The following is a 60,948-nucleotide window of genomic DNA, read 5'->3' on the forward strand; positions in this document are numbered from 1 at the left end:
GTCCATGGCGTTTCCACGGAAGCTCTTGTCAAGTGGAACCGTCACTGGCTCGAAGGGTCCTTCAAGAGTCGTTGGAACTCGCCCATCCACTTTCAACAACGGACTCATTACTAAAACAACTACACCAATAATGAAAGGCACCGAAGGCGAACCCATTTTGAGTTCAAATGAGTTTGTGAGTGAATAAATATATAGAGGCAGGGCAGAGGGTCTCTATGTGGAAGCCAAGAGGAGGCAGAAGAAGAAGGGTCAAACAACTCATGCTCAGTGAAGTAAGGTGGGAACACTCAAATTTAAGAAAGTAGGTAAATAAATAATGCAGCAAAATATTAAGCGTGATTTAGATGTTGGAGTTTTAAATTTTTTGAGTGCCCTGCGAGGTAGCCACTGGCTACACAAGATTGATTTGTCAACTATGTTACTTTTATATTAGTGGAGCGCTACTCATTAAATAATTATCAATAATAATTTTAATGGTGTGAGATTGATATAAAATTTTATTTAATAGTTTTTTTTGTTAATTATATGTTTGTCAGAATTAATAGTCTCTTAAACTTCTCCTTTATATTATCGATAAAAATTATTTATTATATATTAAAAATAAATTAATAATATTTATATATTTATATATAAATATATATTAATTAATTTATATTTTAATATATAATATATTTTTTTCATCCAGTGGTCGTCTTTGGACTTCGGGAGAAGGGAAATGCACTTGCTTAAAATAGTCACAAAAATTATCTCGTGTTATATATATATATATATAGAACGACAAGATATATTAAACAATTCTTATATATGATTATAGGTGTTTAAAGAAAAAATATATAAATTTTTGAAAACTTTTTATAGCAGACTTATAGGTTTTTCAAGAAAAAAAATTAATATTCTCAAACAGAAATCGATCTTACCATTTCTTCTCAAGAATTTATGTGATATTGATCCATATCTATCACATCAAAAGTTATGTCTTTACTCTTTATCTATATGTTCACTAACATTATGAGTATTTTTATGATTTGTGTATTTTTGATTATTCAATACTTTAGACAATTTATAGTGACTAACGTTAATTACCCAAAAAATAACGTAAATTAAATATAATTTATAATTAAATAAGCAAAATTAACCAATGAACATTGAATTTTAAAAAAAATCACAAAACTAATTTCTAAATTTATAAACACACTAAAAAAATCAAACAATAATAATAAATAAAATATAAAACAAATACCAAATCTAAATAGAAACATAAACTCATAAATTAAAATCATGAATAGAAATCAAACAGCAATAATAAATAAAAAATAGAACAGCATGGACAGAAGCATAACCCCTGAAATTGAAATCAAAATCATAAAAACAATTACTAAATTTGAACAAAAACATAAACCTATAAATTGAAATCATGATCAGAAATCAAATAGCAATAGCAAATAAAAAATAGAACATCATGAAAAAAGACATAAACCCAAAAATTGAAATCAAAATCATAAGAACAAATATCAAATTTTTTTAACCCTAACTCAGGAATTTTAAACAACCAAGTAAATCGAACAAAATCACTAATTGAATGAGATAAGAAGAACAAAAAATGATTGAATGATTTCAACGAAATAGATTCATGCAGCAGCACATAAAGGGATAAAAAAATGAGTTAAATGAAACAAGTTCATACCTGAAGTTGAGGTTCCATTAAAACTCTTGAAGTGTAGCGATGAATGGAGAGAAAGCGTTGAAGACAACAGAAAAATACAGTGCACGATAAAGGCAGAAAGAAAGACGACACTCTAAAGCTCAAAAGGGAATTGACAAATAAATTGGCAATAGACGTGGGTTATGTGAAAAAGGATGAGAAAGAGAGGCTAATGGCAGTGAGTAGGGATTGTTGTTGATGAAAGTGGATTCTGTGAAAAGGAAAGAAAAAGAAAGTAGAGAGTATGTTAGTGGGTTTAGTCACTAAGTGAAAGTAGTAAACTTAGGGTTACCTAAATGAATTTTAAAAATATTTGTGGTAAAGGTAAATATTTAACAATTATTATTAAATCTCATTTGGATTATATTTATAAATTATTTATTGTGCTTATCACAAAATCTCAAAACACTTGAGCTTACTAAAGACAAACCCTGTTTAAAATATCAAAATCATTACGAATGTAAAAGAAACTTTCTTTGCTTAAAGATTTTGTAAAAATGTCAATCAGTTGCTTATTAGTTTTAATAAATTTGACAATTACATCTCTTTTTGAACACAGTCTCTTATAAAATGATATCTAATCTTAATGTACTTAGTTATTGAGTAAAAAATTGGATTCTTGGTTAAATTAATAACACTTATATTATCACATCAAATGGGAATGTGATCAAACTTAAGTCCATAGGCGATTATGTCACGGTCCAAAATAAACCTTGACTAATATTCAAAAAAAATTGTCTCTTAATGAGTTTAACAAATTTGAAATTAGTTAAATAAAAAAATTACAAATATTTTAAATAAATTTACAAACATTAGAATGAATAATTACATATTATTTTTAACAAAAACATAAAATAGACTAATATAGTTGGATCTAATGTGCTTTACTGTTATTCTGTTTGACAGGCATCAGTCAAAATAAGGTATGATTCTGTCATGCAGAGACATATTTTGTTGCTTCCAGACACTATAAATAGCATGTGAGAGAAATAACCGAACCAAATGAAATTTCGTTACTAACAAGTTTAACACATAGATTATAAATGGAAACAAACATTATAAGTATACTGTCTATCCAAACTTAACTAACATTTTAAATATACTTCAGAATTACATATTTTCTAAACTAATTTTACTATGTTGGAGAAACAAAATTACTAAACTTCTACATATCAGTTTGAAACGTATCTAAATATATCACACAACAAGTAATAAAGGTCCAACTTTCAAATTCATAAGTCCTACGATAATAAATTTAAAATAGTAAAACTTAAACATAAAGACTCAAATCTTTAATTTAAAATAATCAATTACTAAACTTATGATTTTAAAAATTAAATCTTAAATTTAAAAAATTAAACTACAAAACTTATAATTTTAAAATTTAAGGATGTAAAATAGCAACCATTAGGTTCTTTTTACCAAATTTAATATTTAAATTCTAAACACTAAACAACTAAAACTATAATATTCGAAGTTAAACTTACATATTTAAAAGTTATAATTTTAAATCTTAGTTTTTATATACAAACCCTATATTTGATCCTACTTTTAAATTTTACATCTTAACTTTGAAATCCTAAACTAGCCAACCCAAAATTATATATTCTAACTATTGCACCCAAATACTACATTTTATGTTATATGAAATTTAATAACTAAAAGAAAACAAACTTACCTCTTCGTTGATACTACCGACAACGTGCGCAACGCTGTTGAGCCGATAAAGACTACGTTCATATGCTATAGTCCCGGTCCCAGCAAAATCCAAATGGCCAAATCCTCATCACACTTTCCTCTCTCTCTCTCTACAACGTCTCTTTCTCTCTCTAAAAAGACGGAAATGGCTCAAATTGAATAAACTGCGACTCCCTTCTCGCATATTTATACTAAGCATAAACCGCTGGACCCTTGTTGCGGTTTATGTATATTTCACATCAATATAGAAATTGTGAGACTCCTGTCGTAGTTTCTAGCTATTTCAGTTGTCAACGTAAACTGCTAGACGGGTGTAGTGGTTTACGCTCATTTGAAATCCATGGGATGTAACGGCCTAGCCTCGAAGAAACGCGCTATTTCGGGGTCAAGCAGAATTTTTATGGAATTTTTAGGAATTTTAGTGCATTTAAGCACCTCCACTGTGCATGTGCTGTGTCATCAAACTGCTGAGTCAGCAACTTGACTGTACCAGACACCTCTCCTGATCTAATTAGGCACGTCGTGAAAAATTGCGTTTTTTAGCCACTTCGAGTCCGAATTTCATAATTCTAATTTTCATGACTAGTCTCTATGTAACGAGTTGGTCACGGATTTCAAGAAAAAATTATATTAATATAATATTCATATATTATTATTTTATTCAAAATATTATATTATTATTTTTTCTACTGTAGTTAATATTGATCTATGTTTAGTAATATAATTACTGAGCTTGAAATCTACCGGTAATGGATAATAACGACATTCTTAGATGAACTTAGCAATGCTAATGCTTGATCATATATCTTTTATTCTCATGATTATCTTGTTATTAGTGTCATTTATACTAGTAAAACTTATGCTTATCCTTTAGTAGTGTAATCTGATATGATGTATTTAATTTTAGTAATTATCTTCTGAATGATATTTTATTATTAAACTCTGATGAGTCAGCACCCTGTGACACGTGGCTCTCCCAGAGTTAGCCACCACGTGTTTCCTTTCTTGCTCTCCAAGAAAAGGTTCCTTAAGAGAAAGTAAGAAATACTTGTGTTCTAACACATCTAGCTTCAGTAATTATCTTTTCTTGAGATATTTTTACACCAAATTTTAGGATAATGCTTATCCTAACCTCACTGATTCCTAGGCTCATCATTAACATCAACTTTCTTTCTAAACAAGCCAAAAATTCGAAAATCTAAAGAGAGAGAAAATGGAAGAACTTCTATGAAAACTTCCATGAACACCTGCGTTTCAAACTCCATTCTTTCTTAAACCAAAACCCATGCCAAAAATCTAATCCGACCAAAGTGTTCACCTCTTCCTCCTCTTTATTTCTATGTCACTTTTTATGGAGTAAATTAAGGTATGATGGCTGCTACTCCTCCTTGAAGTTTCGGCCATGGTGGAGAAATCAAGCTAATGATATTTTTTTCATGTTTTCTCCTAGGATCTCTTGTTCACTCACCATAAGCTCTAAGAAAACGTGATTTCTAGATACCTTGAGGTGAGAAAAACCTTCTTTTTATCATCATGAACTTTCAGCCTTCATGATTCATATGGTTCTAAAATTGTTTTGATGTTAAAATAGGCGTAAAAGTGCTTTTAGAAGCTTATTTTTTGTTCAACTTTTGACAGCAGCAAAGGAGGTAAGGTTTAGTAAATTAATTAATCATTGGCTGTGTTCTTGAAGTGTGAAATCAGATCTTGTTGCTTGAGGCTTGATTCTGAGTGTTTATGTGATGGTTTGAACAGGAGATCTTGTTGTTTAATACTTGAAAATCAAGTTATTGATGGTTATGAAATTGCTGTTATTACTGTTGGAAAACGTGGCTTTTCAGCCATGAAATTCATGATATTTGATGTATTTTTTATGTGTATTTGATGGCTGAAACGTTGCTCTTTGATTTGGTCAAAATCAGGTAAAAATTGATTATCGAAAAGATTGAAAAATTGGTTGAAAATCAAGCTAAAATCTGATGAACTTTTGAAAAAATATTTTTGATTTTTGAAGGACAAGAAAAATGTTGGTTTTGATGATTTTGGGGTTGAAAGTTAATTAAGGAAAAATTAAGAGACCAAAGTGTAAATATTAAAAGTTAAGAAGTCAAAATGCAATTTCTTAAAAGTTCAGGGGTCAAAATGCAATTTTTGAAAGTTGAATAAAATATTATTATTTTGATATTAAAATATTATTTTATTATTAATATTATTTTATTAATAATAATAAAATATTAATAAAAGGCAGTTTTTTTCTAAAAGTCTCAAGAAGGCAGTTTTGAGTCCAAAATTCTTTAATTCTCTTTATTAAACACCTAAGAAAAGGTATAAGAGAAGGTGTTGAGGTATGTCAGGTAATGAAAAAAGATTTAGAAACTTGCAAACATGTTAGAAAGGAAAAGAGTTAAAAGTTATATAGCTGTATGTTTGACCTCACAGAATAAGTAGAGAGTTGTTATTCCTGTAGGCCAAAGTTCACCTACAGTGAATATCAATTGTGTATCTCAGGGTATTGCTCCTGTAGGTCGAAGTTCACCTACAGAGAATTGTGATTCCTGTAAGCCGAAGTTCACTTACAGGGACGCCATTTCTGTAAGCCGAAGTTCACTTACTGAGGTGCCATTTCTGTAGGTCAAAGTTCACCTACAGAAAGTTGTTGTATTGTGTTTAGACTATTCTTATAAGCCGAAGTTCACTTATAGGGGCGCCATTTCTGTAGGCCGAAGTTCACCTACAGAGATGAAGCCATATTTAAGACTAGTTCTTAGGTAATGTCGGGTTGCAGGGTGTAAACCGACACGCGAGCTCATGGCCTGCATAGGACAAACATGCATCATACTTGGTTGTGCATTTCCTTTGTTATGGTTGTTGTATGAATGTATGCTTTCTTTGTTTGTACTCTATTCTCTGTGTCTGTGTTTTATTTTCTTGTATTCTTTTGTTTGTGCTTTGCTTCTTGATTTCTTAATTTCTCTAATTATATGTATTTTCTGTTTACTACTTTTCTATTTTCTGCTATTTGTCTGCTAAATAACATAGAATTAATGAACTTAACTAATAACCCCAGCCTTACTAAGAACTCTCCAATTCTTATCCATTCTCTCTCCCTTCTCCCTTCAGATGGAAGCATGAATACCTTTCCGTAGTTCACTGATGACCGTTCCGCAAAGAGGATTCCGCTCTAGGTAGTCTTTTGAGTCTAGGGTGAATCTCGTTCTCTGTTAATATGTATATGCTGTGAGACCAGCTTACATCTGTACCCCGTTTGTATGTGAACTTTAACCTAAATCATGTGTACGAGACTTTTGTTATATGACTACTTGATGGAGTACTAGTGAGACGTCATATGGCAATGTATGATCGTGCAGAAGAGTGGTAGATGATCTTCCACCTTTTGATGACGTTTCACCTAACTTGAGTCTTGAAGACCTAGATAACACTTTCCCTCACTTTATTAGTTTAGAGGAATTAGGTGAGTATAGAGTCTAGGCTAGCCTGAGCGCCAGTTTAGAGACTTCTTGAACAGGTCAGGGCTTGAGATGCTATATATATATATATATATATATATATATATATATATATATATATATATGTTTAGGGGTGTTCTAATAGAGGTTCTTCACTTTAATAAAGGTTGAATAACTGAATGTTGTTAACTGCTTAAAATGTATATGTATATATAAGTGTGGTTATTTATAACTATTTTATCTGCTATTCTTTGTGAATTGATTATGAAAAATTTTGTTTATTAATCTAAATGTTTTCAAAAAGAAATTACCCGCAAATTAACAACATTTTAACAACGAATCAGGCTCATATAATAAATAATAAATAATAATTAAGAAGATAAGTTGATAACTCTCAGTTTCCAATAGGATCTAGACATACTAAAAATTGGGTAATTACATAAAACTTCTCTTGCGATTTACATAAAATAATAAAAAATTATATTTACATATACAATTTTGTAAAAGTTGTATTTAAATAAATTTAAGACTAAAATAATTTATTTTAATTATTTATTCTAATAAAATAAAAATTAAATTGGGTCCAATTATAATATTATCATATCATCTAACTATTGAAAACTTTTAGCGAAATAAAAATAGTTACATCAACACTTTGTCAGTTAGCAGTTTAGCACCAAAAATACACTGAGAACCTACTATAGGGTCTAAAACTAAATATAAAGGACTATTATAAAAAAAAATTAGAACTTCTAGAACAAATAGTTATAAGTAATTGGGTGAATGGTAGGGACCATTATAAATATTTATTTATATACCGGAAATGATTTTTAGTGTGGAGATCGATAAGGAAAGAGGAATCTTCAAGGTATTAAGGAAGTAACAACTAACAAGTAACTGCGTTGCCGTTGGCTACGGTGGATCGGTCAATTAGCAATTAGGAAAGTCGTCGAGGGCGGCGGGCGATCCCCATCGAAATGGATTTCTTGGAACTGGAGGCAGTGGAAGGCTTGAGGTGGTCATGGAACTCATGGCCAACCTCGAAATCCGAAGCTTCGTCTCTCATAATCCCCCTCTCCATCATGTGCACCCCTCTCATGCAACCCCCCGAGCTTCCCATCGTACCCTGCGACCCTCTCAACTGCTCTCGATGCGACGCCGTTTTGAATCCCTACGCTCGTCTCGACTATCAGTCTCGCATCTGGCACTGCCCTTTCTGCTCCCAACGCAACCCCTTCCCTCGCTCCTACTCCGACATCGCCGATACCAATCTCCCCGCCAAGCTCTTCCCTACCTATAGCTCCGTCGAATACGCCCCCGCTCACGTGCCTTCTAGTTCTAACTCCCTCCTCTCACGTGCGCCTATTACTCCTCCTTCTTCTTCTTCTTCTCTTCCTCCTCGCGTGCTGTCTTCGTCTTTCTCTTCTTCGTCTTCGCTGGTTAGTGTCGCCGCTGCTGCTGCTGATCCGCGTGGGCCTGGGCTTGGTCCTGGGCCTGCTTTGGTGTTTGTTGTGGATCTCTCCTCCGCGGAGGACGAGTTGCGTGCGCTTAAGAAGGAGCTGCTGCTGGTCATGGAACAGTTGCCGGAGAACACCCTTGTTGGATTAGTTACCTTTGACTCCATGGTTTATGTTCATGATCTTGGCTATTCTGAGTGCTCAAAGGTTATCCTATTCCATGGCGATCGTGAAGTTTCGTCTAATCAGGTACTATAGATAGTTAATTCTAATTCATTTTTTAGTATTTGGCATTGTATCTGGTTATTCAAATTAATCCGACTAGCACTCTGAAGGGGCTTAAAGTGTGAGGGCTAGCTTAAGTTAGTGATTGAGATAGTTGCTGACTAGTGATTGGTTTGAATTAGTTTTCGCAATTTGGTTGTGACAGTTGTAAAGAAGTAGAAGAGAATCACAGATTTAGTTGGTAGGAGTTCATTCAATCTTGTTTTAAGTTCTACTTTTTCAAGGACTTACATGCTATGCTGCTTTATTATCATTTACTGTGAAATGTCATAATCATAAGCTAGATTAAGTTTCTACTTTTTTCGTTGCAGAACAATCTAATCTGCACTGTCCCTAAAATATTTGGTTTTTCTTTTTTCTTTGTTCACAGACCAGACAGTTCCTCAACATTAGTCACGCCCACCACCAGCTGCATCATGGACAAACACCTGTTGTCCCAAAGCAGGGATATTTGTTGCCAATTTCAGAATGCGAGTTCAGCATCACCGCGGCAATTGAAGAGATCCATTGTATGTGGAAGTACACTTCAGGAAGGCGTCCTCTAAGGTCCACGGGTGCTGCAATATCAGCTGCACTTGGAGTTTTAGAGTCTTGCCTAATAAATACTGGGTCGAGGATCATGGTCTTCACATCTGGACCTGCTACTCTAGGACCAGGTGTGGTTGTGGACTCGGATCTCGCCCAAGCCATGAGAACCCACCAGCACATCATGAATGGGCATGCAAGACACCATGAGAAGTCTTGTAGTTTCTACAAACGAGTTTCCAAGAGGCTCTGTGATGCATCTGTTGTTCTTGATCTGTTTGCTTGTTCTCTTGACCAAGTTGGAGCGGCTGAGCTTCGAGAACCTGTTGAGCGCTCAGGTGGGTTTATGATTCTTGCTGAGTCTTTCGAATCAGATCAATTCAGGAAATGTTTGAGGCATCTATTTGAACGTGATGATGGTGGCTCTTTGAAGATGAACTTCGATGCTACCATTGAAGTAGTGACAACGAAAGATGTGAAAATCTGTGGAGCACTTGGTCCTTGTGTGTCTCTTCGAAAAAAGAATAGTTTAATAAGTGAGAGTGAGGTTGGAGAAGGGGGTACCTGTATATGGAAGTTAAATACTCTGACCGACAAGACTTGTATTGCTTTTTTCTTCCAAGTAAGCAACGAACAGAAAATCCAGCCTGGTTCTGCATTTTTAATTCAGTTTATCACACGATACAGACAAGGGAACTTGGGAATCCGGAAGAGGGTGACCACAGCTGCAAGACGATGGGTTGGGAATTATTCTACCGATATTGCTGCAGGGTTTGATCAAGAAGCCGCAGCTTCGGTTATGGCAAGACTTGCTATTCTCCGGGCAGAGACATGCTATGCCCGTGATGTGATTAGATGGCTGGATGACACACTTATCCGTTTTGCTTCAAAGTTTGGGGATTATGTGCCAGAAGATCCTTCTACATTCCGGCTTTCGTCCAACTTTTCCCTTTATCCCCAGTTTATGTTCCACTTAAGGCGATCTCAATTTATTGATGTCTGTAACACTACACCTGATGAAACTGCTTTTTTCCGACTAATGCTAAATCGCGAAGGAGTAGTGGGCTCTCTTATAATGATTCAACCTACGCTTTTCCAATATTCATTTGATGGGCCCCCTGTGCCAGTACTTCTAGACATTCGTTCCATTTATCCAGATGTTATCTTGCTCTTTGATTCCTACTTCCATGTGGTGATTCATTATGGGTCCAAGATTACTCAGTGGAGAAAGCTTGGTTATGATAGGGATCCGAATCATGAGAACTTCAGAAAGCTGTTGGAAGCCCCAGAATTGGATGCACAGCAATTGGTGATGGAACGGGTGCCAGTGCCAAAGTTTATAAGATGTGACCAGCATAGCAGTCAGGCAAGGTTTCTTCTTGCCAAGTTGAATCCATCCGTAACTCAAAATTCAACATACACAGATGGTTCGGACATTGTCTTTACGGATGACTTGAGCTTGCAAGTATTTTTAGATCACTTGCAGGTATTGGCAGTGCAAGGGTAATAAAAAATGACATTAATTAGGTTTAGGCTCTTCAGCATGGTCATACGAGAAAGATATCTGTAAGTAGCTTACAAAGAAGAGGTTTCCATGTTTTTGGCAGAAAGTATTTCCTTGGTTACTTTTGAATTGTAAATTCTCTGATTTCTTCTGTACGATTACAATTTTATTTAGTAAACTAGTTTTGAAGATGTAGCTTCTGTTTATTGTTTCTTTGTCTAGGAAGTAGGAACTGGGTTATCCCCCCAAATTTCTCTGCCTATATTGTAAATATCATTTGGTATGATTAAAAGAATGCCCCGTTTCGTTTATTTATGATTTGACTTGATGGTAGCGAATAAATCTTTACTCTTCTTTTGGTTGGAAAGGTCAATATGATTCTCAGGAGTCATAACTCATAAGCAAGTGTCAGCATTAGCATCTCATATGCAAGCAATCTGAGTAATTCTTCGAGGATTGGAAAATTTTTGTCTCAAACTTATTACAGGTTGGCTTGATCTTCTCTGGTTTGTTTTTCAACACAAGAACAATTTTGGACGTTCAAGAGCCAAATTTCGTCTGATATCCAATAAGGATTCAAAGTTCAATACTTCAAGAATATGGTGAGATCTAGATTCAGAAACTTGATTAGATTGATTCGGGATAAGAACTCCAACCTCTGTTGTGCCATGATACAGCATATGCCATGAATGAAGGGCGATTTCTACTGCACAGAAGGTTGGTGAATTATGCAAAATCTTTCTTGAGTTGGCATGGATTTTTTCTTAGAAAACTGAGATAGAAGTGTTCGCCAACTTCACAGCTATGATATGATAACCAGTTCCTGAATTCTGTGTGTTAGTTCCATGCTGATTTTCTCCAGCACTCTGTCTATTCTGGCAAGATTCTAAATCATTACTATTTCCATACATGTTTATAATTGTTCCACTAAATCTTATGCAGAAGTTGTTAACAGTTTTTACCAATTTTTATGTTTTCCTTGGACGGTTATTCTTTGTGTAATTTTGTGTTCAGGTTCTAATATCTTAGATCAGAATTACTCCTCTTATGGCTATCGATCAAAGAAGCGAATCAAAGAGAAAAAAAAATACAAAGAATAACAATAGCAATCATAAAGTTAATCCATACAAACATGTTGAAAAGAAATATATCAAATGATTAATCATCCCATATTTCGTGTACAAACAAATGCATAAACGTTGTTTTGATATCTGAAAATGTTCTACTATTTATAGAATTTCAAGTCATGCCTTAATCTTCACAAAATTTCAAAGATTTAAGGTACAAGATTGGATAAACAAAGTACAAATGGTTTAGGATAGAGGATGAAGGAAACATAAATGACAAAAAAAGAAATTCGACAATGGAACGTACTCAGTCAGCCAGTAAACTTGTAAATCGTTTTTTGTTTTCCACGAGATGGATTAGATTTGTAAGTGTTTTTTGAGAGTAAAGATCCTACTCTTTTCTATTCTTTCGCACATTCTATTTATAGAAGAACTAGCAAGAGGCCTGCGCAGGTGGGTGATTAAGTTTGAGCAATTAATAACAAAGATATATGAGAGAGAAACATATAAATTGGATAAAGATATGTTTGTCATGTATATTTATTGAGCTTAGAAATATGATGACAGTGATGTAGATAATAATTCTGGATCATGCATTAACTAAACATGGTTAATTAATATAAATACATGGCAAGAAAAGAAGGATTGATTGTTGAAGCAAAAGTGCACATTTTCCATTCTAAATTTGATAGCTGTGCTGTAATAAACGACATAAATACCAATTGAGTTTGAAAATTAATAATGTGTGCAACATATAGATACAATGATAAGGGTAAAACTTGGTAAAATATTAGAAAGAAAATATTGAGACATAAATAAGGAAGAAATAGTTAAAGAAAGAATTCAAAGGAATTGAGAATAGGGTAATGCTAGGTAGAAAAAAAAAACAGCCAGAACTTACCTTATTTAGCATTCATTAATTGTCGCAACAATTAATGAATGTTAAATAAGGCAAGTTATGGCTGTTTTTGGCTGATTTTCTTTGGTTACCAAACATTTCTGTTGAGAACATGATTCTTACTTATTGTGTGTGACACAATATGCCAAAATCAAATATTTCTGAAAATTTTATGATAAACGACATTCTTGGTTTCAGTGTAATTATTTGAATTGTCATGAGAAATAACAATCTTCAGTCTATATTTGTTATTAACTCTTGAGACCGCAACATATAGTTAGCTATGTGTGAATACTGGCTGTTTAAGGAGTAACCCAACATAATCCAATGATTGTCCTTGACTTTTATTTATAGTCATGGCATATGAGAGCATCAAAGAGAATTGCCTTCGTTAAAACTTAATGGCAATTTTGTATCCAAAGGAGTTAATGTCATCCTAGGTATGAAAGTCTTTTCAGCAATGTTAGATTCTGATAAGACTTCTGGTTCAATAACTTTGTTGTCAAGCCTTGTGATAACTAATCTAGTATAATAACAAAGGCCTGCTAAATGACAAAATTTCTAATAAATATGATAGGACTGCCTTGCCTAAAGCTAGAAGTCCGAGAGATTTAATGTTTGCCAAAAATTCTGGAGTGTGCATTGATGCCAGACTGTCTGCTGCTCCTTCTTTAAAAGAATGTGAATCGGAGTTGAGATATTTTTTTTTTCATTTTCATTTAAAGCTAGCATATAATCATTAACCTGTTCAACAACGTTGATTGTTGGAGCCAAAATAGCATGGCCATGCAAATTCCTGAACTCTGTGGGATTCTTTAGGTAGTCAATATATATAGCTTCAACGATTGCATGAATTGGATCATCAAAATTTGTAATTAAGAGTTCAGGTGGTATAGAGACCACACTATATCCATCTTCTGAATGAGCAAGCTTTCTATCTCCTAAATCAAGGATCCATTGTGCAAATTCTTTTCGTTCTCTGATGCTTTCATCTTCTATTGAAGACCTTAATCTCATATTCTGAGTTAAAGTTAATAACTTACATTCATGTCATAGATAAGAGGAATTATTTGATGCATTAACAATATCTTGTCTTGTTATCATTGGGAGGATTTGCCTAAAATCACCACCAAAGACGACTGTTTTTCCCCCAAATGGCAACCGTAAACTTGAATGGTTAGCGTGTTGAAGTAAGTCTCTCATAGTTTGATCTAGTGCTTCAAAGAAAAAATTATTCATCATTGATGCTTCATCCCAAATAATAACTTTGGTTCCCAAAATTAACTCAGCTAGTGGGCTTCCTTATTTTATATTACAGGTGGAATATTCATCAGAAGTTAGGGGGATTGTAAACCTGGAATGAGCTGTTCTTCCTCCAAGTAGCAAGAGTGAAGCTATTCCACTTGAAGCAACTATTAAGACAATTTGACCCTGTATTCCAAACGAAAGTCTTTCCTGTACCTCCGTACCCATATAAAAAGAAAACTTTACCGCAATCTGAATTGACAGTTTGAAGGATTTGGTCATATACATATTTTACTATGGTGACTAATATTTTTAAGTATCCAAATGCAGATACACTCCATATGCTTACTATAAGAAGGCTCTGACACACTCAGACTTGAGTGCAAGTAGATTAGCAAGTTGATCTTAAAGAATTCATTTCATTTTTAGTAAAGTTGTGAAATATTGGTTATGTAGTTCTCGCTGATAACATCGATAAATTCTCCTTAAACACTAACTATGATTTATTTGCTGCAGTACCTACCCGTTAATTTTAATTTGCTGCATACCTTAAACCATTTGGACATGGTTCAGTTTGGCAGATTGATTACCTTTTCGTATAGACAAGAATGTATTTTTTTCCACCTACTAAGAAGTGAAGGGAAAAGCTCAGAATAAAAGTTTGGGATTGAATGGACAGAGTGTTGTCAAGTGTATAAACTAAAGGTAAGAGGCAACATTATACTGAAGCTGAATTCCCTGCAGAACTACTATATAGAGTTGTTGATTGAAAGATTTTAAACTGTAAACTGTATTGGATTATTATCTGCTACTCTGTAATAACATATATTTTGCACTATATGAGAAATAGTATTTTACATGTTTTGACGTGTGATCTATAAGTATGTCATATATTTTATTTTGAATGTCATAAACAATGGCAACCTAAAAATATATTGTACATAAAGTATCTATTATAATTAATAAACCACCTTTTATGTCTCAGCATATCTATTGATTTTCCATTCACTGTGGTATAATGCATTATCTACTTTAATTTGAACACTCTTTAGAAAATGAAGAGTGGAGTTTGCTTATGTTGAAAAACGGCATAAATTGTGAAACAGAAATTTGCTGCTGATTTTCATATAGTGCACTGATATCAACCTAAAGAGTAGACATAATGGGAGTTGGCAGCTATCAACTCCACCAAAGAAAATTTACTACAAATCTTACTTTTTCTAATTACCAATATAATATAATTAGAAAAGGTATATAATTTGTAGTGATGATATTATTTTGTTATAGAATTCTATTCTATTTTTAAGAAAAAATACTAAATGAATAAAACTCACGGTATATATAAAGGTTTTTAGAATTCCTTATTCTTTTATATAAGGGTTTATGATATGTTTTCAAAATCCCTTTTTCTTATCAAATAGAAGAGCAATTACTCGAATATTCACCACATTTTTATATAACTTAATAATATATTATGTCTTAAGAGTCTTGGGTATTATGTCTTAAGAGTCTATACAGATTGAGTTGAAATGTATTCGAAATTCTTTTTTCTTATCAAATAATCGACCAATTAGTCCAAGATTCATTAATATTTTTATACACCTTATTTTATTATCTAAAGTTGCACTTTATATTTTGTATTTAAAAAAAATAGCTTATTTTGTATATTTTCTTTTAGCAACCATAAATAATTGAGCACAAAATATTTTTTTCTTTCAAAAGTGAATAAATAATTTTTTTTCTTTTCATGTATTATTGATAATGTTTATAAAAAAGTTGATTAAATAATAGAGTAAAACCTCTCCCCAGTCTCTAACCATTTATGAAAAAGACCTGGTGTCCCCTGACCATTAGAAAATAACAATGCGATATCCATTCTCTCCGTGTGACCGAAAAGACCCTCTTGACGATTTTTTGGTAAAAAGTAACCGGAAAAGCCTAATGGTCAGGGGCGCTATAAGAGCATTTCGGTCCCACAAAGAGAATGGATAAGGACTATGTTATTATTTCCTAATGGTCAGGGGGTGTCAGATCTTTTTCATAAATGGTTAGGGACCGGAGAGGGGTTTTACTCTAAATAATATTAAGTTAAAAAGTAAATTTTTTTTATATTTTTTATATGTTTCTGAGATTTGGTATACAGAATTTAACTCTATACATTACCAAAAAATATTAAATAGTTAAAATCAAGCTTCATAATAATGGTAATTCAAATAGTTTGTACTTTAAAAATAAGTTGATTTTGTATATTTTGTTGATAATAAACATAAAAAATTGAGTACAAAATAAATTGAACTTTAAAAAGTGAATTACTAGAGTTATTTTTGTTTTCATGTATTATTTGTTATATTTCTAAAAAGTTTGACTAAAAAATATTAAATTTAGAAGTCAAACAAAATGATTTGTTTTTTCAATTTTTGAGATTTAGTATACAAAAGTTAATTAAAAAAATTGATAAAAATTATTAAACATTTAAAATAAAGCATTGTAACAATGGTACTGGACACTTATTAATCCAATTGAACAAAAATTACATAATATTTTTTTTGTATTTAATCTATGTATAATTTGTTATGTAAATAGTTTCAATTTTTTTTTTCTTATCAAACCGCAAAACCATCCCATCAAGATTCATAATATTTCTATTTTAATTTTCCTTTTTACTTCAACTTCACTCCAAATTGCAGATTTTTTAATGTGCATAACAGTTTACGAAAGGCATAAGCAAATAAAATAGTATTAGCATGAGATTAGAACTAATAATCGGTAGAGTAAGGTAGGATAGGGTAGGGTTTGGATTCTATCCTAACCCTACCCTCAAGTTGAAAACTTTTTTAAAATTCTACCTTATCCTACCCACAAGTTGAGAATTTTTCAACCCTAACCCTATCCGCACCCTAAAGTTCTAAACCCTACCCTACCCTACCCTATCTGCAGAAAAATAAAAAAAAATTAAACAAATATAAAATTCAACCATTCCAAAATTCATACATATTAATAAAATAGAAAATAAAAAACTAACAATAAAATCTTAAAGAAATCTAACATAAAATTACAAATAATATGATAATCAATTAGTTTAGTGGTTATTTCAAATTTTTATAAAAGGAAGATTGTGGATTCAACGCTCACTTTCTTCACTACATATATAACTTTTACATATATATTATATAATATATTAGGGGTGCGGGTATGGTAGGATAGGGTAGGGTATACCCTGAACCCGTACCCTATCCTATCCATAGGCAAACTCACACCGCATCCTACCCTACCCGCAGCGGATCGGGTAGACAACCCTATTCGAATGGGTTGGTCTGAGTTGGGTACCTGTAGGTAGGGTATAGATTGCCAACCCTACATGGAATAACAAAAAAAAAATGGTGAAGCGACATCCAGTATAAGAGGTGAAGGGTTAGTTCTGATCAGCAAGGTAGACATTCACTAAACCCAAAATAATATTCAGAGTTAATATTTTAGAATAAAAGACACAAAAAATTATATAAACAAATGAGTCCAATTGCATATTTTAATTAGAGCATGAAGTTACATTTTGTTTACTGCCTTATGAAACTCGATTAAAAAAAGAAAAACTAGAGTAAAAATAAACTACAAAACGTTAAAACATTGATATTACATCGTTTATGGACACCCAAGATCATTACGGCAACATACATAAGTTGATAACAACAAGTTTGATAAGGGTAAGTACCCATAGCAACTAAACTGTAACCAACAAATGTGTACAATCACATTATATATCCCAAATTTAGTGAATCGCTTAATTTTTCTCTTGGTAGAACCACGTCTGAAAGTCTTGTTACTTGACCCCTGGTCTTCCGGATTGGTAAGTCCACTAACACCCATGCTTGGAGCGGAATCTGCTATAACACATTTACCAGGAGTATCTAAGCCACTCTCAAAGATGCTCTCAGTGCCAGAATCCTGCATGAGTGCAACAGAATTTGCAATATCAATTATTAGGTTCTACAATGCAACATGAGTGACAAAGAATATCTAATGGAATCCTGACCTTTGACAGAAAAGCAATAGCAACTCCATTCCCATCTGAGTCAAGGTCATTATTTCCAATTGTAGGCACTACGTTTGAAAGGCCTTATTCAATACCCTGCACCACATGATTCCAAATTTAGTTACGAATACACCTTTAAGAATATGGAAACTGCAATAAACAGTTTAATAATGAGTCATAATTTAAATACGAACTCCAATATATATGGAAGAACTGTGGGATGAATAGAGACCAATGAATACCTCATCATCACTAATCTTAATAGCATTATAAGCTTGGTCAACAAAAGTTAGATTTTTGTGTGAAATAGACAATCTAAAAAGGAACTTCCTATTAATTATAGGTTCAAAAGCTTTTGGGCAGGCATTCTCATTAGCATCTTTCTGCACATGAAAAAAGGCTTTATTTGTTGGTTAACACATCGATAGTCTTAATATTGATAAATAACCAAATACGCTCCGTAAAATACATAATATTTTACCATTAGATCCTTTATGTCAGCCTCTTGATTCCAAAGCATTATATTAATACATCCAGTCTCATCTGTGACTACAACATTAAGTCGATACCTGAGGAAAAACAAACCAAACTGAATTAAAAGTGTTCAGGGGAGAGATAAGTATGGATACGAAACTTATAGTGTAAATAAATCTTGAAATTAAACGCGTTAATAGAGGTTACATTTAGAGCATTTACTCCATTCTAACAGCCAAAAATCACACTTTAAAAGAATATGTGTATACCTTAGTTGGCCACATGACTTATTTGAAATAGATAAAATAATTCAATTAGAGGCAAACTTATTCAAGTTCTATTATCAGTAAGAATACAAAGCGCTGAATAGTAATCTAAGTCAAATACCCTTACTCATGTAGTATACCCTGAGTTTTATCCATTTAGTTTTTTTTTTCCCTCAAAATAGAATTAGTTAAGTAGATTGACTCATGTTTATAGTTGTGTGTGAAATTTAGATAAAATTATAAATACACAGCTTTTATTTATATGATATACCCAGAGTTTTGGCCATTTAGTGTTCTTTCTTAAAAATAGAATAGAATTCTGTAACAAAATAATAATATTACCACAAATTACACACCCTTTTTAATTACACCTCATTGCTTCACATTTAGAAAAACCAACTGAACTTTTTGCTATAGGATCACCCTAATGAGTGAAACTTCATCTGCTCTAAAAACTTATGTGTTATTTATAATCAGCAAGGTGTAACAAATCAACATTGAGAAAATTGAGATTTTAGCATTGAACGTAGAAAACATGGTCACATAAAGAAGTTTGCTGTTAAAAAGTTATAGAAAATTCATCACAAAAAAACTGTTACCTCAACGGAGCATTAAATCCCACTTTTTGACAATGTGATAAACCCCATTTGTAGGGTTTATCTTATACTTCATTTAAGGGATTTTATGACCTTTTACCCACATTTATTCAATGAAATAGCATGGTTTTATAACTTCTCCTTTAATTGTGCTTAAGAGTGAAAACATATTTTTTAGGTCTTAAAATAGCTAAATCTAATTCACCTTGATTCCATTAGATGCTTTGATATGTTTGTTAAGTGATTTGGTTTAGGAGGCAAATATTGGATCAAGGGAATGAAGAAAGAAAGCATGAAAAGTTGGAGAACTCATGAAGAAATGAAAGAACCGGAAAGCTATCAAGTCGACCTCTTCACACTTAAACGACCATAACTTGAGCTACAGAGGTTCAAATGATGCGGTTCCAGTTGGGTTAGAAAGCTAACATCTGGGGCTTCGAAACGATATAAGATTTTTCATAGTTGCTACATGTATGGTGGCGCGCACGCGCATAGTACGCGCATGCGCCGTTGCTGCCACCTGGTTCACTTAAAGCACAACGTGGCCAGCGATTTTAGAAGCCTTGTGGGCCCAATCCAACTCATTTTTGATGTTATTTAAGCCAAGAATTGAAGAGAGAATCAACATACTTTACATACTTTTAATCATTAGCTTAGTTTAGTAGTTAGAAGTAGTTTCTAGAGAGAGAAGCTCTCACTTCTCTCTAGGATTAGGATTAGGATTAGGTTTAGCTCTTAGATCTAGGTTTTAATCTTTACTTTCTTCTACTTCTACCTTTCAATTCTTTGTTGTTACATTCATCTCTCTTCCATTATTTTGTTGCAATTTCCTTTATGTTGTTCTTGTGTTTTGTTGTAGATCTACTTTTGTTTCTTCTACTCTTTTTCAATTCAATCAAGGTAATTCATAATAAATGTGTTTCTTTCAATTGTTATTATTAATTCATTGCAATAAATGTTGTTAGATTCTATTCATGTTGTCAATTTTCTTTGCTTTTCTTTTGTGCCTTCCAAGTGTTTGATGAAATGCTTGGTTGGATTTTAGTATAGATTTTGTTCCTCTTGGCTTTGGTAGAGTGATTAGTGACTCTTGAGTTATCTAATTCCTTTGTTGATTGATAATTAGAGATTGCTAATTGATTTGAATGCCTCTAAAGCTAGTCATTCCTTTAGGAGTTGATTAGGACTTGAGGAATCAAATTGATTCATCCACTTGACTTTCCTCCATAGTTAGAGATTAACTAAGTGGGAGCAATGGACAATTTGTTATCACAATTGAAGAGGATAACTAGGATAGGACTTCTAGTTCTCATATCTTGCCAAGAATTTTATTAGTTGTTAGTTTATTTTCTTTGCCATTTATATTTCTTGTCTAAAATCTCAAAACCCCAAAACAACTCACAACCAATAACAAGACACTTTATTGTAAATCCTAGGGAGAACGACCCGAGGTTTAAATACTTCGGTTTATAGATTTTAGGGGTTTGTACTTGTGACAAACAAATTTTTGTATGAGAGGATTATTGTTGGTTTAGAGACTATACTTCAACGAGATTTCACTTGTGAAATTCTAAACAGTCAAAAATCCAATCATCAAAATGGCGCTGTTGCCGGGGATTTGCAATGGTGTTATGTTATTGGTTATTGTACATATGTGAATAGTGTAAATAGTTTGTCTTTTGCTTGTTTACTAGATTTTGTTAGTTTTATTTTGTTTTTCCATAATGAATTCTCACTTTGGCTATGAGTTTGTTTCTAATTATGTTGTAGGAAATGTGCACTTCAATAATGACACTCATTATGGATGGAACCAACAAAGATGGGAGGAGCCTTAAGGAATTGATCACTCCTATTGGCAACAACCTCCGGATACTTATAGGTATAATTTCCATCCTAATGCATGCCAATTTAACGGCTATGATGATTCTTTTTGTGACACTCAACAACCACCATCATATGCCTATGAATCTTATCCTCAACATGAACCTCAACCATTCTCACAAGCCTTTCATTACCAAACACCGCCCTATGATCCATATCCATCATATGACCAAACCCCCATACCATACTCTTATGACCATTATGAGCAAGAACCCTTAGAACCACCACAACCTTATCAAGATTACCCCCAAGAACCACCTCAATACACACAATCTCCACAACCTTACCAAGAAGAACCACCTTCCTATTATGAACCCTCTCTCCAAAATGATGAACCTTCCTACCCACCACAAGCCCCAATAGACGATTCTCTCACTTTGTTGCTTCAAGGACAAGAAGCCATGAAGCGGGATACACTTGAGTTTGTGACCAATTTGACCAAGGTGGTGCACACTTTAGCCCACCAATGTTTGAATACTCAAGGTATTTCCGTGACCACATGTGAAAAGTCAAAAGAAGAGAAAAGCATGAAGGAGAAATTGGAAAAATCGGTGGAGGAGGAGTCAAATTTTGTGTTAGAATATTTGGAGGAGCCTATGATCATTGAAGAAAAGGAAAAGGTGGTTGAAGATTTAGGAGATGTTGAAAGTCCAAGGGAATGTAGCATCATGGAGCACTCTTCCAAGAAGCTTGATATCGATGTTGAGGAGGATGCGCAACCTCCAAGGCATATCATCGTTGGAGACTTGGAAGAGGCTTATCAAGAGATGGATTCAATCATGGATGAATTTCTCTCTACAATGGAATCCTCTCCCATTGGACATGGAGTTGAAATTATAGAAGAGTGTGCACAACCTCCCATACCCTTGGTGAGCATCGAGAAAGAGAGCTACCAAGAGGAAAAAGTTGGCATGGTGTATATTGAAATTGAAGAATATGAAGAGGTTGATCAAGAGATGAATTTACTCATCAATGAATTCCTCTCAAAAATTAAATCACCTCCCATTGGGCAAGATGAAGTTCTTGAAGACAACACCAGGCCAAGTAAAAGGAAAGAGGTGGACATACACAAAGAAGAGTACAAGGAAGTAGACCTTGCATTGTCTAAGTGTGGGGAGGTCTCCCTCCCCAAGTCACTATCCAACACAACATTCAAGTGGGTAAAATTCTTATCTCTAAGCTTTACTTTCTCGCTTGAATATGGCTTGATTCAAAATGATGGTCAACTTAGAGCTCTTTGTGGAGTTAAGAGTAGGAAATAGTTGTGTAGTGGTTGGAAACATCATTCTAAGCTCATGACGGTTGTAAGCTTAAAATTCAAGAGCAATGGTTGGTGTGGAACCAAATGGCATGGGTCTAGGAAGTTGTTTGGAAGCTTCTTTGAGAATTCCAAGGCCATACCATCCGGATGGAATAATGACGATCAATTTAAGGACGGGTGTCAAAACAAAGTGTGGGATCCCGGATCGCACAATGAAAATCAAATTTGGGAGCTCATGGTTTGTGGAGAACTCCATCAAAGCTTGAAGATATTTAAATTGAAGAATGGAGCTTATTGGAGATTCAAGCATTGGTGGAAGTTCCAAGATGAGTACAAGCACAAACCACCTTGAGAGGAGCCCCCCCATAAGTCCAACTTAAGGACAATAAACAAAAGTGCTAGGTGGGAGACACCCCACCATGGTAAAATCCTTTCATTTTCTCTTTTGTACATATTGGTAGAACTAGTTTAATTTCATGATTAGATTAGTTGGTTGAGTTTAATTAGTATTTTAACATGTTAAATAAGGTTTTAGGGTGTTTTGGTAGTAGCTTGGAGGTTTGGAATGCTTGGATTGGTGCAAAAACATAGCAAAAATTTTTGAAAAACAGAACACCATCCACGCGTGCGCGCACATGACGCGTACGCGCACAGGAGCATTTTTTGACCATCCACGCGGACGCGCACTGTACGCGTACGCGTGGATGAAAAATTTCACCTCCAGCCAAAAAAACCCGAGAGTTAGGCCTGCACTGTGCGAACATTGGGCCTAAGGCACAAGTCTATGCACGCGTGCGCGCACTTGGCGCGTACGCGCACATGATCTTAAATTGGCAATGCATGCGCACGCACACTGTGCGCGCGCGCATCGATTGCACGCTCCACACTCCTGGTACTTTTACCCGAGAGTTGTGCTAGACTTGGGCCGCCATTATGCCTCCGGCCTAACTCGATGCACGCGTGCGCGCACCTGGCGCGTACGCGTCCTTCAACCAATATGCACATCGACGCGTAAGCACGCATGACGCGCACGCGTCGGTAAAAAAAAAGAGTTTTTTTCTCCCCTTCCATTTTCTTTTGCTTATCACATTCGCATACTTCTACTCTTGCCATTTTCATTTAGTTTTTGTAGCATGTTTTCATTTTTTTTAATCATTTTAATAATGGTGTTGCATCTTCCTACTCAATTGTTGAGGATTCATTGCATTACTTTGGTGCTTCTTGACTTGTTTCTTATTGTTGGGTGATGTTTCTCTTCAAATCAATGCTCAATCTTTTATGCACTTGTGTTCTTTGTGCATTGATATGACCTTATATTGTCTTTCATGGCCCACTCTCTCTTTGTCGAACTTGATGCTCATCATGCTCTTCATGCTTTGACCGTACTCTTGCATCAAGTATCATTGATATGCCATTTTCTCTTATTGTTTCCTCCTCTACATGTTGTAGCTACCATGTAGTGTGAGAACCATACCTTTATTTGGCATTAGCCCCCGCCTATATTCTATTTGCTTTGATATCTTTGTTATAGGCTTAACTTTCTTTCTTTTTCTTTCCTTTTAGGTTGGCCACCAAGAAGGGGGAAAGGAAAAGCTTTTAAATGGGGCAACAAACAAGTCATCCGCACAACCTTTTGAAGGAGCTCATCAATTATAGCAACCCATCTACCTTGCTCTTCTTTGCATGCACCGAGGACGGTGCAATCTTCAAATGTGGGGAGGTCGTCCGACCGATCTCCATGGGTAACAATTTCCTTTTCAACACCAAATTTTTATTTTCTTTGTTAGTTAGTTTTTGCATTTGCATGATAGGTTGCATGTTAGTTAGAATTTGTACATATTTTACTACTTTTTTTATTATGACTACTTGGTTAGGGTGATGATTTTTTTTCCAAGAAACAGTTTTAGGGCAACCTACCAATTTGAAAATTTTTTTTGTTGAACTTGCTCGAAAGAATGTATTTTGGAACATGGTTTTTGAGCTAAGAACACAAGCTTGTGAGATTTGAGCCTAATTATGTGGTTACATCTTATAACCACTTATTTTCCTTCTTGTGTGTAATTGTTCTCTCTCTATGATTGTAATCTTTGATTTGTTTGAATCTATATGTCCCATTGTTCTTTGTATTCATGCATTTATATGATTGAGGCCATCATTTCATTAGCTCACTTATCTAGATAGCCTTACCTTTTACTCTCCTTTGTTAGCCGACTTTGAGCCTACGCTTAACCCACTTGTTCTTTAATTTAGCACATTACAAGCCTTAAAGCGGAAAACAATGAATGTCCTTTATTTGGATCTTTGATTGGCTTAGGCTAGTGAGTGTGAGTGTCATTCAAGAGTGGGAAAACTTTGGGACATTGGTTGGGATAAAAGGGTATTTGTGTTTTGTATTTTTATATTGGGGAATTGGGTACATACTCATGTATTGATTAAATGTATAGACCTTATGCATTGATGTTCTTGTATATAGTTTGAAAGAAAAAAGAAAAATGAAAAGAAAAAAGAAATAAAAGTGAAAAAGAAAAAAAGAAAAGAAAAGAAAAAAAATGTATGTAGAAAAAAGAAAGAAAAAGAAAAGCAATAAAGGGGACAAAATGCCCCAAAGTGAAGCTCAATAAGAATCAATGCATAAGTGTAGTGAAATGAAAAGAAAATGCATGAGTATGTGAAAAAGTGAAGAATGGGTAGTTAGATTAGTACTTAATTATATAGGTCATTATATAGGTTAGGTGGGAAAGTTTAAGTTAATCAAAGATTCAAATCCTAAGTCCACTAGCCATATATGATCCTACCTTGACCCTAGCCCCATTACAACCTAAAGAAAAGACCTCATGATAATTGTATGCATGCATTGAATAATTGTTGATTGTTAGATGAAAAACAAATCTTGGAAAGCATGATTAAGGGAGAATTGAGTGAATCAACCCCAAACACCGAGCGACTAGAGTGCAAACACTTCCGGTGAGGGTTTGATGCTCAATTCCTTGATTCCCGGCTTTCACGAGCGTTCTTCTTGCAAATCTATGTGAACTTCATGTTTATACTTCAATTGGTAGGACTCATGAATCGTTATATGATCTTAAGCCCTACTTGTGCATGTATGTCTTGGAGATTGATTTATTTTAACCAAGTAGGTAGAATCATTTTGCATTTAGTTGCATTCATGTAGATAGATGCATATAGTTTATTTACATTGAATAAATGTTGATATCCTTTGTTTCTCTCTTGGCTTAAGCATGAGGACATGCTTGGTTTAAGTGTGGGGAGGTTGATAAACCCCATTTGTAGGATTTATCTTATGCTTCATTTAAGGGATTTTATGACCTTTTACCCACATTTATTCAATGAAATAGCATGGTTTTATAACTTCTCCTTTAATTGTGCTTAAGAGTGAAAACATGTTTTTTAGGTCTTAAAATAGCTAAATCTAATTCACCTTGATTCCATTAGATGCCTTGATATGTTTGTTAAGTGATTTGGTTTAGGAGGCAAAGATTGGATCAAGGAAATAAAGAAAGAAAGCATGAAAAGTTGGAGAACTCATGAAGAAATGAAAGAATCGGAAAGCTGTCAAGCCGACCTCTTCGCACTTAAACGACCATAACTTGAGCTACAGAGGTCCAAATGATGCGGTTCCAGTTGGGTTAGAAAGCTAACATCCGGGGCTTCGAAACGATATAAGATTTGTCATAGTTGCTATACGTATGGTGGCGCGCATGCGCATAGTACACGCACGCGCCGTTGTTGCCACCTGGTTCACTTAAAGCACAACGTGGCTAGCGATTTTAGAAGCCTTGTGGGCCCAATCCAACTCATTTCTGATGCTATTTAAGCCAAGGATTGAAGAGAGAATCAACATACTTTACATACTTTTAATCATTAGCTTAGTTTAGTAGTTAGAAGTAGTTTCTAGAGAGAGAAGCTCTCATTTCTCTCTAGGATTAGGATTAGGATTAGGTTTAGCTCTTAGATCTAGGTTTTAATCTTTGCTTTCTTCTACTTCTACCTTTCAATTCTTTGTTGTTATATTCATATCTCTTCCATTTTTTTGTTGCAATTTCCTTTATGTTGTTCTTGTGTTTTGTTGTAGATCTACTTTTGTTTCTTCTACTCTTTTTCAATTCAATCAAGGTAATTCATAATAAATGTGTTTCTTTCAATTGTTATTGTTAATTCATTGCAATAAATGTTGTTAGATTCTATTCATGTTGTCAATTTGCTTTGCTTTTCTTTTGTGCCTTCCAAGTGTTTGATGAAATGCTTGGTTGGATTTTAGTATAGATTTTGTTCCTCTTGGCTTTGGTAGAGTGATTAGTGACTCTTGAGTTATCTAATTCCTTTGTTGATTGATAATTAGAGATTGCTAATTGATTTGAATGCCTCTAAAGCTAGTCATTCCTTTAGGAGTTGATTAGGACTTGAGGAATCAAATTGATTCATCCACTTGACTTTCCTCCATAGTTAGAGGTTAACTAAGTGGGAGCAATGGACAATTTGTTATCACAATTGAAGAGGATAACTAGGATAGGACTTCTAGTTCTCATATCTTGCCAAGAGTTTTATTAGTTGTTAGTTTATTTTCTTTGCCATTTATATTTCTTGTCTAAAATCTCAAAAACCCCAAAACAACTCACAACCAATAACAAGACACTTTATTGTAAATCATAGGGAGAACGACCCGATGTTTAAATACTTCGGTTTATAGATTTTAGGGGTTTGTACTTGTGACAAACAAATTTTTGTATGAGAGGATTATTGTTGGTTTAGAGACTATACTTCAACGAGATTTCACTTGTGAAATTCTAAACCGTCAAAAATCCAATCATCACAATGATCACAAAAATATCGACCCTTATTCTCCACAACTTTTAGGCTATATTTATATGGTATACCGTATACTCTGAGTTTTATCAATTTAGTGTTTTCCTTAAAAATAGAATACAACTTGTAACAAAGTAATAACATGACAACAAATTACACACCATTTCTAATTACACTACATTGCTTCACATTTAGTAAAATCCCACTGAACTTTTTGGCATGGGATCACCATAATAAGTGAAACTTCATTTGCTCTAGGAAGTGATGTGTTATTTGTAATCACCAAGGTGTTCCAAAATCAACAGTGACAAATTTGACATTTTAGCATTAAACGTAAAAAACATGGTCATATAAAGAAGTTTACTGTTAAGAGGTGGAATAAAATTCATAACAAAGAACTGTTACCTAAACAGAGCATTAAATCCCACTTTTCGACAATTCTCCACAACGTTTTTAGGACAACTCTTACGCGAGGCGGTGCCAACATCAACAGACACTATACTAGCTAAAACCCAAGTGGAGCCTTCCTGCAACAACATGGACTCTCATCTTAATGACATTTAAAGGCAATGCAACGAAATCAGTGTTAATATAAAAATGTGGGAAATGAACTTAGATAAGTCATGTTCAAAACTTCTTCAATTGTATTGATTGGAAAGAAAACTCCCGAAAGTTCATCACTAACTGAATACTGAGGTTGGATCTCCGTATGATTAATTCGTTGCGAGCCAACGTCACCTTCTTTAATAGGCTAACTCGAAGTAATCCGATAAAAAAAAATTGTCACTAATATACAGTTGTGCCTAAACAGATATACAATCTTTCTCCCAAAAGTAACTTAACGTTCAGTTTTTACATACCGATTCTTGAATGCAACAACATCAGGGAAATCAGAGTTCAGAAATACTCTTGAGGCATAAAGATTATTCTGAACAGCAATCTGATTGAAGTACTGATTTGGCTTGAAGAGTTGAGCGATCAAAATCAGTAGCTCACCATCATCCTTATTGACAAACAGAGTTAACTTGCCAATCATTTCACCAAATATAGTGGACTTGATCTTGTTTTTCCTACTATATTGTAAAGCATACAACAATAAGAATAGCCACAACAGAAACAACTACTTAATGACACACCAATGAAACCAGCCAAATGACTTACTAAAGATCCTCCCAGTATAGTGTCATGCATTTACTTTCTTGACTTGATTTTGTAACCATTGGTCTAACATCCTCCTTTCCAACAACGTGACCAATGCAATCTATACCACAGTGGAGATAAAAACCAACAAAGACAGCATAAGTTATCCACAAACAAAATAACAAAACCAAATAAACCGCCAAATTATAAATCATTTGATCAATATATTACCTAGGAGGATGCTTTAATTTCCGTAAAGAGACGAATCGGAAAGGATTCAGTTGAAAGGTCTCACTAGAGAGAGCACTAACAGAAGTTTTCATGTAAAAACTCAGCTTGAACTTGTGTGTAATTGTCCTTACACCTTTTGAATTTGGCCGAACAATGAAATTTTTCATTGAGTAAATTTTAAACTCACGAACAACTGTCTTAAAGACCACCACATTTGTCTTTGGAATGGAGCAATGTATATGATCATCCCAAACAGGCACACATACAAACACACACAATTAACATGCATAAACTTCACAAATTAATATGATCAATTTTAAAATGAATAGTTGGATACACACCATTTCATCTTGGAACACCAACTCTAAGCTGCATACATCTGTGAGATTCCATGAACTAGGAATTTCGTACAAACGAACAACTCTAACAACCAAATTCTAAGCCAGTTTTGTTGCATTAATGTCTGCAACACGATCAACCTTTTGAGTAAAAGCATTTGTTAGAGCCATACGGAGGACAGGAAATAGTCTAATCTATATGGATGGTGAGATACTGGTTTCCAATATATAAAGACTATGTCAGGACAAGTTGTTATACTGATTTTAAATTTTGTAAAGTAGCGCCAAAATTAGATCATCGCTTAAACTAACGTACTAAATTTTTCAATCGACTAAAATATGTTGGGTAGTCCAATCAACCAATTAGAGCAAACTATCAGCGGTTAATCTTATCGTTTTGGGATTACTGATATTCTAACATATACCCTAAGCATAATAGATAAAAAAAAGTACATTAGAATTTTAAGAAAATATTGCTGTCTCTTTTCTTTTTTTATTAGACATAATGACTTTTCAATCTATTGTTTATTCTAATCATCTGATCAGAAGCTAATATTTTCACTTTTTTTCCACTAAATGATGGTTTTGAAAATCATTCACTTCCTACAACCCAGTGGACATTGGGAATTGCTGTCTCTTATATTTGTGCCAGAAAAAAAAAAGAAACTTGCAACAGTAGAAAAAAAAGATTTGTAATAACCAATCTATATATAGGATAGAATTGTAATTTTCATAATAATAAGGAAGGTGTCGATTGGAGAAGAGCGAAAAATAGTTGAAAAAATGGACAGGTGTTGGAGTCTGGTGTATGGTGTTACTGTTTTGCAACAAAGGGGAAATATGTCAATTGTCAAATCGAGAAGGGGGCCGATAAGATAGGGGCAATATAGTCAAAAAGGGTAGGAACGAGGGGCATTTAAGTCCCAAAAAAGCACAAGGGAGAGTGCCGTTGAGGGGCCATGCTGACGTGGCTAATACCCTTATAATCCTGCTGATTAAGAGTTAAATACAAAACACGTCACGTAAACCCATTCGCATTATAAACCCAAACACGGCATTCACATTTTCATTTATGAAAAAGGAACTCTCTTTATTTCTCAACTTTCTCTCTCTAAAAACTCCCAAACCAAAAAAACGAAGCTCCTCGAAGCTGAGTCCACTCGGCGCAACGTTTCCGTTTGAATCGTTTTGAATTTTCCGTTGTTACTGTTATTTCCTCTGAATTTTTACGTGGATATATATAATTGAATCGGTTCTTCGTTGTGATCTTTAATTGAATTCACCGTTCCTATCTTCTGTGTGGTGCGTTTCGTACAGTACGACGTCGTTGCCTTGCCTTCATCGCCGTCGTACTAAGGGTTTGATCGGTTTCTGCGTCGTCGTGTTTCCCAGAGATGGCTGCCGGAGTGGAGTTGCCGGAGGGGAGAGTCGTCGGCGGCGGAGGAATTGCGATGGAATTCCCGACCGGTGATGAAGATTCTTTCTCGTCGCCGACGAGGTTACCGAAGAGGCTGAGGCGAAGGCTCCTCGACACGGAGTGCAAGTCTCCGAGCACGGTGGAGGAAATCGAAGCCAAGCTTCGCGACGCTGATCTCCGTAGACAGGTGTCTTTACGATTCCATTTCTTAAACAGTATTTTGTTAGTTGGTGAGAAAGTTTAGGGACTTAAAATCGAAGTGATTTTTTCTTTTCCCTGTTTAGGCGTTTCTATTTTCTTGCCGTAAATATCACCACGTGTAATTTTTTCTCTCTTTCTTTTTTAAAGCCGGTTTCTGGAAGAAACATGGAACTTTTACTGAGATTACTATCTGATAATCTATTGGCAAATTGTTTTTCTTCTGGCGTTACATAATCCCAGTTTTTTTCTTTTTTTTTTGGCATCGATTTCAAGAAATTATTTTGATTAATTACGTCATGATTTTGGCTGGTTTCTTCCACGTCCTTGCTTTGTTTACAAGACTTTTATATGGTAGGTAAGAGAGCAGGAGGGTGTTTTTTATTCTGTTCGAATTTTGATTCGCACTCCTTGGTGGTACCTTTGCACATGGCTCTGACTTTCTGTGATAACTTTCGTGTTGGTTAGTTATACGAATTGCAAGCATTTAACTGATCGCTTTTTGAATTGGTTGGAATATGCTTTAGTATGTAGCATATATGGTTTCCCCATTTCATCGTTTAAATAGTTACTGACTGATTCTTCTCTTTATATGTTTTTCAATTTTTAAAATCCCCCTCTCCCTTTTTATATTTTTCCTGGGTCTCTCTATTTATTTAAATTTTCTTGACTGCAGAAATACTATGAGAAGCTCTCAAGCAAGGCACGTGCAAAGCCAAGAAGCCCCTCACGGTGTTCATCTCAGGATGAAGATCTTGGTCAACGACTGGAAGCAAAGCTGCAGGCTGCTGAACAGAAGAGGTGGGGTTACTTATGTTCAATTATTTTGAGTCTATTCTAAACTTTAAGTTCAATTAGTTGTAGCGCTGTGATTTTAAGTATTGTAAGAAAGGTTATTTTTGCTATCCTAGCTGGAGGCCAGTGTTGTCCTTGCCAATTATTTTGTATAATAACTAATTACTCAAATTGTTTTTCAAGCTATATATCATTTTTCCAGAGAAGTTTACTCCTCAAGAACTCGGTCAATGCTAGTTTTTTGAGTTAGAGATGAGGCACTTTTTCACATACATCTTCAATGTAATATAATATAGTTCTCAAAGTTTTGGCTTGTACTATTCTACTCATGAATAGTTAGATATTTAAAATGAGATGGTCACATTTAATATAAGATTCTTAGACTTTTTGTTCTGTTGATAAGTGAATTTTTTTTTTTACCAAAAAGATAGGAGACTCGAACCCGCAACCTCTTAGATGAGTATGGGGGACTATGCCATTTGAGTTATAACTCATTGGTTGTTGATAAGTGAAATTATATGAGTTCTAAAATTGGTTTTAATGCAGAAGAATTTTTTTTTTCCAATAATATTATTTGACTTAATTAACATAATTTACTGCTTTCCTTGACAGGTTGAGCATTTTGACAAAGGCCCAAATGCGCCTAGCAAGGCTAGATGAATTACGCCAAGCAGCAAAAACTGGAGTTAAAATCCGCTATGAGAGTGAACGCGCTAAACTTGGGACAAAAGTTGAATCACGTGTTCAGCAGGCAGAGGCTAATAGGATGCGTATCCTCAAGGCTCACAGACAGAGAAGGGCGTCTCTTAGAGAAAGATCTTCTCAGTCATTGATGAGAAGGATGGCTAGAGAGAACAAATATAAGGAGTGTGTACGTGCAGCAATTCACCAAAAACGAGCTGCTGCTGAAACAAAACGACTTGGATTGTTGGAAGCTGAGAAGAAAAAGGCACATGCTCGAGTCTCTCAGGTTAGACATGTGGCGAAGTCTGTATCCCACCAGCGTGAGATTGAGAGAAGGAAAAAGAAGGATGAATTGGAAAATCGATTACAAAGGGTACCATGATGACTTTTGAAGCTGTTGTTTTTCTATCTCTTTCATTCTCCATCTCAAAACTCTCACTTCTTCTTGTCTTTATCAGTGCTTGTTTTATGACTAAGACTAAGCTTCTGAATTTATACTGATCAGGCAAGAAAACAAAGAGCTGAATTTCTCAGGCATAGGGGAAGGGGTTATGGACGAGAGAACTGGGGTAGAATGCCACAACAAGCAGAATATCTTTCCAAAAAACTAGCAAGGTTATCCTCATTCAATATTTCTGTTTCCACTTCTTTACTTGGTTGTAGTCACTTTAGAGGAGGTCTGTGCTCAAAGCTATTATGTGTTTTCATAGGAATCATGTACTTAAAGTTCTGTTTATCTGTTGGATTGAATTTACACCCTTCTTAAAGCTGAAGTACAATGAATATTGGATTTTTTAAGCCTGACAGTATGTGGGACTTCACCTAACGTATGTCATTTATTTGCTTCTTCTTTAAGGTGCTGGAGGAGGTTCCTAAGACAGAAGAGAACAACCTTTGCCCTGGCAACAGCTTATGACTCATTGGGGATCAATGAGAAATCTGTCAAGTCAATGCCTTTTGAACAGCTTGCTCTTCTGATTGAATCATCTTCTACGCTTCAAACTGTCAAAACTTTACTTGATCGGATTGAAAGCCGCCTCAGAGTGTCCACAATGGTTTCTCCTGTCAATCGTTTTTTGAGCTTGGATAACATTGATCACCTTCTCAAGCGTGTTGCTACCCCTAAGAAAAGGCCTACACCCAGGAGTGCTGTGAGAAACAGGGAGGCAAAGAAAATAGATTCAGTCAAGGAGTCGAACAAGAGTTTAACTAGGTTATCAAGGTATCCAGTGAGAATTGTTCTTTGTGCTTACATGATATTGGGTCATCCAGATGCTGTCTTCAGTGGAATGGGAGAACGTGAGATTGCATTGGCCAAGTCTGCACAAGAGTTCATTCGGAAGTTTGAGCTGCTGGTTAAGATTATACTAGATGGACCAATACAGAGTTCTGATGAAGAGACTGACACAGCAATTGTAAAGCGCTGCACCTTCCGATCTCAGCTTGCTTCTTTTGATAAAGCATGGTGCTCGTACTTGAATTGTTTTGTCGTCTGGAAGGTTAGGGATGCTCAATCACTTGAGGAGGATTTGGTAAGAGCTGCATGCCAGCTTGAGGCTTCTATGATTCAAACTTGCAAGTTAACGTCAGATGGTGATGGTGTGCAACTTAGCCATGATATGAAAGCTGTTCGGCATCAGGTAATTCTCCATCTTGTTCTACTTGCTGAGTTTTTTTTTTTTTTTTGAATGTTTGCTGAATGGTGAGTTTGGTGAACTTCTGGTAATATTAACAAGGAGCATTAATGACTCTGGATACTGGATGCGACAGTGAAATATTGTCAGATGTGTACGGAGTTTGCTTATTTTGTTGAATAAATTTTACACACATTTTGCTTGCTCATTAGTCATTTGGATGATCTTTCAATATCCGGTTTTCTTCCTTTGATTGTTTTCTTATTTATTGCAATAAAGTAAGCATTACCTAATCTTATAGCTTTTTTACTGCAGGTCACTGAAGATCAAAAGCTGTTGAGAGAAAAGGTGCAGCACCTGAGTGGAGATGCTGGGGTTGAACGTATGGAATCTGCATTGTCTCAAACACGATCTAGATACTTCAGAGTGAAAGCCAACGGAAGACAAGTGAGGTCCGGAATAACTCCACCAACATCTCAAAGCCCAACACCTCTTTCTAATGTCGCTAGCTCAAGTGAAAGAAATACTTCAGATGTGGGAAATAACAGGCATAGCCGAGTAGTTCGCTCTCTTTTCAAGGAGAGTGACGCATCCCTTGGAGGGGCTAGCTTCTCAGCACCTAGAACCAATTCAGTCAGTCAGATGGACTCTCTGTCATCTGCAATGTCAATAACAGAGAATGAAATTATTGTAAATGAATTTCTTCATGAGAGTCACCGTAGCTTTGCTGATGGCTTTGACGTCTCTGATCACATTCAGAATAACATTGAGGTAAGTGCATCTTTTTGTCATGTTGCATTGTTGGGTCATTTTGGTTGGTGCTTTAGTTAAAGTCTTCAAAATTAAATTCTCTAATCTAAAATCCATCTTTTTATTTTTTTTCAAAATATAATTTATCAAAATTGCTTTCAACTGATGACATACATAAAATTCTGATTATTGATTCAAACATTTTTTAATTAATGTAGGGGAAAATAAAAGAGACAATGGAGAAGGCCTTTTGGGATGGTATCATGGAGTCTGTTAAGCAGGAAGAGCCCAATTATGATCGGATTGTGCAGCTTGTGGGAGAGGTTAGGGATGAGATTTGTGACATTGCTCCACAAAGCTGGAAGGAAGATATTTTTGCAGCAATTGATTTAGAAATTCTTTCTCAGGTAGCAGCATCATGTGATACTATTAAATGTGGCATTGACATATCTAACATTTAATTTAGTTCTCATTTTCTGATATATCTTCTTGTGTATCTCAAGGTGCTTACATCAGGTAACCTGGATATTGATTACCTTGGACAAATCCTCGAGTTTTCGCTATCCAACTTACGAAAGCTCTCGTCTCCAGCCAATGAGGAGATAATGAAGGCTACACACCAGAAATTATTTTCTGAGTTGAGAGAAATATGTCAATCAAGGGATGAGGCAAACAATTGTGTTATAGCCTTGATCAAGGGTTTGCGATTTGTCCTTGAACAGATTCAGGTGTGTTTGCCTATCTTTCCTCTACTTATTTCCTTCAATGAATTTATTGTTACTAGTGTGAGGAGTAGTTATAGAGACACATTTGAGCAGCTTGAGCTCAAACAAATGAAGAAACTGCACCAGCATGGATGCTTTCTAGCTTGTAAATATTTGTTTTATATTGTGACATATTAAATGTTTTTATGACAGATTCTTAAGAAAGAGATAAGCAAAGCACGTATAAAACTGATGGAGCCTTTGATTAAGGGGCCTGCTGGTCTGGACTACCTTAGAAATGCCTTCAGTAACAAATATGGATCTCCATCTGTAGCCAATACCTCTTTGCCATCAACAGTTAGATGGCTTTCATCTGTCTGGAATTGCAAAGATCGGGAGTGGGATGAACATGTGGGTTTCTGTTCAGCGTTGGGTGATAATTCTTCCCAAGAATGTCTTCCTCCCACTACACTCAGAACTGGGGGAAATGTTATGCTTAAAATAACTGGTAGTCAAACGGCATCCTCTCCTGATGTTAATGCTACAGGTACAATGTTGAGAAATCTTCTCTACCTCTAATTTCACTAATGCCTATTTTTGGTTGCCACTTGTATATAATTTGATTTGATTTTATCAGGTAACCAGCTGCCTGAATGCCAAGGAGAACCAGTTGATCTAGTTGTGAAGCTTGGTTTGCTAAAATTAGTTAGTGGAATATCTGGTTTGAAACAAGATGATCTACCGGAGACCTTATCTCTTAACTTGTCGAGGCTGAGATCCGTTCAGGCTCAAATTCAGAAGATTATTGTGATATCTACAAGGTAATTTAGTTACACCTTGACTGAATTAATGCTGGAGATAATGTTGTGTGATGTGTCTGACTTTAAATGGTATGTATGTATATTTACCAATATCTTATTTTGGAAATTGCAGCATTCTTATATGTCGCCAGATTCTCCTGAGTGAAAAAGCAGTATCTAGCTCTACAGATATGGAGAACATTGTAACTAAATGTGCTGAAAGACTTGTTGACCTCGTCGATAGCGTTGAGGATGCTGATGTTAAAGATCTTGTAGAAGTGATATGCAACTTGGGCACAGGTGAGGAAGATGCTGGAAAACTTGAGTCAAGGAAGGTGGTTGCTGGGAGGATGCTAGGCAAGAGCCTCCAAGCTGGGGATGCTGTGTTTGAGAGGGTGTTCAATGCTGTCTATTCAGCACTGCGTGGTACTGTGCTTGGCGGAAGCGGACCATGCGGCAGAAAATTAGCAGAGCTGGCCCTCCTCAAGGTTGGGGCTTGTGTTCTGACTGACAAAGTAGTGGAAGCTGCCGGTGTTTTGATTGTGGCAGCCAACATATCAGTTAGTGTTCATGGACCTTGGTACAAGCATTTGACTGATAGCATGTGAATGTAATTTAAGTACAAAAATAACACTGATAGCATGTGAATGTAATTTAAGTACAAAAATAACACTACTAATAATAATTATAGACACACATTTGTGTATATATCAGTGTGTTAAAAGTTGTCAGCTGCATGACCGGGAAAAGAAAAATGTTGTCAGCTGTTTATCCTAGGTTGCTGTAAAGATAAGTGATTGTTTGTAGTGAATTCTTTTGAATGTAACGAACAGATATGTAAATAGATATGTATCTATGGTGTAGATTTTAATTACTGGTAATTTGTTTATTTCGGAAGTTCTATTCCTGTGGTGGAATATTGTCTATATAATGAACTAGTTGTATTTCACCCGAAAGGGCACGACAAATTCCCTAGTTTATGACAATCGAGAGAGGAGGCATTTGTATAAGGAAAAGTATAGGGTACCAACATATTATTTGTCAATTTCTTGTCAACAATGATAATTATATTTTAAACACATATATAAAGAGATACATCCAAAAAATATATCTATAAAGACACTTCTATTAAACATAGTCATGAAAAAGACATTTTTATTAGACACATCTACAAAGACACTTTCATTAAATACAATTATAAATAAGAGTTGGCAGAAGTTGACAGAAATGCTGTTGGTAACGTAGCGGAGATTTGAATGAAACTATCAGCAGCATGGGCTGAAGAATCGAATGGTCAATTTATCTAGACTCTAAAACGACGTAAATAACTCTCAAGGGTAAATTTTGTATAGTGTTTTGGAGTGTTTGAGAATGTTCTAGATAGTTCCAGAACGGTCTAGAATGTTCTAAAAAGTCCTGAAATATTCTAGAAAGTTCTAAAAGACTTTGGAATGTCATAGAATAATCTAAAAGAATGTGGATGTATATAGAAGTATGAATAGTAGTATGGAATAATCTAGAAATATTTGGAGAAATGTGGTAGAATAGATATGTGTAGTGAAGGTTCTAAATGATCAATTTGAACTGTTGATTTGATTTAATCCTAACTGATGACTATAAATAGGGGTGAGAGTTAAGGTTTGGGTGTGTGAGTCATTTGTAACAAATACTTGAACAATAAAGTATTCTTTCCACAAAAGTTTTTTTTTTCTTGAGTTTTCTTGTATTTTTAGCTTTCTTGCTAAATTTTAAGATTTATGCTAACTTGATCTTAACTTTTGTATTTTTAGCTTTCTTGCTAAATTTTAAGATTTATGCTAACTTGATCTTAACTTAAGAGGTTGAGTAAATCCAAATACTAACACAGTAACGTTGGAATGTGACAATGCTCTTGTATATTAATGCATAACTAAGAATAAATTACCATTTGAAATCCATTAGGATACTCTTAGCATACAAAAGCTATCTTCCGTGGTTATAATTGTCGTTTTATTCTTACATTAGTACATTTGTTAGCGTTTATATTTTTCATGAATACAAATAGTCATTTATTCGCATAACTAAATATTAAAACTAAATTCATAAATAACCAAATATAATACACTTGAATAGAATGCCTACCAATTAAAATTACCAAATAAATATAATTATTAAAAGCAATTGACTATATAAGACCAGCATATGTTTGTTCCACCATTAAATATAAGGACTTTCTCTTAAATTTATTCCTCATCAATTAACTTAAGATACAGGGCGCCTATTCCGAAGAAATAAAATTGACAATTTGTAATTGTGACCAATAATACATATTAACAATTCGTCAACGGCATTACTCAAAATGCCGTGTTGTCCCAGAATACACTATTGATGGCCATGACAGAGTGAGAAGCTATATACAATTTCCTCTTAATTTTAAGGTTGGCACCAACCACCAAGTGTTCAAGAAAAAGCCCTTAATAAATAATAATACAATTTCAAGATGGTGTCCATTGAGGCAGTACTCTTCCATTAGCATTCCTACTGTTTATTCTATTTAGTGCTTCATTTTCTATATTGTCAAAATCTAGGTCCTCATCAAGACATCCATAGTAATTATCTTCCTCTTCAGAATGGTATATCTCAGCTTTTTTATTATTTCTCTGCACTGTCCTTTTCTTTGTGCGACCAGTACTTTTAGTCAACTCATCATCATCCTCAAGATTTCTATCTAGGCCTCCATTTGCATCTCGTCTCCTTTTTGCAGAATCAGCACTGCCATTGCTGCTTTTATCCAACTTGTAATACTCATTAATAGTATTTTCAATGGTTTTCAGTATCTGATCACCATAATTGCTTACCTTGGCCCTGTGTTAAACAGAAACATCTGTGAATGCCGACTCAGTTAACCAGTACATTTGATTAATTTGTAGAATGAACTTACTTGCTCATGCCATTGAGTTCAAGGAGTTCTTCCTTTGTTCTTGGTACTTTCTTGCTCATCAGCTGCAACAGAGAATTACTATATAACAGAAACAGCAGCTCATCAGATGCTTAGCATTCAAAGACAAAATTTCAATTGAATTAAATTATTCATAATCCATACTGCACAAGATTAAATGAGCTCTATACAGAGAAGTTGTATAACTAACCAGAATACGTGGTGAGCCAAGACATCGTCTCCAGCTTCACCAAGAATAGTTGCCCGCAGCAACCGCAATGCTGAGTATAACTTTGCTGAAAGATTCTGAAATAAAGTTCTATCAAAGACAATTCAAGACAGATTAGAAAATTGAACAAAAAGAACCATAAAGAAAACCCATTATATACCATGTCAACTTGAGTTTGGGGCTGAGCAGGAGTATCAATTTGATGACTATTTTGTTTTCCAGATGTCAGAGATCCTTTAGCTGGAGTGAACTCGAACTTCGCTAATTTTGATGCTTTTATGGACGATGGGAACCTACAACATTTCAGGATGCTATTAAGTAAGAATATAATACTGAGAAAGAGTGTGTTGTAGATGTTAAAAATGAGGCTAGAGAATGTTGAGACAAGAATTCAAAGTAACTTCAATGTATCAAGCTAACAATATCTGAGCGCTAACTGACAAATTCAATCAAGAAATAGCTTCATGAGATCGGCAAACCTCAGTATAATTCTCTGGCCCCCGAGCAACAGGTTGCGGACCTTGGGGTCATTTACCTGCAAAACAATTCAACCCATTGGACAGCTTACTATTATTTAGTCTAACTATGAAGGCTGCAACAACAGCTATAGAAGCACAACAAGCACATAAGAAACTTCTGAAAATAAATTGCAGGATTCAAACATAGACTATTTCTTTCAATACCTTCAATATTGATGATACTGATCCATAAAAATCACTTTTTTTAACCTCCTCCACAAGAAAATCCTCTACAACAAGATGATGCAATACTCGAGAAGCCTCACCCTTAGCTAGATGCTTCCCAGCACTATGAAGGCTCAAAGTATCATGACGGTGTTTCTTGACCTGATTTTAACATTAAAAGTATATAACTAGAGGACATATTTAATGGATAAATAGGGCAAGAAAATATTTGTAACAGTAAAGAGAGGAGAAATAAAACAAGTTATCTTAGTGGCATACCAACTGGCTTAAGGATCCACGATAGACTTCTAATATATGTGATGATGAGACCTTCTGCCCAGTTAGCTTAACCAGTTCAACCTAAAAAGAGGCAATCAAACGAACTGAGAAATAGTGAACTAAAGTCTCTATCTCAAATATTGGAAGTTTGAAACTAACATAATTCCTTAAACTGGAAGGATGAAAACAGTATATTTTATAGAAAGAAGATGCTTTCAAACCAATTGCTTTGCAATCTCGGTGACATCTTTCTCAATAAAACTTGTGTTCTTCAAACAATTATCACATGTTTTCTGACATGTTGAAGAATCAAACTTCTCCCCAAAATGAGCAAGCTGCAGAAGACGCCTACAATCAACGTCATTTTCGCAATAACTGACCTGAGACAGTTGAAGGAAAACATATTGTAAAATCAACAATAAAAAGGGTGACAATATAGCAACAGCCAATATAGAAACTTCAACCAGCCTTTTGTTATCCCATTTAAGAAAGAATTACCATTCGCAAAAGGTTTTCAGTGTTTGTTTCCAATATCCTTCCTGAATTTGTCATATTTGAGCGACTGTATCCATATGTCATTGAACTTTGCTCTATTGCTCCTTGACTTATCATATGCTTAACTCGAATCTATAAATAAATTATATACAGCTAGATATCAGCAGTGAAAACACCAACAAAATGGGGAGATCTGGATATCAATTATTACTTATTTCAAATAACTTGCCACTAATATAAATTCTGAATGATCTTCCAATTCCATACAATTTACTATTCAATTATCTGATACTAACATAATCACTGTAGCTGTAATATAATATACAGGAAGAACGTAGACCATCTCTACCAGCTCGTCCACATTCCTTGAAAGATGATGAAAAGCAAGAAGACATGTTAGCAAACAGAAACAGATTCAGAAACTATGCCAAAATAATATTTTAATTGTCTGCGCTATCTGCCATACCTGATGATAACCTTCAATAGATTTTGGAAGGGAATGATGGATTATGAAGCGAACATCAGGCTTGTTAATACCTGAAATTTTAACTTTAAATTATGATTCTACTCAAGCAAATCAATGCAATAACTAGTATCTGAGAAGCATATTTTACCCATTCCAAATGCCACAGTAGCACAAATTATATTGATCTCATCTTTACTCCACTGCTTTTGAACAAAGGCACGTTGAGCAGGATCCATGTTACCATGATAAAATGCACACTTATGTCCAAACTCCTGGACAATAAACATAACTAGATAATGTATTTGCAAACATTCAACTAGATGTTGACTTCTAGTTTTACTTTGTTTATAGAAAATATAAAACGAGTCCAATTATGGTTTATCATGTAGCCATAACATCATCATCCAGAAAGAATAATAAACAAACAATAAGCATGACAGAGAAGAAAAATGGAAGAGAAGCAACAATACAGGTGCAGTCAGATGACCAACCTGCAACTTTTCAGCAACCTTTTCACAGTCCATTCGAGAAAGGCAATATATAATGCCACACTCATCAAAATGGTTTTCCCTAATGAATTTGTCAACGTCTTCCAAACACTTTTTGGTCTTGGGAAGGACAGAATACCTGCAACATTCAAAATGAGTAATGATTCATACTTTCAAATTCTAGTAAGAAGTAGGTCTCCATTTGACAAACCTTAAGTTTGGGCGATTAAAACTCTGCCGGAAAATAATGCAGTTAACAAGTCCTAATGCTTGCACAACGTCCTCTTTGACACTAGCTGTTGCAGTAGCTGTTAAAGCTAAAACAGGAGTATTTGGGAATTTCTGTTTCAATATGCCAAGTCCCTGTGCAAGTCACAACATCGATTAAAATTTATATGATATATCATGCAACATCAATTTGAAAGGTAAAATTAGCTCCAACCTGATAATCTGGTCTAAAATCATGCCCCCATTGACTCACACAGTGAGCCTCATCAATTACAATTCTTGCAAGCAATTCTCGAGCATGTAAACTCTCCAGGTTTCGTAAAAGTACGTCACTTCTGCAGTCACATTAAAAACTAAAGAACTTCATCGAAAATCGAAAATGAAGAATATGCTTCTCAATTAAAAAGCAATATTTGCTTATCAAGAAAAAATAAATAAATTTAAGGGGGTGGGAGAGCATAATGGCACTCACTTGGCAATCTTTTCTGGTGTTACATACAACAACTTATAATTACAATATTCGGAATTAAGTTCTCTAAAGATCTCTTGCTGTTCAGTCCATTCCATATTAGCACTTAAGTAAGCAGCGGATATATTTGCCTATATGGCAAGTAAAAAGGAGAATGTAAGCATATATCTATCAGAAAAACACAATAAAAAATGGAATACGTTAATAGAAAATTAGCAATACCTGTAGTAGATGCATAATTTGATCTTGAATAAGGGACACAAGGGGAGAAATTACTAATGTTATGCCAGGACAGATAAGAGCTGGCAGCTGCGAACAAGACCATCTAAAGTTGTAAGTTAATAAGAACAAAATGGAAGTATATAAAATAACGGAAATTCATATTGTATAGCATCACTTTGACTGAGCCATTTGACACAAGTGATATTGTATATTTGTCATACAATATGTTATAGACACTGTACCAAATAAATTAAATTGTAATTGAAAATTATAAAAAGAATCTATCATTAAAAGGTATCCGCAGTCTACTTGAAAAAGCCATAAGTCAAAAGGTCACTTGATAAATTGTAAGTACCTGATAGGTCAGACTTTTTCCTCCACCAGTGGGCATCAAAACAAAAACATCACATCCACTCATTGTGGCATTAATGATCTCTCTTTGATTGGGGCGGAATGAGTGATTTCCAAAAACTTTTTTATTATTAACCTGAACATAAAAGGAAAATTATAATGATGATACCTATAAAGGTATATGCAGTGGGAACAGGAAATGAAGCAGTTAAACACCTCCAACTGTTTTGTCCAAGGAAAATCCTTACTGCTCCAGCGCTTGTCTCCAGAACCTTCAATGTAATTTACTTCAATAATCTTTGGGATGAAAGCTTCCCTCGACACTGGACCTGATGACACGCCATATGTATCTGCACAAGGGAATGAAAGAGACTGGAACAATGACCCACATGTCCCATTACCCACATAATCCTGAGATTCATATGTCTTTGTTGCATTACTGTGGAGAGTCTGCTGAGGAGTTTCATATACAAATGATGTAGGTGCTGTGGATGCAAACAAATTTGACTTTTTCCTGTCCTCAAGATTATTGGAATGAATATATTTTTCAAGCTGCTGAATTTTCATATTCAGCTGTGACCTAGCATCAGCAAGTAGAACAAGTTACAAATGATACAGGTTTTGAAAATTTTCCTTATGTTTGCATCATTGTATATTGAGAATGAAAATGTCATAAGCAGGAAATAATCCCAAGTGGGAGAGGAAGTCACACCTATCTTGCCGAAGCTTTGCCAACTGCAAAGAAGTAAGGTTGTCAACATTGTCAAGTAGTTCATTAGAAATAGCAATCAGATTATCCTTAAATTCCTGCAAATGACTTGTTGCTTCAGGACAAAGCCCTAACTGCATGGAACATTCAGGATTAGGCATAATGATCTGACAAATAAAAATGAGATACTCATTAAAGAACAAATTTCCAGTGGATACCTTGTAACCATGATTGCAATCTATACACAGTTCTGGTGGCAAACAGCTACCCCCCTCTCTAGCAAAATTATTTGTATCTGCAGTTGGTGTAATATGAGGGAATTTGGAAATTGGAGGTTTGGGTGTGGAAGATGACTGATAGTTCTCCACTATTTGATCAATATCAATGGTCTAAAAGACAAACATAGCAGCACATAAATGAAGTGAGAATTCAGCATCTATATGTTGGGGAACAGCAAAGATAAATTTAATTAATGGACTGAGGGGAAAACACTGAAAGAAAAGGAAACAACGCAGCAAGAAAACCTACAAAAGAGAATAAAATCTGGACCACAAAACCATTAGAACTGTCTAACCTCCTAACTAGTTTCCACTTGGAAAGAAAAAATTGTATAGACTATATCAAATAAAATTCATTGGTAAAGTAGTTGACAGTTAAAGTAACTCAAATTGAACCTCTACATGCAATTAATAACATTAGTAAGACATTCAATATTGTAGTTTTCCTTCTACCAAGTTAAAATCAATCCTGTCAATAGCCAAAAATAAAAAATAAAAATCAACCATGTCAAAACACAATGGTATTTCATACTGTTAGACATACAAGCTTTGTTAGAAAATAATAATAATTAAACTTGTTTAGATCAACTAGACTGGCTTACTATATTACCTCAAGTATGTCATCATCATCAATGTCAACAACCATGCCTGTTGATGCCTCGTTGATTTGGCCAGCATGCTTGATATGCTTGTTCACTGAACTGTCCAAAACTTGTGAATTATGATTAGTAACAATTGGAGTTGTGGTAACATCAGGAGGCTTAAGCTTATCATTCTCATGGGTCCTTTGTAAGGGGTTCATTCGCCTGTCTTCATGGTGCCGAGGAGTAACTTGAACAGTTTTTCCAGGTTGGGGATAGCTCCTGCTAGAATTCTGGAGACTTGAAAGAGCAAGCCAAGCCTGTCAAGATTTGTTTGAACTGATGTCACTGCTGAATTATATAAATATCAGATGCAAAAACTGTATATGGGTTCTAAGTCTAAACAAAAGATAGTCAAATCCAGGTTCAGTCCAAGTAATCTGAAAGGACTGCTAAGGTTATCATAGCATTCATTACAATTATACCTTCTCAACTTGTGCCCTCTGTGAAGTCTGAATATTTGGATTCTGATTGATTACAAACCTGAAAGAATTAAAAGGTGTTAGAGAGCAAGTTGAAAGCGTAGTCAAATTTGGACGTCAGACCAGTGATCTACCAAGTTCCATAGTAATAGGAATGTTACAGCTGATGAAAGAAACAGGGAAATATTCACCAAACTATGTCTGTGTTGATTAAGAAGTGGATGAAAAACAACTTATACCAAGATAATAACTCTGAACTGAAGCAAATGAAATGCCTCTCTCTCTCTCTCTCTCTCTCTCCAAGCAGAACCGTATATTCACATTCACATAAGCTATAATGAAGCCTCCGTTCCTAATTATTGTAGGTAAAATCCTACGATCCGTTGTCTAGGAACTAGAAATTACATCAAGTTATTATATTTGTACCAAAATAAGATGGAAAATGTCTGTTGCAACAAGAGGATTACCTCCCATCCGTTGGTTCTCCATTTTGAGGCTTCTGTGTTGGCAAAGAGAATAGGAAATTGGAGCTCAAGAACTTGAGCTGGCAGGAAAAGTTTTGATGTGCTTCGGCATGTTGCGACCAATTGACACTTGGCTTTTTACCTTGACAATGAAGACCACCCGCAGAATTTGATTGGCTGTGAATGTTTTAAACTCAAACATTGTTAATGACTAACTACAAAATGATGAATCAAGCATATTGAAAGGGTGAGAAAAGTAAGTAGAAATTACAATTGCTTCATTTGAGTTATAGAACACATTCTGTTGGTAGTTTGTTGAGCGTCCATTGGAACATCATTAGAACTGGAAACGGAGAGCACGAAGCTGAAATGACATAAACACAAATAACAGAGGATAATGTCATTGCAGTAGAAACACCATTCTGTATTGAAAAGATAAAGTGTAGTAATGCAGGTTTGGGCGAGTGGAATATGAAAACCCTAGAAATAAACAGAGAGGAGAGAGAGAGAGAGCGATTGAGAAGAGAAATGAACCGAATGCAAGCGGGGAAGTGATGAAGCTGAGCTCAAGTGATGTTTGTGAGACGAATGAAGAGATGAGATCGGCGAATCCCAGCGGCAACAGCCACAGGCGGAGGAAAAGGGAAAGGGAGAAAGAGATGGCGCTGCTCGAATTGTAGCCCGCCGGTTCAGCGTTGGCGGGATTTTCTATTTCATTATTTTTAAAACATCCATTTGTACTAGTAGAAAAGCACATCCATAATTCATTTCAATATAAATACACATTTATTTTAAAACAAAATATACCTATTTATTCTTATTTTTATGTGTATCATTTTAATACAAAATATATTTATCCTTAGGATTAAGTACAATTTTAGTCGCCAATGAATAATAGCTTAAATGGCATAGTCTTCCCATACTCAATTAAAAGGTTGCGGGTTCGAGTCTCTTATCTTTGGTAAAAGGGAAAAAAAGTACAATTTTAGTCTCTAAGGTATAAGTCAAATATTTTTTTCATTTTTAACTTTTTTTACATGCAAAATTATCCCTAAGGTTTAAAATCAAGTTTTAAAAATATTCTTTTTACTTAAATATTAAAATTTTGGGACAAATTATTCATAACAAAAATTATAAAATAAAAAAATAAGAGAAAGAAAGTGTTTCTATTCCAGAAAATGAGAAGGAAAGAAGAAAAAGAAAAAAAAAAAGATAAAAGAAAAAGAAGCTGTCTACGATTCACCTTTTTCTTGGCATCCGTCGCCACCTCCATACAATTTTGGTCCCTAGGTAAGGACGATATTAAAACCAGGTTAGATCTTAGGATCGATTTTATATGCAAAAAAAAAGTTCGGGACGAAAAAAAATTCAGTTTATACCTTAGTGACTAAAATTATACTTAACTCTTTATTTTTATAATCATGCTAGGTAACCAAAAAAGCAATAATGAATTATTAGTTGGACTACAAACAACTTAAAAAAAATTAAAATCAATTGAAAAAAAATATCTAAAATCTAAAGAAAAAAAGAAACATCCAAACAAAAAATTCTAAAATATAACCAAACAAATATTTAAAACTAAATAAAAATAAACATCTAAAATTATTATAAAAAAAATAATCAAAACCTAATAAAAAATATCCGAAACATAACAAAAAAAACATATGAAATTATTATAAAATAACTTTTAAAACTTAACTAAAAAATGTTCAAAAATTTGAATACAATAAAAACTATTTTAATTAGGGTAAAAAAAATACATTACTTTTAGATATTTCTTACATCTAAATTTTGGATGTTTAAATTTTAAAGATTTTATATTTTTTCTAAAAATATATCGTTAAAAGTAAATGAAAGGAAAGTAACAAACTATTTAAAGGAAAAAAAGCTTAATTTTAAATATTTTTTATATCTGAATTTCAAATGTTTAATTTTTAGAGATTTTGAGTATTTTTCTATGAGTATATAATTAAAATTAAATGAAAGCAAATTATTAGAAACGAAAATACTGTTTCATATATTTTTTATACCTAGATTTTAGATGTTTATATTTTAGAGATTTTTTTTATGAGAATGTACATTAAAAAATAATAAACAAACAATACTTTTAGATTTCAAATGTTTAAATTTTAGAGGTTTAAGAATTGTTTTTCTATAATTTTAGATGTTTTATTTTGTTAGATTTTTTATGTTATTTTTCTATGATTTTAGATGTTTTTTCTGTTAAGTTTTGAATGTTATTTTTTAAAAAAAATCCAAAACTATTAAAAGAATCAAATAAAAAACTAAAAAAATATTAAAAAAATGAATAAAAGTATTTAAAATTATAGAAAAAATTCCGCAATTAAAAGAGAGGGATAGAACTTTTTAATATTTCTCTCCGTATTTTTTAGCTTCTCAATTTTAGAGAAGTGAAAACAGTAGTAATCCGAATTAGAAGAAGAGATGCAGCGAAAAAAAAGAAAAGAAGTAAAAAAGAATGTAAAAACTGTTGAGTTTGAAAACTTATATCTAATTAAAATGATAATTAACCATTATTAAAATATTAATTAAATTATTATTTGTTTAAATTACTTCCAATGGGTTGTTTAATATATTTGTTAGTGTGCAAGAAGAAAAAAAATTAATTTTTTATTGGGTCAAAGTGCCCAAATTAATCTTTGAACAAATTCAGCTTTGAACTCAAATGTTAGTGGCTGTTTGTTTAAAGAAAGAAAGAAATTCAAGAAGGCCCAAATTCATCAAAGCCCATCATAAATTAAAGAAAGAATAAAGTGACCTAAAGCCTTGGAGGAAGCCTTTAAATGATCATAATGCAATCTCTTCAAGAGACCAAAAGCCCATACGGTGATTAAAAAGTCTTCATGCCTTGGTTACTGTAATTCAAAATTCAATTCAATTAATCATTCCCTTGGTTAAAGTAACACATTTCTCAAGTAATCACAAGTTTTATACTTACTCTACCTCTTGGTAATTAAAATTAGGAATTAAATTGAGTTTAATTTCTTTTAAATTTTTTATCATAAATTTTATTATTCTCTCTCTTTTTTCTTCTCTCTTTTTGTTTTTGGTCATATCATGTCAATTAGAAAAGAAGTAAAAATAAGTTATCAGAGATAAAGATAAAAGAATCTCTCAATAAAAATAACAGATATGATAGAAATAAATTTTAATTGATTTTAATTTTATTCATTACTTTTATTGAAAAATTTTTTCTTCTCTCTCTTCTCTCTCTATGTTCCAGTCACTTCATTTGTTAAAAAAAAAAATCGTAGAACCAAGTTATCAGAAGAAGAAACAGAAATTAGGAAGAAGCAAGCAGCCAAGGTGATGATGGCCCTTGCAAAAGAAAGATCTACAGTATGGCGTGGCTGAGATCTTTACCACTAATGGCAAGTTGTGGTGAAGAAGCCTCAAGATCTCTATGCCTAAAAATGGTAGCAATCTAATTCGGTCAAAGGAGAAGATCCCTGTGATATGGCTCGTTTCTACTTTTTGTTCATCCATCACAGAAGGTAGCTATTGTAGCTACGTGGAGGAGGAAGTAGAAGTGGAGCAGATGGAGCTGTCAAAAATCAAGTAGTCATCAAGGGTAAAAAATCCTTCTTGGGGACCAAGTCAAGATGGAATGCTCAAATTGATGAAAGTTGATGAAAATGAATGAGAGAGAGGTAATTGCATGTTGGTTTTTTGCTTTCGGTTCCCTCTATCCTTCTCTCTGTCCGAACCGATTTTTGGTGTTGAAGAAGAAGAAGTTGACTCGATTGAACCGTTTCAACTTTGGAAGCTTCCCCTTCTATAATAAGGGTGAACGGCCAAGGCTTGAGACAATGAGAGAAAGTACAGAGTTCTCATAGCTACCAAAGCTAACAGAAATTCTTCTCTTTCAATGTGTTTCATTTTGTATTTTTTTTTTAAATTTTGTCTGTTTGAGTCTCATGGTGAAAAAAGGCAAACAGTGAGATTTGTAAGAAAAAGTCAGTGAAAGAAAATAGGCAGAGTGTACAAAATTAAATAAAAAGTCATAGGTGTCTTAGAGGTCCTTTGTACATCTATGTATTGTGTATCATGATTATGTGGGAATCCCCTTACAAGTTGGGTTAGCACTTAGCAGTTGAAAGCTTGGTAGGTGACCAAGTCAAGTTCAGGATTGGGGATAGATTCTGGACTTGTCCCGGATAGGAAGGGTAGTTCATAGGGAAAATTGGTGTCTGTAATCTGTTTGATTATAGTGAAATTCCGTCACTGTTGTTATGGAGACTGGACGTAGACTGCATTGCACTTAGTAGCTGAACCAGGATACATCTTGGTGTGATTCTTTCTTTCTCTTCTCCATTACTGTTTCTGTTGCTTAAGAGACAAAATTGAAAAATATCTCTTCACCAGTCACGAGACAAAAAGAAAATGTCTCTTGACCAGTGACGAGACAAAAAGCAAAAATATCTCCTAAAACTTTTCTAAAAGGGCAGAAAGTGTTATCAGTAAAAAGGGATAAGATTCGACTCCCATTCTCTATTAGCCACTAATAACCATAAAAAGATATTTTTTTATTGTAAAACTAATTTTTAAATTAGGATTTTTTTAAATTAATTTAAATTTTCTTAAAGAAATCCAAAACAAAATAAAAATATCTAAAATTATTGAAAAAATGGCGCAATCAAAAAGAGGGATAAAAGTATAAAACTTTATAATATCTATCAGTATCTTTTAGTTTCTCGATTTTTGAGAGATTGAAGCGGTCGTAATTCGAATTAGGAGAAGAGATATGAGAGAAAAGAAGAAGAGAAATAAAGAAGAATATAAAAATACATTTTTTTATTTTAAAACTACTTTTTAAATTAAAATATTTTTAATTAATTTAAAATTTCTTAAAAATCAATATTAATGTTTACTCCTGTGATCAATATCCGGTATATTATGCTATAGTGTTAAATGGATGGTAATTATATTTCCTAACTCCTATGAAGTTTTACAGCCAAAGGAGAGTTCAACCCATGAAAGAGGTTTAACCATTTTTAAAGTGAGAGCTAACTCATTATTGCGGTAAAAGATTGAGGCTTCTTTAATAATATTTAATCAACCATTTAGTTAAAGATCAATTTGCCACATGCCCACATATTATAGAATTTATTTAAAATTTATTATTGATTAAAATTTAAATTTCTTACACTTACTTTATTTTAATATATAGACGAACAAACTAATTAATTCACCAATTCAAATTAATTATATTTGCTCATTTTCCTTGCTATCAAATTCCTAACTTTTCATTTCATAGAAAAATAAACACTAACAATTTACTAGTTTCTTACTATTTTTTAATAAAAATGTTATTTTACATTGTTCGTAATAGAAATTTTGTTAAATATTTTTATGTCAGATTTAGAATCTCAAAAGTTGGTTGTAGATTTGTAGTTAAATTTTGATGAAAAATTTCATTGTTGTTATTATTATTGGCTTAAATGGCCCTTAGTTTTTTTTTTTATCGAAAATAAGAAGATTTAAACTTGCAACTTTTTAGATAAATATATAAAAATTATGTCACTTAAACTATAATTTGTTGACAAATGGTTCTTACTTAAACTGTTATTCATATAATCATATCAATAAACTTTTTCTTTGAATATATATATTAGAATGAATTATTTCATGCTTATATATATTTAGGTTTAATTATTCTGTTGATTCCTATAATTTTACTAAATTTTTAATTATGTTTCTATACTTTTTTTCCTTTCAATGAGTTCCTACACTACTTTAATTTTGTAATTAAGTTCTTTTCAGTGTAAAAAATATTAGAGTTAATTGAATATTTTTTCGTAAATTAAATGTATTTATAAGTAAAAACTTAATTAAATGGTTGACTGCATGTATTTTGATAAAAATATTATATTAATTTTAACATTTTTAACATGAAAAAGACGTAATTATAAAATTAAAAGCAGTGTAGGAACTCAATTGAAAAAAAAAATATAAGAACCTAATTAAAAATTTGGTAAAATTATAAAAACCAACGGAATAATTAAACTATATATTTATATGTATCATTTATATATATATATATATATATATATATATATATATATATATATATAAATAATCAACTATAATTTTTTTTTAAAAGATAATCAAACTTTTTTACCGTAACATAATAAATTTTTTCATAAACTTAAAATCAGCTACCATATATTTATTACATTTATATTTACTTTGATTATAATAAATATTAAAGATTCAATTTATTTTTTAGCTTATACTAGAAGAATATTTTACATTTTTAAAAATTTTATTCTAAAATTTAACTAATATATATTTATTATAATTTTATATATTTAATATATAAAAAAGGAATTAATATAATAAATTACACTAATTTAAAATAAATTTAAAAAATTAATAAATTATAACTCAAATAATATAATTTTATTTTTTTGTATAAATTTTAAATTCGAATCCTCCTCTTAACTTTAGAAAAAAAAAATAGCGAGTTGATTCCGATCGGGTCGGGTTGTTGAAGTGAGAGACAGAGCTGAGCTGACATAGCTTGCAACTTGCATGTTGAAGTTTTGCCGTTAATGGCTTCCTGCACTTTCGTGGTACACTCTACTCTCTCTCCTCTCTTCATTTGATTCAACACAATTCTACACATTATTGTTATTCAATATATCCTCAACCAATCTTCTTCTACAACACACCACATCTTCACGGATTATCCACCTACTAATTTCACTCGCATATTACTCAAAGTATCAATAAAATATCTGTGAACTTTGACTGACTTTCTTTCCTTCTACTAATTTATTAATGCATTCACGCTATTCGTCTTTGTTCTGCTGCTTTTTTTTTTTTTTTGAAATGTTTTATACTTTGTTGTGTGTAGAACTCTTGGCATTCACCACAGGTTGCTCCAATTTTAGGTTTCAAACAAGTTAGGATTTTGACTCCTCTGTTTTCGGATTTGGATAGAAAGAATCAAAGGCACGTTTTTTTGAACATGCAGCACTCCCAGTGTGTTTCTGGAATCGGGAGTGGAACCACGCAGATTTCTGACGCCAAAATTCCGCATGTGCTCACTGTCGCCGGCTCTGATTCAGGGGCCGGTGCCGGAATCCAAGCGGACCTTAAAGCTTGCGCCTCCCGCCATGTCTTCTGTTCAACTGTCATAACGGCTGTTACTGCACAAAACACTGTTGGAGTCCAGGTTCATTTTCATATAACAGTCTTGAATGAATTTAATAGAGATAGAGTCCAATTAAGTTTATGTATTATGTTATACTAAGTCACCATCATATATGATCTCAACAACCTGATAACTGATTCTGTTTATGGAGTTGATTGTCAAGTCACTGCACTAACTAATCTTAATTAGACTCTATCTCTATTAGGGTGTTGACTTTAATTTTTTTATTTTGGTCAAAACAAAGCATTAAGTTCTCTAGGTTGAAAATGAACTTTTACCTACTTTTATTTTCATGGATAGTCAATTATAATTATGATTTTAACAGTAATGCTAATGATTACTTGAGCTTTGCATTCCTTTTGGTGATTGTCTTCTCATTTCTCATATATGTGACGATTGCCAGGGAGTGGAGATATTGCCTGATGATGTTGTGGCTGAGCAATTGAAGTCTGTGCTCTCTGATATGCATGTTGACGTGGTAAGTTGAAATAGGAATCCGCATCTCATGAAATAATATCTGAATACAAGTGCTAGTTATTAATGTGAGGAACTGAAACGTGCTCAATTTTTAGGGAGAGATGATGGCCCTGCATTGTGGTATTGTGAAAATTTTATATATGTATTACTATAAAGTGGAGAAATAGGCAAATATCACTCATTATCATTCCTCCTTACATGTTGTTCTCTTGGATATACCCTGAAGTTTTGCTTCACAATAGTTGCTAACGTTTTTCTTTGCTCCTGAGCTAATTATTATTGTCATGTCCCTAGGTCAAAACTGGAATGTTGCCTTCCCTTGGTGTAGTGAAGGTCCTATGTCAGAGCCTTCGGAAATTTCCAGTGAGAGGTATGCACCTGTAGCAAAACTCTAATGTGTGTTCAATTGCAAATGGGAATAACTGCCATCCTAACTATTTTTTTGCTGAAGGCAGCTATTGTGGTTGATCCTGTCATGGTATCTACCAGTGCAGATGTACTTGTTGGTCCTTCTGTTCTTGCTGGATTTCGGTATGTGTTTTAGAAACTGAAGTATGAAACATCCTAGAACAGTCATTTGTATTCAAAACAAGATTTCAAATGAATATCACTATTTGATTTCCTTTTATTGCTTGGTTTCTGTATGCAGGGAGGAACTCTTTCCCATGGCTGATATTGTAACCCCAAATATAAAGGAGGCATCAGTCTTACTTGGTGATGTGCCATTGAAATCAGTTTCTGATATGCGTAGAGCTGCAAAACTGATACATGATATGGGTCCGAGGTTTGTTATTGTTTGAACTTCCAAACAAAGTAAAATCATATTTTACTTGCATTATGGTGGTTTGTCTCCCACACTGATTACCATTCATTTGCCTATGCTTTAAGTAACTTAAGGAAGCCTATATTTCATTTATAGTGAGATAAACATCCAGAAATTGTATGTATGGCTATGAATTTTGGGCTGAAGGTGAACCTTCATAGTCAAAACATCTTACACCAGACATAATTGTAACAATATCTGATTGTATTATAGTAGCATTACATTGATTTCATTTCGTTGGAGGGAAACATACACTTGGAAATATTTTTATCTAAATGACTCATACTGTATCAGGAATATGGACTTAGAGAGTTAGAGTTCTTTTTTTGCAAACTCTTCTGAAAAATTGCATTGCATGTGGGAAATAAAGTGATTTTTAATTGAATATCTGGTTGGCCCTGAAAGCCTGAGCGGTATATCTGAGCTGAGAATTTAGGTTATTGAAGTGTTTACCTTAAGTGAACTTCTGATAATTAATTTTCATTGCAGGAATGTACTCATCAAAGGTGGTGATCTTCATGCTTCATTAGATGCTACTGATGTTTTCTTTGATGGTAAGATTAAGTCTTTGATTCTATTTACGTAACAGCCAAATAAAAACTAAACTATACAAGACTCAACAACTTGTTTCCTTTACATCTTCCTAATGTATGTTCCATCCACTTTAAAAATGAGCTCCATCTTGGTTGAGTTTTGCAGGTGAGGAATTCTATGAGCTGTGTTCATCGCGTGTAAAAACCTGCAATACACACGGTACTGGTTGTACTTTGGCATCATGCATAGCAGCAGAGCTGGCTAAAGGATCGTCAATGTTGTCAGCAGTTAAGGTTTGTCCAGCTGTCTGAGTTCACATTAATAGTACCTCATTTGACAATATCCATCTACCCCTTTCTCCATTTTATTTTCCTTTGTAGATAAAATTAAGAAGCAGAAACTGAAAATATATAAAAGAACATATAGATGACATATGCTAATATGATAAGATATCTACATATATGGATGTTGACAGGTAGCTAAACGTTTTATTGAGACTGCCTTGGATTACAGTAAAGACTTGGTCATTGGAAATGGACCCCAAGGACCTTTTGACCCTCTTTTAGCACTTAAGAACATCAATCAAAGTTCTTATAGGCAGGAGAGGTTGTTTAATCCAAATGATTTGTTAGTATATGCTGTAACGGATTCAAACATGAATAAGAAGTGGGGTCGCTCCATTGCTGAAGCCGTTAAAGCTGCTGTAGAAGGAGGTGCTACCATCATTCAATTAAGGTTTGTTTTTTCAAAATCTCCTTTGCTTGCCTTTGTATTATGATGATATGCTAAGCCAACCATCCTAAAGAAATGCAAATATAATTTTTTTTTTAATTATGAAAGTTCTTTTTGCAGTATGTTTCTTGCAATATTTATATATTTGTTCCTTGTAATTTCTACCCATGTCTCAAAATTCAATCAACATGAGGCCATCCTCTAAAGGGAAGCATTAAATATTTGCATAAGGCTATCCTCTGTGTTATTATTTATTTCCCAGTCTCCATAGTAATTCTGTTGTGGCTTCATTAATATATGTGTAAGGTGAAATTCCAGGTCAAAGATTGCTTGCCCCAATTTTTTTTTGGTGGTCGCTCGTGCTTGTAAATTTAGACACGTTTGTTGTGGCCTCTTCCTCTCTTTAATTAAGTGTCTTTTGATGCATAGTTGTTAGGACTTGATCATGGCCACTAATCACCTAAACCTGGCTTTACTTTTGTAATTCAGGGAAAAGGATGCTGAGACAAGGGAGTTTATTGAGTCAGCCAAAGCATGTCTTAAAATATGTCATTCCTATGGAGTACCTCTACTTATAAATGATCGCATAGATGTGGCCCTTGCTTGTGATGCTGATGGTGTTCATGTTGGTCAATCTGATATGCCTGCACGTCTTGCTAGAAGGCTCCTAGGCCCTGAAAAGATTATCGGAGTATCATGCAAGACACCAGAGCAGGCCGAACAAGCATGGATCAATGGTGCTGATTACATTGGTTGTGGTGGTGTATATCCCACCAGCACAAAGGCAAACAACCGCACCATAGGCTTGGATGGATTGATGGAGGTATGTAAGGCCTCTAAACTTCCTGTGGTGGCAATTGGTGGCATTGGTCTTTCAAATGCTCATGATGTCATGGAACTTGGTCTACCAAATCTTAAAGGTGTTGCTGTTGTTTCGGCTTTATTCGATAGAGAATGCATTTTAACCGAGACAAGGAACTTGCACTCAGTGGTAAGTGGGGCAGCATTGTGGGTAAAATGAAGACATACGGCATTTTGTATAAAAGGATTAGTTAGAATAGGGCCGAGTTGCTTTCACCTATAATGGAACTAAATAGCTGCAGAATCTTTATAGCTCAGGCTAAATTTGTAAATGCAGATTTCAAAAATAATGAAATGCATTATGAAAGCATAGTGGGCCAACACAATATATATATTTGCAGGTACATTAATTGTCCTTGTTACTTGTTAGATGTCCATGCCATTATAGGTTGAATAATATTGCAGTTTAATGCATTTGATTATACATTTTGAAGGTATAGGGAGTAAAACAAATTTGTGGCATAAATTGCATTCTTTACTGAAAATAATTAGACAACTACTGAGAAGTAATTAGCTGCCTAACCAAATAGAAAACTAGTTTTGTTCTTTCAACAAAATAAAGAGTCATTCCGTTGCTATCTTGTCATTCCCACTTCTCCGAAGGCAGAAAGGTTAGTTGGCCTTTCCATGCTAACATTCTCATTCTTTTCTTGTTATCCCCACTCTTGCCATCACTTTTCACAACTCACACACACATTTTTAAAGATAAAGTAGATGCAAACACCATTGATTGAATACTCGCTCACTCTTTAGATGACTATGGGAAGCAACCTGCATGAATTGACGTGAGGAGAGCATGCTGTGTCTTTGAGGGGAAAATTAAGTTTAATTTTTTCACAAACCAATCGTACAACTAAAGCAGTATTTTTAAGCTAGGAGACACTTCATAACAAACCAAAAAATCTAAACACAACTTCATAAGATATAACACGGTCATAATTAACAACCTTGTACAAATATTAAAAGGGGGAGGGGGAAAAGAAAGAAAGAAAGAAAAAAAAAAGGGGGGGGGGGGGGGGGGTTCTACAGCCATTATTCAACTGTGTCCTATGGTGAAAACTGAATTTTATACACATGGGCAAAAACACTTTTGTACTTAGTTGACTTAACCAAGAGCAAAGGGAACCAAGAATCTATTCTACTATCCAAGAATCAAACTGTTTTACTTTTAACTAACATGAAACTCTCCACTAGCTTGTGCCTCCTTGACCCTTTTTTCATATTCGTCTTCTTCTACCTCGGCTTCTTCTTCTTCTTTTGCTTCTTCTTCCTCCTCTTCTCCCCCCCATCCAAATCCTCCAACTGACCTGGAAGCTGGCGGAGGAGTTTTGGCCTCCTCGACAATTTTCATGATGTCCTCTATACTCTGAAGAGAAAAGGTCGGGTTTTCTTTTCTATAGTAGACAGCTTGAGCCATTTCTGTCAATTCCCTAGGCAAGTTCTTTAAGAACCATGGGTGTGACTTGATCTCCTTAATGGTGATTCTCTGCAGTAAATCACAATAGAATGATAACTCATTTCCCAAAATCCACTGGAGTTGGCCTAGCAGCCTTACACTCCTCAAATTGGTGCATGACTCTTATTAGTCCATGTTTGAAATTACAACAAAAAATACAACATAAAACTATGATTAAGAATCTTGTGGATTTAACAAGGCATAGCTTTAAATTCGACAAAATTAATTAAATACATCTCGGTCAATAGATACATAAAAAAGCAAATTCGGCCTCAGATGATATTTAGCAGCAAAGTATGTACATACCCTAGCTGGATTAGCCACAAAAATGCGAGATAGAAGATGCCTACAGTCTTGAGATATGTGAACATAGTCTGGGATCATATATTGGACAGCCATAATTCGCTGCATAAGATTAAGAATATAATGAGTAAGAAGTGTCGACTTTAAATCTGTCAACTAGCGCCATTAAAACGAATATTACATTTATGGTTTTCCTGAAATTTTTGGGATCCTCTTGGTCCTCAAATGGGTATGCTCCAACTAGCATTACATAAAGAGTCACTCCACATGACCATACATCTGCCAACTGAACAAACACAAAATAGAATAGAATAATAAAAAAATGAACACCATTGGCATATAATGCACAGAAAATTCATCAAGCAAGATTTATTCTTTATAGGGTTAAATCCTAGAGTTAAATCCTGGTGAAGTGTGGGTTTATAAGGTATAGGACTTTCCAATCACAATAAATAGCTTTTGTGGTGTGACTCTCTCGGTCCAATCACAATAAATAGCTTTTGTGGTGTGGCTCTCTCAAAGTTCTCTCAGTGTCAAGTGTTTTTTTCTGGCTCTGACATTTGTAAAAGAGGTTACAGAGTCATTGAAGCATCCACAATAAAAAATCAACAGAAGTTATACAACACTTCCTAAATATTTTATATAAACACAGCTCCAGATTTTGCCATGTAAAAGTGGGTATAGTAGGTGGTAATGTGAAATGTGTAAGCCAAAATGCAGAACAAACACAATCATGGCCCTTTCCTTGGATGGCTAAATTTTGAACAACCATTTTGAAAATTAAAAGAATTCATCATAAGGCACTTGGACTTCATAAAATTAGGACCTGGCATTCCAAACTACCAAATTCACACATTAAATTTATCCATATTATTCCACAACTGAAATATTGAAGCATCATGCCATCAAACCTGATGCACATCAAGAATTACTTGTGACTCAATTGCATGAACCATGTTGCTTGATGGCCTTGCGCCAAGAGAACTAATTAACAACCATTTTATTTCTTATCTTTCATCTAACAAAGAGAGGCACATGTGTATTGAACCATTCCATCACAATCTGGATCTTAATCAACCAGATTACCTTTCCATCATACTCTCTTCGTTGAAGAACCTCTGGTGCAATGTAGGCAGGAGTTCCCACTGTTGATTTAGGCCTTGAATGAAGCAGAGATGACTAGAAAAAGAAAGGTTATCATAAGCAAAATTTATGCTTTTAATAATTTATCTAAAACATTTGGGTATGATATCACTCCATAATTGAACCTTGGAATAACCAAAGTCACAAATCTTCAGACGAGGGGCAGGGCTGCCATCCAGTAAGGTATTCTCCAGCTTCAAGTCTCGATGGCAAATTTGCTGCAAGAGTAATGAATTTAAATATATAGACCCCAAAGAGGTGTCAACAAAACATTATAACACATACCAAATCAAACAACCAATTAGAATAATTATTTCATTTACCATGGAATGGCAGTAGCTAACTCCAGAGATGAGCTGCTGGAAGAAATACCGAGCCTAAAAATTTGAAAGATGCAACAAGTCAACAACAACGAGAAACAGTTCGTAGATTCTTCCCATACTTAGTGGGATTTAAAGTTGGCCAAACACCTTGATGCTCTTATCCTACACTCACTAAACAATGGTTAAAGATCAAGATTTATGACAATTGAAATATGGAGCTCTGAATTTTAGAAGAGTGCAAACCTCATCTTCACTAAATCTTCCAGCATTGCAAATTCGCTCGAATAGCTCTCCTCCAGCTGCATACTCCATCACTATTCCAAGATGTGTAGGAGTCAAAACCACCTGCAAAGTTAAAATCCACTATTAAACAACCTGAACTATGAATATTATACAATTTATGAACACTACACAATTCAATCTCACAGACCTCCTTGAACCGAATGATATTCGGGTGGCGAAGGCTTCTGTGGTTTATGATTTCCCTTGCAACATTTTCATCAATCTGCAAAAGCATCAATTTTTTTTATAGTGATCTCCACAGGCACAGCAAACACACCTGACAGAATAAATCAAAGCCCAAGATACACATGCTGACATGCTTTTTCTTTCCTAGAGTAAATTTAGCTTCTTGAAATGTGAAGTACCGCTTCAAAATAATGCTAGTGGCTATTTCATGTTATGATTTTATAATTTTTAAATAAAGAGAAGATTTTTGACGACAAACCTTGTGACCCCTTTCAATGTATTTCATAGCAACAAGCTCCTTGGTCTCTTTGTGGCGCATAAGCCTTGCCACCCCGAAATTCCCAGATCCTATATCCTTCACCAGCTCGTACTTTTCCATACTCCTTCTCCTTCTCTCGAATCAACCAACACGCGGAGAAAGTTCGCAGCTTCCGGTTCCACCGAGATAACCCCAAACGGCGAAACAAGATCTCAGAGAAGAGAGAGAAAAATCCGAAATTGGAGAAAAGAGAATGAAGCAGAGAAGAAAGAGAGTGAAGGTAGTGGGGATTTGGGAGAGTTTCCAAGGGAAGCAAAGAATCGTGTGCGCAATTCGAAGCTAAATTAGGATTTGATTTCTTTAATTAATCAAATATTAGTTATTTATTACTGCTGATTATTGTTGATTTGGTTCATGGAAGAGGTGTTAAAAAGTGATGATTAAAAAATTGAACAGAACGGAGAGTGGGAACACAAGAACGCATGTGGAAGGGAAGGGAAGAGAGAGAAAGGAATACCGTATCGAATACGTATGTATGTACGTCTATGTATATGTGAGTGCACTCATTCTCTTCTTACAATCTTACTTGCTACTTCCCTTTCAAAAAGGATAAATTAATGTAACAAGAATCTTATCAATACCATCAATCTCTGTTATTATATTATGGGTAGAAACTCAGGTGTAATCGTTGATAACTAAAACTTTAGATAAGCTTTCAGTTATCAATTTTGTGAAATAGACTGCACTTGAATTTCCATCTATATTATATTTTAGGAGCAAACTCTATCATTATTACTCATCTTTTTTATTATAATTTTTTTTCAATAATTTTATTTATATACTAAACATTTTTAATATTTGTATAAAAATATAATTGTTATTGATTAATTTTATACTTAAATTTTTTAATTAATAAAATAATAATACAAAATAATATTTATTATAAAAAAGTACATGTAACGAGGTTTTTGTTTTTAAGGGATAAGATCTTTGAAAAACAGTCAAATTACTGAGTATTTTACCCTTTTTTTTGGTAAACCGCTATGATTGTATTTTAAATTTTTAATAATATGTTGTTGCCCTTTAATTTATAGTAGACAACTAAGGAAGTGGATTTGCATGAGCCGCAAAGCACAATGTTTGATTAGTCATGACAGATGAGGTCGAAAATGGATCA

At 34.2% G+C, this 60,948-nt stretch overlaps 6 protein-coding genes across 11 annotated transcripts in view; 3 read left to right on the plus strand and 3 right to left on the minus strand.

Annotated features, from left to right (window-relative positions):
- LOC130974205 (purple acid phosphatase 15) overlaps positions 1-385 on the minus strand; it is a 10,330-nt gene extending 9,945 nt beyond the window's left edge. Inside the window, exon 1 of the mRNA XM_057898981.1 lies at positions 1-385. This exon is cut by the window's left edge and continues 112 nt beyond it. Within this exon, the coding sequence (XP_057754964.1) occupies positions 1-156 (156 nt within the window). The 5' untranslated portion in view covers positions 157-385.
- Positions 386-7,697: 7,312 nt separating this feature from the next.
- LOC130976156 (protein transport protein SEC23 G) lies at positions 7,698-10,953 on the plus strand. The gene is made up of 2 exons (XM_057900928.1): positions 7,698-8,573; positions 8,980-10,953. Exons 1-2 carry the CDS (start codon positions 7,845-7,847, stop codon positions 10,639-10,641), a joined length of 2,391 nt encoding a protein of 796 aa, XP_057756911.1. The 5' UTR covers positions 7,698-7,844; the 3' UTR covers positions 10,642-10,953.
- Positions 10,954-29,947: 18,994 nt separating this feature from the next.
- LOC130976911 (uncharacterized) lies at positions 29,948-36,760 on the plus strand. 2 transcript variants are annotated; one of them, XM_057901862.1, is made up of 11 exons: positions 29,948-30,493; positions 31,181-31,305; positions 31,912-32,356; positions 32,489-32,598; positions 32,840-33,623; positions 33,933-34,388; positions 34,586-34,774; positions 34,871-35,095; positions 35,285-35,618; positions 35,709-35,892; positions 36,005-36,760. In XM_057901862.1, exons 1-11 carry the CDS (start codon positions 30,284-30,286, stop codon positions 36,477-36,479), a joined length of 3,537 nt encoding a protein of 1,178 aa, XP_057757845.1. In that variant the 5' UTR covers positions 29,948-30,283; the 3' UTR covers positions 36,480-36,760. The 2 variants fall into 2 exon arrangements, with proteins under 2 accessions (XP_057757845.1, XP_057757846.1); XM_057901863.1 differs by having other exon boundaries at positions 31,912-32,269.
- Positions 36,761-38,171: 1,411 nt separating this feature from the next.
- Positions 38,172-45,885, minus strand: LOC130976344 (ATP-dependent DNA helicase Q-like 4A). Its single transcript, XM_057901192.1, has 26 exons — positions 45,747-45,885; positions 45,484-45,576; positions 45,216-45,389; positions 44,752-44,809; positions 44,296-44,586; positions 43,626-43,796; positions 43,411-43,541; positions 42,915-43,278; positions 42,703-42,834; positions 42,348-42,434; positions 42,129-42,256; positions 41,871-41,991; positions 41,640-41,791; positions 41,432-41,567; positions 41,089-41,212; positions 40,941-41,011; positions 40,771-40,839; positions 40,478-40,606; positions 40,201-40,359; positions 39,980-40,060; positions 39,701-39,862; positions 39,497-39,552; positions 39,178-39,310; positions 39,000-39,094; positions 38,792-38,869; positions 38,172-38,715 (listed from the first exon to the last, which is right to left on the minus strand). Exons 2-26 carry the CDS (start codon positions 45,537-45,539, stop codon positions 38,346-38,348), a joined length of 3,528 nt encoding a protein of 1,175 aa, XP_057757175.1. The 5' UTR covers positions 45,540-45,576; positions 45,747-45,885; the 3' UTR covers positions 38,172-38,345.
- A 5,809-nt stretch (positions 45,886-51,694) lies between these two features.
- On the plus strand, positions 51,695-56,212 carry LOC130973063 (thiamine biosynthetic bifunctional enzyme TH1, chloroplastic). 5 transcript variants are annotated; one of them, XM_057897440.1, is made up of 11 exons: positions 51,706-51,808; positions 52,093-52,113; positions 52,213-52,413; positions 52,796-52,870; positions 53,164-53,239; positions 53,325-53,400; positions 53,519-53,653; positions 54,182-54,246; positions 54,392-54,519; positions 54,702-54,961; positions 55,448-56,212. In XM_057897440.1, the coding sequence occupies exons 1-11, from the start codon at positions 51,788-51,790 to the stop codon at positions 55,977-55,979; spliced, it is 1,590 nt and encodes a 529-aa protein (XP_057753423.1). In that variant the 5' UTR covers positions 51,706-51,787; the 3' UTR covers positions 55,980-56,212. The 5 variants fall into 5 exon arrangements, with proteins under 5 accessions (XP_057753427.1, XP_057753422.1, XP_057753425.1 ...); XM_057897444.1 differs by lacking the exon at positions 52,093-52,113 and having other exon boundaries at positions 51,695-51,808; positions 52,130-52,413; XM_057897439.1 differs by having other exon boundaries at positions 51,697-51,808; positions 52,093-52,413.
- Positions 56,213-56,828: 616 nt separating this feature from the next.
- Positions 56,829-60,203, minus strand: LOC130976021 (serine/threonine-protein kinase SRK2A). The gene is made up of 9 exons (XM_057900755.1): positions 59,772-60,203; positions 59,475-59,549; positions 59,288-59,389; positions 59,045-59,098; positions 58,847-58,939; positions 58,665-58,757; positions 57,760-57,864; positions 57,582-57,680; positions 56,829-57,305 (listed from the first exon to the last, which is right to left on the minus strand). The coding sequence occupies exons 1-9, from the start codon at positions 59,889-59,891 to the stop codon at positions 56,988-56,990; spliced, it is 1,059 nt and encodes a 352-aa protein (XP_057756738.1). The 5' UTR covers positions 59,892-60,203; the 3' UTR covers positions 56,829-56,987.
- Between the last annotated feature and the right edge of the window lie 745 nt (positions 60,204-60,948).

The sequence above is a fragment of the Arachis stenosperma genome, chromosome 4, assembly GCF_014773155.1.
Source record: "Arachis stenosperma cultivar V10309 chromosome 4, arast.V10309.gnm1.PFL2, whole genome shotgun sequence".
Classification (NCBI taxonomy): Eukaryota; Viridiplantae; Streptophyta; class Magnoliopsida; order Fabales; family Fabaceae; genus Arachis; species Arachis stenosperma.

Coding starts and splice junctions, on each gene's coding strand:
- LOC130976156 (XM_057900928.1), top strand. CDS start 7,845: ATGGATTTCTTGGAACTGGAGGCAGTGGAAGGCTTGAGGTGGTCATGG. Junction 8,574..8,979: donor GTGAAGTTTCGTCTAATCAG/GTACTATAGATA, acceptor CTTTGTTCACAG/ACCAGACAGTTCCTCAACAT.
- LOC130976911 (XM_057901862.1), top strand. CDS start 30,284: ATGGCTGCCGGAGTGGAGTTGCCGGAGGGGAGAGTCGTCGGCGGCGGA. Junction 34,389..34,585: donor ACATTCAGAATAACATTGAG/GTAAGTGCATCT, acceptor TAATTAATGTAG/GGGAAAATAAAAGAGACAAT. Junction 35,096..35,284: donor TTGTCCTTGAACAGATTCAG/GTGTGTTTGCCT, acceptor TTTTTATGACAG/ATTCTTAAGAAAGAGATAAG.
- LOC130976344 (XM_057901192.1), bottom strand. CDS start 45,539: ATGGACGCTCAACAAACTACCAACAGAATGTGTTCTATAACTCAAATG. Junction 44,810..45,215: donor GGAGAACCAACGGATGGGAG/GTAATCCTCTTG, acceptor TAATTCTTTCAG/GTTTGTAATCAATCAGAATC. Junction 39,553..39,700: donor CAGTATCATCAATATTGAAG/GTATTGAAAGAA, acceptor ATTGTTTTGCAG/GTAAATGACCCCAAGGTCCG.
- LOC130973063 (XM_057897439.1), top strand. CDS start 51,788: ATGGCTTCCTGCACTTTCGTG. Junction 52,871..53,163: donor CTGATATGCATGTTGACGTG/GTAAGTTGAAAT, acceptor TCATGTCCCTAG/GTCAAAACTGGAATGTTGCC. Junction 54,247..54,391: donor TACTGATGTTTTCTTTGATG/GTAAGATTAAGT, acceptor TGAGTTTTGCAG/GTGAGGAATTCTATGAGCTG.
- LOC130976021 (XM_057900755.1), bottom strand. CDS start 59,891: ATGGAAAAGTACGAGCTGGTGAAGGATATAGGATCTGGGAATTTCGGG. Junction 57,865..58,664: donor GAAGAGAGTATGATGGAAAG/GTAATCTGGTTG, acceptor GTGTTTGTTCAG/TTGGCAGATGTATGGTCATG. Junction 57,681..57,759: donor ATTTCAGGAAAACCATAAAT/GTAATATTCGTT, acceptor AATCTTATGCAG/CGAATTATGGCTGTCCAATA.